Below are 72,089 nucleotides of genomic sequence, written 5' to 3'. Positions count from 1 at the left end.
TAATATCAATCTATTATTCCTCAATCCCAAGCAAGTTGGCTCAACGAAATGCATGCTAAAATCCGCTTTGATCAGACCATATCTTTCTTAATATGAGGTAATACGTCAATGATCCAGCTAAAATAAGAAATTGAGAAAAGAAGACAAATTCACATTCTTTTAAGGAGCTAAACAAAGAATTACTCCTAAATAACGATCGAACAAGAGATGGAATTATTAGCAGAGAAAAGGAGAGAGAGTTTTAATTTCACCTAAATGGATCGAATGAACAGAAGTACAGAACACTCAACAGAATGAATGAGAACACGTACTTTTAGCCTTTTCATTTTCTCAAGTAGGCTTTTCTTAACAAGCTCAGCCTGCTGCGAAATCGAGATGGCATCCAAATTAGGCAAAGCTGTGTAAGTACCAGTTTGGGGTTCCACATTGGAAGGGACAGATGAAGGTGCAGAGGTAAAACGGATTCCAGGGGAGGGTTTTATGGGGCGCGTAAAAGGCATTGCAGAACCGGAGGAGGGATTAGTGGAGCGCTTAACGGGATACTCGTCTACAAAGCTGAGGAGCCTGGCGGAGGCGGTGTTTGGTCGTTTAGCTGCGGTGTCTTCGCCGCCATCGTTGCCGCGCCCATCGTTGCTGCTGCCGCGGCGGCGGAAATTTCGCGCTTTCATTGGCCAAGCTTATTTTGAGCAAAAGTGGTTTTGAAAAATGTTTGTGTTTGCTTGATTGCTGTAAAAGCACTTTTGAGACATAAATATATTTACTTAACACTTACTATTATAAATAAATAATCTTAAAAATTTGTTATTACAGATAATAATTAAATCTTTTTATTTTATTTAAGTAAAATATAAAAATAAAATTTAAAAATACTTAATTCTTTTAATATAAGTTAAATATATTAAAAATCATTCAACAAGTATAAAATCATTCACCCATAAAGTCACTGTATATTAGAAAGTTATCCTAAATATAATAAGAAATATTTATACATTAATATCCTAAATATTAGGTTTAACGGTTATTTTGGTATATATTATATTTTGTTAAGAGTATTTTTGGTAAGAAAAAAAGTCAAAACTGCTTCTAATTCTACTTTTGGGAAGATGCTATTTTTTTCCTGCTGCTCAGAAACTGCTTCTGCTTCTTCCCAAAAGCATTTTTTTTCCAAAAAAGCTTGGTCAAACACGTCAAGGTAGGGGAAAAGTGTTTTTGAGGAAAAAAAATATTTTTGGCCTCTTGAGAAGCTTGGCCAAATAGGTTATTAGTCTTTATCAATTCACTTGTAAAATGAATAACTAGTGGATAACTATTTTTATATTTGTAAAGACTTAAATTGGGGATAGTCTAGTTCTTAAGTGATCATATTCAACAAGTCATAAATAATATTATCCGTCGATTAATCTATTTTCGATTCGTATTAAATATGGATAGGATCAAATAATTTATTCATTTTTACTATCATTTTGGACTTGTCTTTGTCTAATCTGACCCACCCATTTACCAAACTAACTACCCCTATTACATATCCTATCGTACTATATTATAAATGTGAACACCTTATGTCAAAGTTAATTTACAGATTTACCCATTAAAAGTTGAATAACGGTTTAACCCTTAAATTCAAAAATTATTCCAACAACATTTGTGTACAAAGAGGTAAATATACATTACAATGAAGATAAAAAATTAAATTAGAATGGGACCCATTAAGGTGGTCAGCTTTTAATAAGGCATTTGACTTCTTCGAACTAGTGTATGTAAGCTTAAATATTTTATATATTACTCTACGTTCAAATTTGAATAATGTTATAAATATAATTGTTTATCCGAAAAACGGATAAAGTTGAATTTTATACGTAGTTCTAAGGATATGTGATGTAGCTTAATACAAATTGTAAGGATAAAAGAAAATATCAAATATGGACTGCAAAGGGTGCAAAATAAACAAAGTTATAAAGAAGACGATTTCTAGGACTAAGCAAGATGAATCAGTTTATCAGGCTTAAAAGAGTAACTCTTGAATATAAGAGGATACAGTGCTTGAATTATAACGTGAACTCCAAAAAAAAGGACCCCTTACATAAATGTTAGCCCTCCCCTTTATAGTAAAGGGACCTTACTTTAAATATAATTCAAAATACTCAATGGGAGACTCACGATAAATCAGCTTTTCCACAATTCCTATCAAGATTCTCTCCTCTTGTGCGATTGCAACGGCTTTTGTCTGTTAGCTCGATCTTGACTTGAGCTTTCGATCTTGACTTGAGCTCGATTCTGACTCGAGCCCTCGAATTGATTCGGGGTCAATGTTGGTCGGTCTCTGGATCATAAGCTTGATAGCTTTACTGTGTATCATAGTTCGATTTGGATTCGAGCTTGATAATGATATCGAACTCGACATTGATTGGCCCCTCGGGTTCGAAGTTTGTTTGTACCATCTTCGAAATCCATCTCGAAGTCTCACTTCGATCGATTATCTTTCGAACTCGATCAGACGTACGAAGGCCGAAATCTATTTCGACCGTATACAGATAGTCCCCTCGTTTCTCAGAAAGAATGTGGTGAGAAATGATATGATTTCTCAACGGCTCGATCGGATTATAAGCTGACGTTTTCATCGGGCTCGATCATGACGCGCGTGATAGCTGTCCCGTCGATTTAGTCTTCCAAGGCACTTAGTGCATGTCAGACAGTGGTCGGCCACCGCTGATACTGAACCGCCATTGCTTAAACCTATAAATAACCCTTCCTTTTATCATTTACCACTTTTACATCTTCAATCTTTCAAATTTTCCAAGTCCCTTTTCGTATTCTCTAGCTTACCCGCAAATCTGTGATTTCTCTTTGCAAAAAACCCTTCATCAGTTTTACCAAATCTTTGTCACTTTCTTCTATTCCTCACCTTTGAATTCGAGAATGGTGAAAACATCACAAACCATTCCTGAGAAAGAGAAGGCTTCATCTTCACAGTGTGCCGCCGATGAGACACCGACAGAACCATGGCCTGAGGAGTGCGTTCCCGGGACGTGTGTTCTTACTTCTAATTTCAAGATCGATAAAGACTCATCGGTCCCTGGCCGATGTGAGCCAGTATCGAGGTACATGTGTTTGATAACCGAGAAGCACCTCAAATAGCTAAAGAAAGATTGTAATTGGGATAAAAAAGAAATAATAATTCCTACTTCTGACGAAGATATCACCACTTACGTGAAAAGGGTTTTTGAATGTGTATACTTACCCTTGCACGTTGGGTCCCCTCGATTCCGTTATTATTGACTTCTGTCGTCAATATCAAATAACCCTAGGCCAGGTCCATCCTTCTTTTTGGCGGATCATTATCTTGATCTGATACTTTGTGAACAAAATCGAGGGGATGTCGTTCACCCTCGATCATCTTATCCGATTGTACCATCCTTGACTTTTTTGAGGAGGGTTAATAAAACTTCAGGGTCGGGCTACCAAGGCTCTGTTCTCGAGCGTCGACGAGGACAGGGATCGGGGCTGGATGAGAAGGTTCGTTCGAGTGAGGACTTCGGACCTGATTCAGACCGAAAAGATGCCCTTTTCCCGAGGAGTGGAATATGAAACATAAGTATGATCCTGCTGTTACTTCCTTCTATTTCGTGTCATTTATTTTCTCATCGATACTCTTCTTTTTGTGATACAGCGGTTCCCTGGATGCCCAGAGCAGTTTTCGATCTCAAAAATTGGGTACGAGCTCTTGCTTCGACCTCCACATACGTCGAGCGCTCATGGCGCGATTTGTCAAAGGGTCGGTGGGAGGCCAAAAATCATGGTAAGCCCCTTTCTCGTACTCTTTGATAATTTGAATGAGATGTTTTCCAAATATTTTAATAAAACTCTCCTTATGTAGGTTTGGGCAAAGATGCGGTTTTGAGGCCCTTGTCCAACGAGGAAGAAACTTTGGCCTCTGTCCCAAAGCCGGTGAAGGAAAATAAAAGGAAAAGAGCATTTGTTCCCAAAGATCCAAAACCGAAGAAGAGGACGGCTAGTAAGCCGAATAAGAATGTCATTCCTTTGACCGTATAATCAGTTCTGCGTCTAAGGGTTGAAGATGAAGAAGAAGAAGAAGAAGAAGAAGAAGAAGAAGAAAACGATGGGTCCGTGCTGGCGGACTAAACGAAGAGAACCATCGATGCCCCATCGGCAGCTGGATCGATGATGCTTCATGAGGCTCTACCTCGAACTAAGGGTATACCGGAGAAAGATTCGAGCGAAGTCCTTGAGTTGTCGGAGATCGAAGACGCATCCCATCGGAGCCAACAGATGGGGGATATGTCTGAAGGGGCCCCTCTTGAATCCCTTCGAACCGAAAAGAATGCTCCAAGTGATTCATTTATGGCAACAGCAATCGAAGACTCGCCCACCTTCCCCGCTTTTTTCGTAGGGGTGATTCGGGAAGCCCAAGCTTTAGGGGCCCTCGATCTAGACAAGACTCATGATGGAGAGGATCCTTTTCGTGAATTGTTTACCGGTATCGAGGATGTTGCCGGTACTAGTGATGAATCAGATTATTTTGTCGGTACTACCTTTATGTTTACTTTTCGTTTCTAATTTCGTTTCTTGTTTCTTTGCAGGCAGCGGCAATTCATCGAGAAGCATGTTCTCAGTCCCAAAACGAGCTGCGTCGATACGAGGCTGACCTTCAACGGGTTACTGAGGAGAGGAACTCCCTAAAACTTCTCTTAGGGCAAAGGGAAGAGGAAATAAAAAACCTCCAAGCCAAGTTGGCCATGGCTTACCGAGATCAGACCGATATGTCTGAGCAAGTAATGATACTTTTAAAAGCCTATGGGCTTGATACTGGAACGATGGCTAATTTTTCGGCCTCACAGTTGCAGCAAAAAATTGAGATGATCGAGAAGCTTCGTGAGGAGGTCGCCATGATAAAAGCGGAGTCTTTGCAGTGGACAGAAGGTATGGACCGCTTTGCTGCAGAGAAAGAAACTGCTCGAGCCCAGTTAACATCGGCCGAAACCCAACTTCAAAGAATAAAGGAAAAAGGCCTGGTTCAAGCAAGAAGAATAGAGGAGCTCGAGGCTCGGTTGGCCTCCAAACTTGCCAAGGCCAAATTTGATGCCGAAAAGGCAAAGGCCGATGCAGATGCACTCATGACCGTCTATCAGGTCGATGCTGAAGCTGCCCAGATAGAGGCAAGAGAGGCAATCGATAGTGCTGACACTCGAGCACATTGGGTCGCTGAACTTGCTAAGTGTCGATCTTAGAGGGAGACCATTGAGGAGATCCACGCTCGAGGTTTCGATCTTGCTGAAGAGATAAAAAGGGCCAAAGAACTCGAAGTTGATGTTGAAGTCTTGGCTTCTGATGATGATGATGATGATGGTAGTAAGAGCAGGTCCGAGAACGGAGGGGAGCCCGGTGGAGAAGAGACCGCTCCCGGTGATAACCCAAAAGCTTAGCCCTTACTTTCTATGTTGTAATTAATCATGTAAACAATCTTTGTATATATATACAAATATCTTTTTTCTTTTACTGACTTGCTTCCGCTTTCTTGCTTTGTGAAGATTTCATTCATGCCTTGAGAATGTTTTCATAAGGATTTAGGCAATTTCATCGAATTCGGACTTCGTAGCCTTTATGACCGAGTGAGTGTTTGCTCGAACCCGAAATAAAAGTAGCCCGTAGGCGTAGTGGTCGAGTGAATATTTCAAACTCGAAGTAATGTAGCCCGTAGGTATAGTGGTCGAGTGAATGTTTCGAACTCGAAGTAATGTAGCCCATAGGTGTAGTGGTCGAGTGAGTGCTTGCTCGAACTCGAAATAAAAGTAGTCCGCAAGCTTAATAGTCAAGTGAGTATTTGCTCGAACTCGAAATAAAAGTAGCTCGTAGGCTTAATAGTCGAGTGAATGATTAGAACTCGAAATAATGGCACACAGGCATAATGGTCGAATGAGTGCTTGCTCGAACTCGAAATAAAAGTAGCCCGTAGGCGTAATGGTCGAGTGAGTGCTTGCTCGAACTCGAAATAAAAGTAGCTCGTGGGTGTAATGGTCGAGTGAGTGCTTGCTCAAACTCAAAATAAAAGTAGCCCGTAGGCGTAATGGTCGAGTGAGTGCTTGCTCGAACTTGAAATAAAAGTAACTTGTAGGCTTAGTAGTCGAGTGAATGATTCGAACTCAAAATAATGTAGCCCGCAGGCATAATGGTCGAGTGAGTGCTTGCTCGAACTCGAAATAAAAGTAGCTCGTAGGCTTAGTAGTCGAGTGAGTGCTTGCTCGAAATCGAAATAGTGTAGCCCGTAGGCGTAATGGTCGAGTGAGTGCTTACTCAGACTCGGAGATTTATCTTAATTCTGTTTGCGTAATAAATCTCAAAACAGAGGAATTTTTCTTGGATATAAGATATTAGTAAAAAGGAAAACTTTCTTTGCAAGTCATTACACATGCGTTCATATTTTGCGTAAGGGCTCGGGCCAACTACATGAGCATGTTTTGAGTCAGGGCTCAGGCCAACTACATGAGCATGGTTCGTTTTGACCATTTGGCTCTTACAACTTTTCCTATTGTAACCCCATTGTTGCGCAATAACTTTCTTGCATCATAACTCGATATATTTGAGGGCCTAATGCCCCCCTCCCCCAGTATTCGAGGTCGATTGCAAAGAAGACTCGGATACTGAAGTATTGTTTCCAAGTAAAACACGATCATTGCTTGCCTCATTAAAAACCTTGCCAAAAAACCCATTTGGGATAAAACCGGTCTAAGGGAAAAAGAGTGCAACGCGCGCTTTCAGACCTGAGGCTTCGTATTGAAGGATCCATCTTAGCTCCTGACCGGACTCCTGCAGGGGTTAGTTTTGAAATGCAAATAAATATGGGAGGGTCGTACCTTAGCAGTAGTATCATTTTAGATGTGACACATTCCAATTGTTTGATAGTTGTTTGCTGTTTATAATGCTGAGCTTGTATGATCCCTTTCCGATGTTTTCGAGAACCTGATATGGTCCTTCCCAGTTCGGTCCCAGTTTTTCTTCGTTTGGATTTAGGGCATTGAGGGTGACTTTCCTTAATACTAAGTCCCCGGACTTAAAATGGCGGAGCTTGGTTCTTCGATCGTAGTATCTTTCAATTCGTTGCTTTTGGGAGGCCAATTGGACGAGAGCAACTTCTCATTTTTCGTCCGATAATTCGAGGCTAGTGTTCATGGCCTCGTTATTTGATTCTTCTATTGTATATCAAAATCTGACACTGGGTTCGCCGACTTCGACTGGTATCAAGGCTTCAGAGCCATATACTAAAGAGAACGAGGTTTCCCCCGTACTAGATTTTGATGTTGTTCGATACGCCCAAAGGACTTTGGGTAGGATTTCTCTCCATTTTCCTTTAGCATCGTTCAACCTCTTCTTTAGGTTTTGAATGATAGTTTTGTTCGTTGATTCAATTTGTCTGTTTACACTAGGGTGATAAGGTGTTGATAATATCCTTCTTATTTTGTGGTATTCGAAGAATTTCGTCACTTTGCTGCCGACAAATTGTTTCCCATTGTCACACACTATTTCAGCGGGTATCCCGAATCGACACACGATATGATCCCAGATAAAGTCTATAACCTCTTTCTCTCTTACTTTCTCGAACACCTGTGCTTCAACCTATTTAGAGAAATAATCAGTCATAAATAAAATGAATTTAGCTTTACCTAGGGTCGATGGCAGAGGGCCGACGATATCCATCCCCCATTTCATGAATGGCCATGGGGATATGACTGAGTGAAGTTGCTCTCCGGGTTGATGGATCATCAATACAAATCTTTGACATTTGTCATATTTTCGAACAAACTCCTTTGCGTCTTTGCCCATATCGATCCAATAATACCCTGCCATGATTATTTTTTGGACTAGTAAATCGGCACCAGAGTGATTCCCACAAGTTCCCTCGTGCACCTCACGTAGGATGTAATTGGTATCTCCTGGACCTAAGCTTACTTCCAACGATCCATCAAATGTCCTTCGGTATAGCGTTTCATCTGAAGCCAACGTGAATCGAGCAGCTTTGGTTCGTAAGGCCCTTGAATCTCTAGGGTCCAATGAGAGCTTTCCGTTCTTTAAGTATTCAATATACTTATTTCTCCAATCCCAGGTTAAGCTCGTAGAATTTATCTCGGCATGACCTTCTTCGATCACGGATCTCGAGAGCTGAATGACAGCCCCCGAGCTCAACTTACCTTTCTCGACTAATGATCCCAAATTTGCAAGTGCATCAACCTCACTGTTTTGTTCTCGTGGAACGTGCAGTAAAGTCCATTGTTTGAAATGGTGCAAAGTGACATGTAGTTTGTCCAAATACCTTTGCATTCTTTCTTCTCGAACTTCGAAAGTTCCGTTTACTTGATTTACCACCAGCAAAGAGTCACACTTGGCTTCAATGACTTCTGCTCCCAAGCTTTTAGCTAGCTCGAGACCTGCAATCATGGCCTCATACTCGGCCTCGTTGTTAGTCAACCTAGTAGTTTTGATAGATTGCCTAATAATGTTACCCGTGGGTGGCTTTAAAACTATGCCTAGCCCAGACCCCTTCACGTTCGAAGCACCGTCCGTAAAAAGGGTCCATACCCCCGATGACGTACCTGATTTCAACAAGAGTTCTTTTTCGACTTCGGGTATGAGGGTTGGCGTGAAATCGTCCACGAAGTCTGCTAAAATTTGAGATTTGATGGCCGTACGGGGTTGATATTCGATATCGTACCTACTGAGTTCGATGGACCATTTGGCCAATCGGCCTGATAGCTTGGGTTTGTGCAAAATATTACGAAGCAAGTAAGTTGTTAATACGCATATGGGGTGACAGTGAAAGTACGGTCTTAATTTTCTAGAGGCTCTTATCAGTGCAAGTGCCAATTTTTCTAGGTACGGATATCTAGTTTCTACTTCTCTTAAGGTCCGACTTATATAATAAACAGGAAATTGCGTACCTTGATCTTCTCAAACTAGGACACCGCTTACTGCGATTTCGAATACTACCAAGTACAAGCAAAGTTTTTCATATGCTTTTGGAGTATGAATTAATGGCGGGCTCTATAGATATTGTTTTAATTCCTTCAATGCCTGCTGGCATTCCGGGGTCCAAGCGAAATCGTTCTTTTTTTTGAGTAAAGAAAAAAATTTGTGACTTCGATCTGACGATCTTGAAATGAATCGGCCTAAGCCTGCAATTCGTCCCATTAGCCTCTGTACGGATTTCACGTTGTCCACGACGGTGATGCCTTTGATGGCCTTGATTTTATCGGGGTTAATCTCGATTCTCTGATTTGACACCATGAAGCCGAGGTACTTGTCTGAACTGACCCCGAAAGCACATTTTTCGGGGTTGAGCTTCATGTTGTATTTCCTCAAAATCTTGAACGTTTCCTGCAAATTGGTCAAATGGTCCTCTGCGCGCAGTGACTTAACTAGCATGTCATCAATATAAACTTCCATTGATTTACCTATTTGTTCTTCGAACATTTTATTTACTAGGCATTGGTAAGTAGCTCCTGCTTTTTTTAACCCGAAGGGCATCATTTTATAACCATATGTTCCATATTTGATGACAAATGAAGTTTTTTCATGGTCTTCCGGGTTCATCTGGATTTGATTATACCCGAAATAAGCATCGAGAAAAGTGAGGATCTCGTGGCCGGCCATGGCATCGATCATGCGATCGATGTTGGGCAGTGGAAAGGAATCTTTGGGGCATGCTTTGTTCAAATCCTTATAATCCACACACATTCTAAGTTTGTTCCCCTTTTAGGGACTACAACTACATTGGCTAACCATTCGGGATATTTCACCTCCCGAATGGATCCTATCTTGAGAAGCTTGGTTACCTCGTCCTTTATGAATGCGTGCTTTACCTCGGACTGAGGTCTTCTCTTTTGCTTCACCGGTCTGAACCTGGGGTCCAAGCTTAGCCGATGCGTCATTAGTCCGGTGGGATCCCTGTTATATCTAAATGGGACCAGGCAAAGCAATCAATGTTATCGATAAGAAATTGAATAAGTTTCTTCCTGAGTTCGGTGGTCAATCCCGTCCCCAGGTATACCTCCCGTTCGGGCTAGTGCACGATTAGTGTGACTTGCTCCAATTCCTCAATCATTGATTTGTAGCGACGGAATCATCGGGAATCATGAAGGATAGAGGGATCCTCTGATCATCATCTTCTTCGATCTTCTGGTTATCTGGTTGAGTCAAAGCCGATTTCTGTGATTGCTATTTGGTATCTCATTCCCCTTCTGAGCCCGATCCCTTTACTGATATTGGTTTCGCTTCCTCGACGACGAACATTTCTCTTGCGACTGGTTGTTCTCCGTACACTATTTTGACTCATCTCGATGCTGGGAATTTAAGGACTTGGTGTAGGGTCGAAAGTACAGCTCTCATGTTATGGATCCCTGGCCTTCCAAAAAGGGCGTTGTATCTCAATTCGCCTTCGATCATGTGGAACTTCGTTTTCTGGATCGTCTCGGCCACATTTATTGGTAGAATTATCTCGCCTTTGGTGGTTTCCCATGCCATATTGAATCCATTTAAAACCAGGGTTGCGGGTACAATATGGTCCTGCGGCCCAAGTTGTTCTACCACCTTCAATCTGATGATGTTGGCTGAGCTACCTGGATCAATCAACACACGCTTAACTTAGTTTTATACATGAGTACGGATATTACTAGTGCATCGTTATGAGGTTGTATGACTCCTTCTGCATCTTCATCATTGAAGGACAAAGTTCCTATGGGTATGTAATCTTGAGTTCGAGATCACTTTTTCTCACAATCGATGTCTTAGTGCGTTTACGCACCGGTCCCTGAGGGGTATCGGTGCCGCCGATGATCATGTGAATGACGTGTTGTGGTTCTTCTTGTTCGTTTTGCTTGCCGAAATCCCTATTTTTAAAATGATTCTTTGCCCTATCGCTCAAGAATTCTCGAAGGTGCCTTTTGTTGAATAACCGAGATACTTCCTCTCTTAGTTGCCTGTAATCTTCCGTCCTGTGGTCATGGGTGCCATGATATTCGCACGTTAGATTGGGATTCCTCTGGGCAGGATCAGTCTGCATGGGTCGAGGCCATTTAGTGTCTTTGATATGTCCGATAGCCGAAACGATGGCGGATGCATCAATGCTGAAGTTATATTCCGATAACCGAGGTGCTTCCTTAGATCTGGCAGGCCTATCGAACCTACTTCTGTTCATCAGCCCCGAGGCCCTTGATCTCGATCACTTCTTTTGTTATCTTGCCCGAGGTTATGTCTCGATTCACTAACTCTGTGGCTTTCATTGTATGGTTGGTATCGATCCCCGATCGGACCTCGTTCTCGATTAGTATCCCTTCGAACAACGGGTTCAGATCCTAATTGATCATCTTCGACCCCAATTTTTGATTGGTACCGATTGTGCACGTCGGCCCACGTGATGGTTGGGTATTCGATCAGACTATGTTTTAATTGCCGTGAAGCCGTCAAACTTTGTTCGTTTAAACCTTGAGTGAAAGCCTGAACAACCCAGTCGTCTGTGACTGATGGCAAGTCCATTCGTTCCATTTGAAAACTAGATACGAACTCCCTCAGCATCTCGTTATCTTTTTGTCTTACCTTGAAGAGGTTTGATTTCCTTGTTGCGACTTTTATGGCGCCGACATGTGCTTTCACAAAAGAATCTGCTAACATGGCGAATGAGTTGATGGAATTTGGTGGTAGATTGTGATACCAAATCATTGCCCCCTTCGAGAGGGTCTCTCCGAATTTTGTTAACAACACAGATTCGATTTCATCGTCTTCTAAGTCATTGCCCATGATGGCACATGTGTAAGAAGTGACGTGCTCGTTGGGATCGGTTGTTCCGTTATATTTGGGAATTTTGGGCATACAGAATTTTTTTGGGATTGGTTTTGGGGCTGCGCTCGAGGGAAAAGGTTTTTGCACGAATTCTTTTGAATCCAACCCTTTTATCATTGGTGGAGCTCCCGGGATCTGATCGACCCTAGAGTTATAAGTTTTTACTTTTTTATCATTGGCTTCGACCCATTTTGTGAGTTTCTCGAGTAATTTAGCAATTTCGGGAGTAGTCCCCGCTTCTTGCTCATTTGACTTCACTATGGCTGGCTCCGTTATGTGGGTGATTTCTCGAGGTGGATTGGGCTATGGCCTGCTTTGTAGAAGGGTTTGGCTCTGCGACTGAGCTATTGCTTCCTGTTGGGCTTGCAATATTTCTAAAATCATACGCAAGCTAACGTCGTTTTCCTCGACGTTATGGGTATCTCGAGCTGCAGATCGAGTGCCACCATGGATGCTATTTTCGGGTTCAGCATGCAGGTTCGCCTCAATGGCTACATGCGAATTGATATCTATCGGTGTCACGACCCAAACAAACCCTTGTCATGATGGCGCCTATCGTGGAACTAGGCAAGCCGACTCATTTCCAAAACAAACCGATATTTTCATTTCAAAGATAATTTCAGTGCTATTTAACATAAAAACCTTCGCAAGGGAGTTCAAATCAAAACAAAAGTATGGAAGGAAAAGCCTGACATCGAGGTGTCACTAGTCATGAGCATCTACTACAATCTGTCTAACAATATCAAGGCTAACTCAGCCTGAAAAATAACTAAATACAACTAGAGGAAGATAAGAGGGAGAAAAGCAGGGGCTGCGGTCGCCAAGCAGCTACCTTGCTATCCCCATGAAAATCTGCAATCAAAATAATCAATAACCGCTACCGTGTCCAGCTACACCTGGATCTGCACACAAGGTGCAGGAAGTAACGTGAGTACGCCAACTCAATAAGTAATAACAATAAATAAAGACTGAGCAGTAGTGACGAGCAATAAAGCATATAATGTTCATATCAGGAAATCTCAGTAAAATACCACATGCTTTTAAAATCAGGGTTTTAATCAAAATATCTTGTTTACACCCAGTTCCAGTAAAAATCATTTAAAGATATTTTTCAACAGTTTTCAAACAGAGGAAAAATGTAAAGGTGAGCAAAAATGATGAGATCATAAACAGCCCCTCGGGCAAAACATCACTCATATACAACCCCTCGGGAAAATCTCACAGTCACTTGTGCCACTCGGGCATACTTCACAATCAATCATGCCTCCTAGTCACTCAGCACTCGGCACTCGGTATTCGCACTCAGTAGGTACCTGCGCTCACTGTGGGTGTGTACAGACTCCGGAGGGACTCCTTCAGCCCAAGCGCTATAATCTGCATGGACAACTCACGTGCTGCACGAACAACTCACGTGCTATAATAATAAAGTATGCTGCAGGCGGGCAGCCCCGATCCATACTCATCCTCACAATCTGGCCCTCGACCGATATCAACATGCTGCGGCGTGTAGCCCGATCCCATAAATTTCCTCACAAATCAGGCCCTCGGCCTCACTCAGTCATAAACCTCTCAAGCCCCTCGGGCATTTCAGTAAAACAGGGCATTCGGCCCAAAACATTTATATGCATCAAAATAGAGTCATAAAACTGAGTTATGCGGTAAACAAGTATAAACATGACTGAGTATAGATTTTTCAATCGAAAACAATGAGAGGATAGTAAGAAAAAATCCCTAAGGGTCCAAATAGCACTGGCGCAACGCCCAAACATGGCATCCAACCCAATTTACAGAAACTCTTTCTAAAACATATAAGTATCATATAGTTTCAACAAAGTATGCAACTTTACAGTTGCTACGGGATGAACCAAGTCACAATCCCCAACAGTGCACGCCCACACGCCCGTCACCTAGCATGTGCGTCACTAAAAATAGTAGAATGATAAAAAATCCAGGGTTTCGTACCCTCAGGACTAGATTTACAATCGTTACTTACCTCAAACCGGTCAAATCTCTATCCCGCAATGCTCTTGCCTCTGGACTCGCCCTCCAAATGCTCCAAATCTATTCCCAATCAGTACAATACCATCAATATACACTAATGGAATAAATTCCAATGGAAAAGCTACAAAATTAGACCAAAATCCGAAATTGACTCAAACCCGGCCCCCGGGACCACGTCTCGAAATCCGACAAAATTTACAAAACTAGAAATCTCATTCACTCACGAATCTAACCATACCAAATTCATCCAAATCCGATATCGTTTGGTCCTTCAAATCCTTAAATTAAACTCTTAAAAATTCCAAGCCCTAACCCCCTACTTTCACCCCAAAATCCTACTAATTAATGATGAACAAGGCCATAGATTCACAAAAATTATACCATTATGGGTTAGAATCACTTACCCCAATGTTGCTCCTTGAAAATATTTGAAAAATCGCTTCTCCTGAGTTTCTCAAATCCAAAAATGGAAAATGAAGACAAAACACACGAGCTGGGGCTTTTCTGCCCAGCACAGTCACACATGCGGCCATATGTCCGCTCCTGCGGAATCGCACCTGCGATCGAATCCTCGCACCTGCGAGAACCACTTAAGCCCTCAATTCCGCACCTGCGACCCCAGGTTCCGCACCTGCGGGCGCGCGCCTGCGTAACATTTCTGCTTCTGCGGAACTGGCCCAACTCTTCCTTTCCGCATCTGCGCTCAAGGCCTCGCACCTGCGGGTGCGCAGATGCGACCAATTCTTCGCTCCTGCGTTCCTAGCCTTGGCCTTCCATTTCCACATCTGCGGCTTCCCTAAACGCACCAGTGGCCTTGCACCTGCGACTCTTTCTTCCGCAGGTGCGAAAATAGCCGTAGCAGCAGCTTCAACTGCATTTTCTAACTTCGACAAATCCGTTAACCACCCGGAATCACCCCGATGCCCTCGGGGCCTCAACCAAAAATACCAACAAGTCATATATCAACATACAAACTTAGTCGAACCTTCGAATCACTCAAAATAATATCAAATCATCAAATTACCCTCGGATTCAAGCCTAAGAACTTCTAAATTTTCAAATTCGGCAACCGATGTCAAAACCAACCAAACCACGTCCGAATGACCTCAATTTTTGCACACACATCACAAATGACACTACAAACCTACTCCAACTTCCGAAATTCCATTCCAACCCCGATATCAAATTTTGCACTGTCGACCGAAATCGCCAAATTTCCAATTTCGCCAATTCATGCCTAATTCTACCACGGACCTCCAAATCACATTCCGGACGCACTCCTATGTCCAAAATCACCTAACGGAGCTACCGAACCATCAGAATTCAAATCCAATATCGTTTACACATAAGTCAATATCCGGTTGACTTTTCTAACTTAAGGTTCTAAATAAGAGATTAAGTATCTCATTCCACTCCGAAACTACTCCGGGCCCGAACCAACTAACCCGGTATATCGTAATATAGCTTAAGAGCATAAAAAAATAGAAATGGGGAAAACGGGGCTATAACTCCCAAAACGACTGGCCCGGTCGTTACAATCGACGCTCCGATTCGAGCTCCAATAGCGTTTACAAGTGGTCTTTTGGTATTGGGTGTCAAGTTGTTGTTTTCGTCTTAAATACCGGCTCCGTTGTCGATTGGTGAAGCCATTTGATTGGTGTTCAGTTGTTGCTAATCCAAAATTCTAGATATTTTTGGAAACAAGCGTAAAACACAATGGCGTATTTGTTTTTTAGATTCGTATCAAATAACCACTGTTATTCTTAGCCCCACGGTGGGCGCCAAATTGTTTGCCCAAAAAACGGATAGAGTTGAATTTTATACGTAGTTCTAAGGATATGTGATGTAGCTTAATACAAATCGTAAGGATAAAAGGAAATATCAAATATGGACTGCAAAGGGTGCAAAATAAATAAAGTTATAAAGAAAATGATTTCTATGACTAAGCAAGATGAATCAGTTTATCAGGCTTAAAAGAGTAACTCTTGAATATAAGAGGATACAATGCTTGAATTATAATGTGAACTCCAAAACAAGGACCCCCTTACAGAAATGTTAACCACCCCCTCTATAGTAAAGGTACCTTACTTTAAATTTAATTCAAAATACTCAATGGGAGACCCACGATAAATCTGCTTTTCCACAATTCCTGCCAAGATTCTCTCCTCTAGTGGGATTGCAACGGCTTTTGTCTATGAGCTCGATCTTGACTTGAGCTTTCGATCTTGGCTTGATCTCGATTCTGACTCGAGCTCTCGAATTGATTCGGGGTCAATGTTGGTCGGTCTCTGGATCATAAGCCTGATAGCTTTATTTTGCATCATAGTTCGAAGCTTGTTTGTACCATCTTCAGAACCCATCTAGAAGTCTTACTTCGATCGATTATCTTTCGAACTCGATCAGACGTACGAAGGCCGAAATCTATTTCGACCGTATATAATAATAATTAGAATCGAAAAACTGTTACTCTCAATTCATTATTGATGCCTCTAAATCTACTCATATTTTGTAGAGTAAAATCCACTTTACCCCCTTAACTTCTAAGGGTTGGGAAACAATACCCCCTCATATTTTGAATAGGAAAGGGAACCCCCTTATGCAGTTTCTTTTTTAAAATAAAGATTTTTTTCTCTCTATCCTTTGAAAGGTTAAGTATAATATTTTCCATCCAAACCAATACTTGAATTTCGTCTTTCTTGCTTGTAACATTTAAGAAAATTTTCTATTATATTGAGGTCATTGTTAAAATTGTGCAATAAAAAATAATCAAGCATACAAAATTCAAGAAATATGCTGAATGCACATTCACCATGGATGCTTTAGAGTTTCAATATGAAGGAAAAAAGATACATTGAAATAGTCAATTCTCTGACATATATATCATATGAAAGAATTGTTGCTATGAGTATTAATTTATTTATGTATTTTATTTGTATTAAAATTATTATACTAAAGCAATTATTAAACTTTACTTATTTTGAAAATGTCTTTATTAAACAGAAATTATAGTTGATAATGTCATATTTGAAAATTTATTATAGAGGCATTTTTGCATCACATCATATCTTAAACTATGCAGGAAAAAAGCTAAGGAAAACTCCATAAATTATATATATCCTAATTGTTTGTCATATCTTGAGCTTTTGGCAATAATGAAAGAATTTGGTTATTCTAAAAATTATCTATTGAAAAAAAAAGAGATTTTTATTACAAAAATTATTTCATTTGAAAGCTATTGCACAAGAGAATTCCCTTTCCCGTTCAAAAGGTGAGGGGTATTATTTCTCAACCTTAAAGGTTAAGGGCTAAAGTGAAATTAACTCTATATTATATAAGCAATGCGTGATAAATGACATTCAAGTTACTAGTCTCATTTGCTCCCTACCATAATAAGATTCTTTAAAAAGACGTTATCCCTTCAACATTAACATGTAAAAGCACTGAATAATATAAAATGTATCTGCCATTGCTTTGAAATTTGTAAGATTTTTAGTATTCCTAATAATTAATTAAATAAGTCGTTAATTGTGCAACTTATTATATTATGAACTGAATATTCATGAATTTTTTAAGTAGAGAATATTCAAATCGAAATATTAATGCTCACAAAGTTCTCCCTTAATACATTGCTAGTACCACTATGGCGGTTGCGTTTTTATCCTCTTGATTGAGTGACATCACATGGCATTAGTGTAATGCACCAAGGAGTAGAAGTGTAAAGACCCGACCGGTCATTTTGATCATTTGCACTTCGCTCGTTAGTTTGAGGGCATGAGTAGCTCTGTATGATATACTATGACTTATGTGAATCGTCGCTTTTGGTTTTCAGGTTATTCGGAATCGATTTGGAAAAATGGATTTCATAGTTTAAGCATTAAGTTGGAAGAGTTGACCAAGTTTGACTTTTTAGTATTTGACCTCGGAGTGGAGTTTTGATGGTTCCGTTAGGTCCAGATGGTGATTTTGGACTTTGAAGTATGCCCGACTTTGCATTTGGATATTTCTAGAAGGTTTCGGCACAAAATGGCGAAAGTTGGAAATTTGAAGGTTTGAAAAATTCATAAGTTTGACCGAGAGTTGACTTTGATGATATCTGGTTTGGATTCTGATTTCGGAAATTTGAATAGTTTCGTTATGTCATTTTGGACTGATGTGCAAAATTTGGGTTCATTCCGGGTTCATTTGATATGTTTCTGCGAGAGTCTAGAAGTTGAAAGTTCAATGTTTGTTTAAATTCGAATTGAGGTGTGAGTCATTGTTTCAATGTTGTTATATGTGATTTGAGGCCTCGAGTAGGTCCATGTTAGGTTATGGGACTTGTTGGTATATTTAGATGGGGTCCCGAGGGGCTCAGACGTGTTTTGGATCGAATTCGAATAATTTTCCTTCATTTTGGCATTGCTGGTTCTGCTGAGCATATGGTTTCCTTATTCGCGATCGCATAGAGTTAATCGCGATTGGTAGAGTTGTTTAAAGACTAGGAGAAGTTGTTCATCGCTTTCGCGAGTCCACAGACGCGTTCGCATAGGTTGCTGCAGTTTGTGCAATGCGTTCGCGTAAGTTTGCACGCGTTTGCGTAGTGATTTTGGGCTGAGCTGGGTAGAGGTTGTTTCTTTTCGCGTTCGCAGTCATATTTCAGCTATTGCATAGTTTGTGATCTTTGTGTACCGCGTTCGCTTGACTTTATATGTGATCGCATAGTGTATTTCTGGGGCAGAACAATTTCCTTCTTCGCGATCGCGAGGGTGTTTCCGCGATCGCGATTCATTAATTTGCCTAGTGGTTATAAAGTACGCTATTTCGGAGGTTTCAACCATTTTAGCATATTTGGAGCTATGGAGCTCGGATTGGAGCGATGTTTTAGGCGATCTTCACCATGTGGATTGGAGTAAGGGTTCTCTGCTAATTTTGGATTTCATATCATGAATCTATCTACGTTTTTGGCATTTGACCTAGGGTTTCAAGAGAGAAATTGGGGGGTTTTGCTAAAGTTTCATAGAGTAAAATTTTGAGTTTTAAACATCGATTCAGAGTCGGATTTGAGTGAAACTAGTATGGGTGGACTCGTAATTGAATGGGTTGTCGAATTTAGTGAGTTTTGTCGGGTTCCGAGGTACGGGCCCGAGTTTGACTTTTTAGTTGATTTTGGACTTTTGAGTAAAGATTCGACCTTTATCAAGTGGAATTGTTTCCTTAAGCATTATTTGATGTTCTTGAGTTGCTTTTGGCTAGTTTCGAGCCGTTTGGAGGTCGGTACGCGCGAGATGGCATTTTTGGAGCATCATTTGGCTTGCTCAACATTGGATTTGGCTTGTTCAAGGTAAGTAACACTTCTAAACTTGATGCTAAGGGTATGAAACCCCGAAAGACGTGTTATATGATTGATGTTGAGGTGACGTGCATGCTAGGTGGCGGACGTGTGGGCATGCACCGTGTAAATTGTGATTTAGTCGATTCCATAGAGCTGTGTAGCTATCTTATATGAACATTCTGCTGTACTCTATGTGTTAGAGCACCTGAGCTGTAATTGATGCTAGAAATCATGTTTAGGCTACATACTGGTATTATTGGGACGCACATGTCATGCCCCAAATTCGGGGAGCGCGACTGGCGCTCAACCTAGAGAATAAAGAGGAGATGTACTCCATTAATCAAACACTGAAAAAATTCTATTTACAACCTCCCTTTTCATTCCCATTAGCAGCTTCATTCATAATTTACAAAATATTACGAGTTTATAGAATTAATGAAAAAACATGATTTCCAGATACCAATATTTCTAGTTCAATTACCAACATCAACCACAACCCACAACCTGTCTACGGAGCCTCTAAGTACAATAAAAGAGTAATATGAAAATGCCGGCAACAAGGCCATGGCTATACCTCAAAACACAGTACATGAAAAACAAAAGATACATGACCCCGAAATGAAGTGGGACTCACCAAATCAGCTGAAAAAAGTGTACTGCTATTACTGATCAATGTCGCCTGCTGTAGAACCACCTACATCCATTAAAGATGTAACGCCCCCAGCAAAAGGAACGTTAGTGCTGTCGAATAACACTAGTATGTATAACTAAAAATCCTCTTTCAAAATAGAATGCCCATATGATCTATACGTGGAACACATAATATAATGTAATTGAAACAACATGAACAAACGGGGACAACGAAAGTGGCACCTATTGTCTACATTAATAATGTGTCTCATTAGACCGTCCTTAGTGTTCACATATCGTGTTATACATTTATGCGTTTCATAGACCGTCCATAGTGTTTATTCATAACGTACACCTATACTTCTCATACACAATGTACCTATGCGTTTCATAGACCGTCCACAAGATTTCATAACACAATATACCTATGCGTTTCATAGACCGTCCATAGGATTTCATAACACAATATACCTATGTGTTTTATAGACCATCCACAGGATTTCATAACATAGTATATCTATGCGTTTCATAGACCATCCACAGGATTTCATTACTTAATATACCTATGTGTTTCATATACCGTCCACAGGATTTCATAACACAATATACCTATGCGTTTCATAGATAATCCACAGGATTTCATAACACAATATACCTATGCGTTTCATAAACCGTCCACAGGATTTCATAACACAATATACCTATGCGTTTCATAGACCGTCCACAGGATTTTATAACACAGTATACCTATGCGTTTCATAGACCGTCCATAGGGTTTCATAACACAATATTCCTATGCATTTCATAGATCGTCCATAGGGTTCATTCATTATTCCCGCTTTGGCAAATGATCACAATTTATGTTCATACTATCGCTTACTTGTACTAGCCACGATGATCATAAGACCTTAATGAAATTATTATGTAAAGGAGCTAAAACTCATCTCATAATGTTCACACATTCTTTCATTTCATTGGCACTATTGGCCATATATGTAATTCTCATTCTGGGCACGATGACCATATTTCATATTCCAGACTTTCAGCTCTTTCAATTTCAAAGATCACTATCAAATATCAATATATAGAAAATTTTAGAAATCATATACTTCAAATCCATTTGAAATGGGAACTTCAAACACAAATGGTTTCTTCCCAAAGAATGAGGCATACCAACCAACAATAGAAACACACATGAAAAATCATAAACAATCAATACAATATTTACTCTTGCAATACTCTTCCCCAGAAATGACAATGTACAATTTCAATACATGAGTATATAGAACTCGAATCACACTGAATATATTTATAAAGCAAAGCATTAGTTAAAGCAGCCACTAATTGGCATGAATTGAGTACAAAAGCTCTTAGGCAAATTCTATTTTCCAAATCACTTTTAACATAGTTGAGTCGAGGCTCATTTCATATTCTTTATCGCACTCTCTCAAATTATTTGCACTACTAGCCACAGTCATAACTTAAATTCTTGGCACTTTGGCCACACTCTATATCCCCAATTCGATTATTTCATTTCCAACCACCTTTATAGGTTATCAACAATAAGACATTTCCAATCAAGACTTTAGGTACACATATGAGCAATTTAGAGTCTTAAGAATATTAAGATTTTCTCACACAATTTGGCATACTAGCTTTCATTTGAAATACGATTCAAAGCCACAACATTTTAATATGCAACCCATACTTTGAATCTTACAGGAACATTATGGAATTCAATTCCAAGAGAGAAAGTTTATCCAACATACCTCAAATTAGCCCCTTAGTGATATTACAATGATCCACTACACTAAGGAACTTCAATCTACAATAACAACATCCAATGGAACCCATATTAGTAACAAATTCCATAATTTAGACCATTTAGGCATTTTATCAAACACCTTGTAGGCATGAATCTCTACACCTCTTAACCATCGAATTAGCTCATCCAACTACTACCATTTATCAATAATTTATCCCACCATCATTCTTAAACAATTCATAACTTCCAACATTACATACATGACCATACATCCACACCCAACCAACAAAATTCCATCAAATAATCACCTTTCAATCTCTACAATGGATATGTATTTAAATTGGAAACTTATGGCTTCCAATCACCACACCATAAGTTCCAATACTTTATTCATACTCATATTCCCATAATATATCCATACATGTAAGTCTAAAGGTGTAGGATTACCTTTTGGAAGAAATCTTGCAAAACCCTCATTTGAGTTCTTGAAGATCTAGGTATTTTATGTGTAGATCTCACCAATACTAGTGTAGAAATGATGGAATTTAACACCAAGATAATGGAGATTTCTTACCTTGAAGATGGGAGTAGTTGGTGGTCTTGAGAGAATGGAGAAGAACTCCAAAATTTGTCCAAATGAAATGGGGAAAATGAACCCCCAAGGTGAGTACTTAAGGGAAAATCCTCAGGTGGGGGTAGCGTGCCCGTGCCCGTGCCAACGCCAAATGCCTATACTTCACTGGTTTTCAAAGTTGCTGAGAGGGCTGGCGTGCCACAATCCGCGCATTGCACTATCCCTAGCACGCTCCCAGTTATTTTATTTTTCCATTTCTTTCTTATCCACTCACCATCAATTGATACCTTGCTATGATATAGACCCAAATTGACTTCTAAACCTTAATATAAGTTTGAAACCTTATTTACATAATAACATCATTTCTATTTAATGTATCCAACATGTTACACACAAATTCTTCTCATTCATAAAACTCCTTAATATGATCCAACACACCTTAAACATATATTCTCATTTCAAAATGATGTGGTTCTATCCCATAGGTCTCCTTTAATACTCGAATATGTTATTCCCAAATACCGCTGGTGAAATATTTAAATTTTAAATCATTAGAAAATTTTTACAGGGCCTTACACCACAATGGGCGTTCATTGTTGTTGAGTTATTTGATTAATTGTAGTTATGTACTCAGTCGTAATCGTCATTACATATTATATCTCAGTCTCTGTTATTGTATATTGTCACATCTCATATCATTGATTGGGCTGTTTATCATGAGTGTTGTGAGCCCGAGAGACTGGAGAGATTGATGACTGAGTGAGGCCGAGGGCTTGATTGTGGGTGTATTTATGGAATTGGGCTGCACGCCACATCATGTTTTATTTATTTATGCCTGGATCTGGCTTATGATAGCGCTTGGGCTGAAGGAGCCTCTCCAGAGTCTGCACACCCACAATGAGCGCAGTTCATTTATATTGAAGGATGGATCTTCCCTGGGCATGGATCTTGCCTGAATCATTTATATTGAGGGATGAATCTTCCCTGGGCATGGATCTTGCCCGAATCATTTATATTGAGGGATGGATCTTCCCTGAGATGGATTGGCCTTATACAATACTGAGTGACTGACTGTTAGTTGATATATATATATATATATATATATATATATATATATATATATATATATATATATATATATATATATATGGGATGGATCTTCCCTGGGCTAGATTGGCCATATACAGTACTGAGCGTGGGGTTTTATTTATGTTTGGTTGGGTTGGATCTCCCCTGTACAGTGCTGAGTATTGAATGTGATGAGTGAGAGAGTGAGATCGTGAGATTGAGTACTCTGAGAGTGTGAGTACATGAGTTCAGCACTGAGATGCATCATGTTTGGCATGTGTATTTGAGAGACATGCATAGAGATGCATTTCCTCACGCTACCTGGTTTTGGTGACATTCATGAATTCACCTGCATAGTGACATGTAAGCATAGAAATGTACTTTTCTCATGCTATCTGTAAAATGAAACATCTTATTTATTGTTGAAAAGCTTTTTGGGAAAAGTCACAGTTTTCAAACTTACTCATATATTTTAGGGTTTTCGATGAAAGATTTGGGACCTATTGTTACACTTGAAAAGCATGCCTATTTTTTCACAACTGTGAACGAGCTAAGTTATTTCTTGTATTATCTTTATTATATTGTTATGAATTATTGTTAGTTATTGGAGTTGGACTCTGACCCTTGTCCTAGTTCGTCACTACTTTCAACCTAAGGTTAGGCTTGTTACTTATTGAGTACATGTGGTCGGTTGTACTTATACTACACTTCTGCACCTCACGTGCAGATGTTTGATGCTGATGTTGATGCATACGGCCAGAGCTGGACCTGAAGATGTACCTGTGTTCCAGTCATAACTACTTCTTGATCTTGGTAACTTTAGTATTTCAGATCTGTTCATGTATATTTGAAATAGATGGTGTATTTTATTTCAAACCAGCTTTGTAAACTCTATATCTTAGAAGCTCATGATTTGTATTACTTGTCCTTGGAGAGTTGTATAAAATTCGGTTATCTCATTTTTGACTCACGTCAGTATTATTATATTGTGTTTATTGTTAGTTGGCTTACCTAGCTGGGCGGGGTTAGGTGCCATCACGACGGTTTGGATTTTGGATTGTGACAAGAAGGTTGTGTATCATCAAAGACGTGCGATGTGCTGATAATATGCTACAAGCTATGGACTCAAAGAAGTTTGAAATATGTTGCTGCTAACCAGGTAAAATATTTTCCAGTTTCCTATTTTTAATAAATTAAGTGCACAATTAGTGTTTGATAAGTCTAATGTTGGGTTTTCATATGGGAATGAACACTTCATAGGCTATGGTTTCATGTGTGTTGTTATCATTATTCTTTAATTTTACTCGACAAAACTTTTGAAATCTGGTATAATTTGGTATTGGATAAAACTTGGAATTGCAAACTAGATTTAGTAATGTGGTCAATAACAAATAGGAGTAGTACAATAAACAAGGAATATGGTGGAGTGGTAAGCATTCTTTCATCCTTAACCAGAGGTCTCGAGTCATAGATATGGAGTCGATAACAAATAGTTTAGCCAATGTATTTGGTTTTCTAAAATAAATGTAAGTGATTTTATTATAGAATTAAATAACCAATGACAACCAAACAAATATTGTTTCGAAGAATTTAGCCTCTCATACTAAACCATAATTAAGAACGAATTATTGGATATGTTTTCATTTTTTTAGTTATTCACGACTTGGCATGTTTTTTCTCAATTAGAGATTCTTTCTCCTTATGTGTGTTGTTCATAGGTCATATCAGTGCATATTCTTTATTAATATGAGTAGTTATCCTTTAAAAATTAAATGACCAAATTACCCGTCACGACCCAAAACTCTAACCTGTCGTGATGGCGCCTATCGATGGTACTAGGCAAGCCGATTTTCAAAATACTTCAATATTTCACAAAAGATAAACCAAAAGCTTTTTCATAAAAGATATTTTCATAAAAACATGAGTTAAACTCAAAATTTAATGCGGAAAGATAGCCCCAAACATCGGGGTGTCACTAAGTCATGAGCATCTAAACAGCCAGTCTAAGAAAATCAGTGTCTACATGAGTTTGTGTCTAAATGTCAATACAGAAAAGAAAGATAGCATAGAAGGAGAGACAAGGTCTACGGACGCCGGCAGCTACCTCATAAGTCTTCGATACTCCACCACGCACGAACTCAACGACCTCCGTGACCGGACACACTTGGATCTACACATAAAGTGTAGGGTATACCATAAGTACAACTAACTCAGCAAGTAACATAAATAAATAAGTAACTGAGAAGCAGTGACGAGCTAAACAAATACTGTACATTTCAGTAATTTCAACAATGAAAGTAGATGAGTAAATTCCGGCAATATAGACCAAGTCAGCTGCATATTTACTGAGTTCAGGTAAACCAGACATAAAAACTTCCAGAAGTTCAACAGTAACATGAATCAACTAAGTGTACCAACAAACCAACAAAAATACAACCTCTCAAGGTAACAGTCCCTCAAGCTCTCAATAGCTCAATACTCGGTTCTCAGCCCTCAATACACAAACACTCAGTAGGTACTTGTGCTCACTGGGGGGTGTACAGACTCCGAAGGAGCTCTTTCAGCCCAAGCGCTATACTGTAGTGTGCAGCCCGATCTAATCTCGTTGCGGCATGCGCTATATCGTTGCGGCGTGCAACCCGATCTATATACATTCATCCCTCAGGCTCATTGCAGCGTGCAACCCGATCCATATACCTCACAAAGCTCACATCTTTGCACTCAATCCCTATCTTAGTCACTAACCTCTCCAGCCTCCCGGGCTCACAGAAATCATACAATTTAGCCCAAACAGAGATAATAACAAGTATTAACAAGAAACAAGAGGGAACGGGGATGTGACACACAAGTAAGACTGTGACTGAATACAAGACAACAATTAATAGCCAATTCAACAAGTATACGACCATTGCGGGTCCCAATAGTGATATCATATGCCTAATTACGATTTCTAACATGAATGGCAGTCAAATTGCTAGAAGACAAGGATAACATGTAAGCAACAATAGGCTATTCGACTTTACAGTCTCACAGCACGGACCAAGTCACAATCCTTCACGGTGCATGCTCACACGCTTGTCACCTAGCATGTGTGTCACCTCTAAATAGTCACATTGTACCTAATTCCAGGGTTTCATACCCTCAAGACAAGATTTAAGAATGTTACTTACCTCAATTGCGCAGAAGTCCTACTCCGAAATGCCCTTGCCCCTCGAATCAGTCTCCAAATGCTCCGAATCTAGCCACAAACAGTATGAGATAATTAATATAGGCTTAAGGGATTAATTCCAGAAGAAAACTACTAAATTATAGCCCAAAATCAGAAATCGGCTCAAACCCAGCCCCCAGGCCCACATCTCGAAATCCGACAAAAGTCACAAAACCCGAAAGCCCATTCACTCACGAGTCTAACCATACTAAATTCATCAAATTACGACACCATTTGGTCATCCAAATCCCCAAAATCCACTCTCCAATTCTCAAGCCCTAAACCCCCAAATTTCACTTCAAAATCTCGCTAATTAGGTGGGGAAATCAGTGGGGAAACCAGGTTTATGATCCAAAACGAGTACAATAAGATTACCTCAATAATCTCCTCGAAAAAATTCTCCAAAATCGCCGAAGTCCGAGTCTAAAATGTTGAAATAAGACTAAAATCGCGAACCTTTGCCTTTTAAACTTTTGCTCAGACTTTTCGCATCTGCGGACCAACTGTCACATCTGCAGAAAACTCCATCGCAGGTGCGGATTCCACTTAAAATCCCAAGTTCCGCTTCTGCGGTCAGATGGCCATACCTGCGTGTGCGCATCTGTAGGCCCTTGCCCGCTTCTGCGATCCTTCTCGATCCAGGTCCCTTTCGCTTCTACGCTCCCTCTTCCGCATCTGCGGATGCGCAGATGCGCTCCCCTTCCCGCACCTGCGCTCATAGACCAAACTGACCAAACTGCATCTGCGTGCGAGTATGCATCTGTGGTCTCCCCACCGCAGGTGCCAAACACCAGAAAACTAGAAAACTCAGCAATTGCCTAAGTCCAAATTTCATTCCAATAAGCCTCCGAAACACACCGCGGCCCCTAGGACCTCAACCAAACATACCGATAAGTCTTATAACCCAGCACGAACTTAGTCAAACCCTCAAATCACCCCAAACAACATCAAAACATGGATTTCACACGGATTCAAGCCTAATGAACTTCTAAACTTCCAAATTCCACAAATGACGCCGAAACCTATCAAACTACGTCCGTTTGACCTCAAATTTTGTACACAAGTCATAAATGACACCACGAACCTACTCCAATTTCCGAAACTCCAATCCGATCCCGATATCAAAATTTCCACTACTAGTCAAATTTGCCAAAAATCCAACTTTCGCCAATTCAAGCCTAATTCTACTACGGACCACCAAATCACATTTCGGCAGCGCTCCTAAGTCCAAAGTTACCTAACGGAGCTAACAGAACCTTCAAAGTTCAAACCTGGGGCCGTTTACACATAAGTCGACACCCGGTCGACTTTCCTAACTTAAGCTTCCAATTAAGAGACTAAGTGTCTCAATTCACTCTAACCTCACTCCAGACCCGAACCAACCAACCCGGTAAGACATATAACAACAGAGGGACACAATAGAAGCAGAAAAATAGGGGAACACGGCTATAACTCTCGAAACAACCGGTCGGGTCATTTCATCCTCCCTATCTTAAATAAACGTTCGTCCTCGAACGGGTCTAAAAACATACTTGGAATCTCAAATAGTTGTGGATATCTGCTCCGCATCTCCCGCTCGGTCTCCCTAGTAGCCTCCTCCACGGGCTGACCTCTCCACCGCACCTTCACTGAAGCTATATCCTTTGATCTCAACTTTCAAACATGCTGCTCCAAAATGGCCACCAGCTCCACATCATAAGTCAAATCACCATCCAACTGGACCGTTCTGAAATCCAAAACATGAGACGGATCTCAGACGTACTTTCGGAGCATATAAATATGAAATACTGGATGCACACTCGACAAGCTAGGTGGCAAGGAAAGCTTGTAAGCCACCTCCCTAATCCTCTGAAGTACCTCAAAAGGCCCAATGCACCGAGGGCTCAACTTGCCCCTCTTCCCAAACCTCATAACACCTTTCATGGGTGATACCTTCAGCAGAACCTTCTCCCCGACCATGTAAGACACATCACGAACTTTCCTGTCGGCATAACTCTCCTGTCTCGACTGCACCGTGCGAAGCCGCTCCTGAATCAATTTCACCTTGTCTAATGCATCTTGAACCAAGTCTGTACCTAAGAGCCTAGCCTTACCTAGCTCAAACCATACCACTGGAGATATACACCGCCTCCCATATAAAGCCTCGTACGAAGCCATCTAAATGCTCGACTGATAACTGTTGTTGTACGCAAACTCCGTTAGCGGCAACAACTAGTCCCATGAACCCCTAAAATCAATGACATAAGCGTGTAGCATGTCCTCCAATATCTGGATAGTGTGCTCGGACTATCCGTCCGTATGATGGTGAAATGTTGTGCTCAACTCAACCTGAGTGCCCAACTCTCGCTACACGGCTCTCCAAAACTGCGATGTAAACTGCGTGCCTCTATATGAAATGATGGAAACTGGCACACCATGAAGGTGAACAATCTCTCGGATGTAAATCTCAGCCAACCGCTCTGAAGAATAAGCAGTACCAATTGGAATGAAGTGCGTAAACTTGGTCAGCCGATCCACAATCACCCAAATAGCACCAAACCTCCTTGAAGTCCGTGAGAAACCAACTACTAAATCCATGGTGATCCGCTCCCACTTCCACTTCGGGATCTCTAACCTCTGAAGCAAGCCACCCGGTCTTTGATGCTCATACTTTACATGCTGACAGTTGAGACACCTAGCTACAAACCCAACTATATTTTTCTTCATCCTCCTACACCAATAGTGCTTTCTCAAATCCTGGTACATCTTTGCTACACCCGAATGGATGGAATACAGTGAGCTGTGGGCCTCCTCAAGAATCAACTTCTGTAGCCCATCTACATTGGGCACACATATCCGGCCCTACATCCTCAACACCCCATCATCACCAATAGCCACATCACTGGCATCACCTTGCTGAACCTTGTCCTTGAGGAGAAGCATATGGGGGTCATCATACTGACGCTCCCTGATACGATCATAAAGAGAAGACTTAGAGACTACACAAGCCAATACCCAACTCGGCTCAGAAATATCCAATCCGACAAACTGGCTAGCTAAGGCCTGAACATCCAACGCCATTGGCCTCTCCGCTGCTGAAAGATATGCTAAGCTCCCCAAACTCTCCGCCCGATAACTCAAGGCATTGGCCTTCCCGAGATGGTACGAAATGGTGATATCATAGTCCTTGAGAAGATCCAACCACCTCAGCTGACGCAAGTTAAGATCCTTTTTCTTGAACAAATGCTACAAACTATGGTGATCAGTGTAAATCTCACAATGAACACCGTACAAATAGTGCCGCCAAATCTTTAAGGCGTGAACAATAGCTGCTAACTCAAGATCATGGACATGATAGTTCTTCTCATGGGTCTTCAACTGGCATGAAACATAAGCAATCACTCTACCCTCGTGCATCAAAACACACCCAATACCGATCCGCGAGGCATCACAATACACTGTGTAAGAACCAGAGGCTGATGGCAGAACTAGAACTGGAGTCGTGGTCAAAAGAGTCTTGATCTTCTGAAATCTCTCCTCGCACTTATCCGACCACCTTAATGGAGCACCCTTTTGGGTCAATTTGGTCAAGGGAGATGCAATGCCTATACTGAATAGTTAAAGAATTCTCCGTCAGTAGATGAGAAACCCTACACAAAATGACGGTAATAGCCAGCCAAACCAAGACAACTCTGAATCTCCGTGGTTGAGGACGGTCTGGGCCAACTCTAAACCGCCTCTATCTTCTACGGATCCACCTGAATACCCTCACTGGACACCACGTTCTCCAAGAATGCCACTGAACTGAGCCAAAACTCACACTTGGAGAACTTTGCATAAAGCTTCTCCTCCCTCAATCGCTATAGCACAATCCTCAGATGCTGGGCATGCTCCTCATGGCTACGAGAGTACACCAGGATGTCATCAATGAATACAATAATGAACTAGTCAAGATGAGGATGAAACACACTGTTCATCAAATGCATGAATGCTTCTGGGGCGTTGGTCAGCCCTAAAGACATCACAAGGAACTCATAATGGCCATATCGGGTCCTGAAAGCTGTCTTAAAAATATCTGAGTCCCGAATCTTCAATTGGTGACACCCTGACCAACACCCTTGCTCCTTGAAGTTGGTCAAATAGATCATCTATACGTGGCAAATGATACTTGTTTTTGATTGTGACCTTGTTCAACTGTCTGTAATCAATGCACATCCTCATAGTACCATCCTTCTTCTTTACAAATAGAAATAGTGCACCCCATGGTGATACGCTAGGCCGAATAAAACCCATATCAAGGAGTTCCTGAAGTTGTTCCTTCAGCTCCGCCTGTGCCATACGATACAATATAATAGAAATAGGCTGAGTGCCCGACATCAAATCAATACCGAAGTCAATATCCCTGTCAGGCATACAGGAAACACATTCGGAAAATCATGCACCACCAGAACAGAATCAATAGCAGTGGCCTCTACACTAACATCCCTCACAAAGGCCAAATAATATAGACATCCTTTCTCAACCATCCGCTGAGCCGTCAAGTATGAAATTACTCTACTGGGAACATAGTCTATAGAGCTGCTCCACTCCACCATCTGCAAACCCGGCATCGCTAACGTCACGTCCTTAGCGTGAAAATCTAGAACATCATGACATGGAGACAACCAATCCATACCTAAAATCACATCAAAATCGACCATTCTAAGCAACAAACTACTCTAGTCTCCAGATTCCCAATAGTTACCACACATGACCGATATACACGGGCCACAATAATAGTATCACCCACAGGAGTAGATACATGAACATATGAAACTAGAGGCTCACAGGGCATATCTAGAAAATGAGCGAAATATGAGGAAACATATGAATACGTGGAACATGGGTCACATTATACAGAGGTAACTCCGTGGCAAACTAAGACAGTACATGTAATCACAACATCCGAATCAATGGCATCTGATCTGGCAGGGAGAGCATAGAAATGGGCCTAGCCACCCCTAATCGGCCACCCCCTCTCGGACCCCTGGCTGACCGGGTGGTGAAGGAACTGGTGCTGATGTCATAGACTGGCTCCTCTGCGGAGCTGGACCTCCCAATAGACGGGGACACTGTCTTCTCATGTGACCAAACTCTCCACACTCATAGCAACTACGTGGTGCTTGTGCTGGGGACTGAAAGGAGCCCCGATCACCGGGATAACTGGTAAAAGGACCTGGCATATACGAACCTTGACCCGATGGAACACAGGACGAACTCTGAGCTGGGAGGGCACTTAGAGATAAATGGCCCTGCTGATAACAGGATGAAATCTGACGAGCAATGTCAACAACCTCATCAAAAGTAGCACCAGACACTCTCTCTCTAGTTATAAGCAATTGCAGCTGAACAGTGAGGCTATATACGAACCTCCTGATCCTCTCTCTGTCTGTGGGAACCAATCAGATAACATGACGGGCCAACTACGATAATCGCATCTCATACTATGTCATAGACATATCACCCTAATGAAGTTGCTCAAACTGCCTACACAACTCCTCTCTGCGGGACTGAGGTACAAACTTCTCCAGAAAAAGACAAGAGAACTGCTGCCAGGTAAGGGGTGCTGCACCGACCGGCCTACGCCTCTCGTAAGCCTCCCACCAATTGAAGGCTGCCCCAGAGAACTGAAAAGTTGTGAACGAGACCCCACTGGTCTCTAGAATATCTATTGTATGGACTATCCTCTGGCACCTGTCCAAGAAGCCCTATGCATCCTCTCCCTCTGTACCACTGAAAGATAGAGGCTGGAGTCTCCCAAACCTCTCCAACCGACATTGCTCATCATCGGGCATGATAAGAACCACATAGTCCTAAGAAACTACAACCGATTGGGCTAGAGGTACCCCCCAGTGTTTGGAGTCCCTGTACTACCAGCTCTAGTGTGCGGGCGGCAGGAGTCTGAGCACCTCCTCCGGCCTGAGAAGTGGTTGCTGCGGCTGGAACAGAGACTGCCTGAGCAAGACCAGTGCACACGGTCAAAATCTGATCTAAGGACTCTTGAAGGCCAGGAATCACGATGGGCACAAGTGGTGCCTGAGCTGGTCCCACAGGCTCCTCCACAACTGGAGCCTGATCCTGAGCTGGGGCAAATAGTGAATTTGCAGGTGCTACCCTGGCTACTGTGCGAGCTACACATCTTCCCCTACCACGGCCTCTACCGCGACCTGGACCTCTCGCGGCCTTGGCTGGTGGTGCTAGTGGCTGTCCATCCTACCCCGTAGTATGTGTCCTCACCATCGATGAGAGAATAGAATAACAGAAATTCAGTTACCAGAATCAAACGATTCACACGACAAGAATTCAAGAATGTGAAATTTTCTAAGGGTTGACAACCTCTCGATAATAAGTACAAACGTCTCCGTACCGATCCACAAGACTCTACTAAACCTGCTCATGACTCATGAAACCTATGTAACCTAGGCTTTGAGACAACTTGTCACGACCCAAAACTCTAACCTGTCGTGATGGCGCCTATCGATGGTACTAGGCAAGCCGATTTTCAAAATACTTCAATATTTCATAAAAGATAAACCAAAAGCTTTTTCATTACAGAAATTTTCATAAAAATAGTAGTTTAACTCAAAATATAATGCAAAACGATAGCCGCAAATATCGGGGTGTCACCAAGTTATGAGCATCTAAACAGCCAGTCTAAGAAAAACAGTATCTACACAAGTTTGTTTCTAACTGTCAATACAGAAAAGAAAGATATCATAGAAGGAGAGACAAGGTCTACGGACGTCGATAACTACTTCGTAAGTCTCCGATACTCGACCACGCACGAACTCAACGACCTCCGTGACCGGACACACCTGGATCTGCACATAAAGTACAGGGTATAACATGAGTACAACTAACTCAGCAAGTAACAGAAATAAATAAGGAACTGAGAAGCAGTGATGAGCTAAACAAATACAGTACATTTCAGTAATTTCAACAATGAAAGTAGACATGAGTAAATTCCGGCAATATAGACCAAGTCAGCTGCATATTTACTGAGTTCAGGTAAACCAGACATAAAAACTTCCTAAAGTTCAACATTAACATGAATCAACTAAGTGTAGCAACAAAGCAAGACAAATACAACCTCTCAAGGTAACAGTCCCTCAAGCTCTCAATAGCTCAATACTCGGCTCTCAGCCCTCAATACACATACTCAGTAGGTACTTGCGCTCACTGGGGAGTGTACAGACTCCGGAGGGGCTCCTTCAGCCCAAGCGCTATATTGCTGTGGCGTGCAACCCGATCCAATCTCGTTGCGTCATGCAACCCGATCCATAATCCAAAAATATCCATAAGGCTAGTTGCGTCGTGCAACCCGATCCATATACATTCATCCCTCAGGCTCGTTGCAGCGTGCAACCCGATCCATATACCTCACAAAGCTCACATCTCGGCACTCAGGCCCTATCTCCATCCTAACCTCTCCAGCCTCTCAGGTTCAAAGAAATCATATAATTCAGCCCAAGCTGAGATAATAACAAGTATTAACAAGAAACAAGAGGGAACGAGGATGTGACACATAAATAAGACTGTGACTGAGTATAAGACAATAATTAGCAGCCAATTCAACAAGTATACGACCGTTGCAGGTCCCAATAGTGATATCATATGGCCTAATAACGATTTCTAATATGAATGGTAGTCAAATTGCTAGAAGACAAGGAAAACATGTAAGCAACAATAGGTTATTCAACTTTACAGTCTCATGGGACGGACCAAGTCACAATCCTTCACGGTGCATGCTCACACGCTCGTCACCTAGCATGTGCATCACCTCCAAATAGTTACATCGTACCAAATTCCGGGGTTTCAAATCCTCAAGACAAGATTTAAGAATGTTACTTGCCTCAACTGCGTAGAAATCCTACTCCAAAATGCCCTTGCCCCTCGAATCAGTCTCCAAATGCTCCGAATCTAGCCACAAACAGTACGAGATAATTAATATAGGATAAAGGGATCAATTCCAGAAGAAAACTACTAAATTATAGCCTAAAATCGGCTCAAACCCGGCCCCCGGGCCCACGTCTCGAAATCCTACAAAAGTCATAAAACCCGAAAGCCCATTCACTCATGAGTCTAACCATACTAAATTCATCAAATTCCGACGCCATTTGGTCATCCAAATCCCCAAAATCCACTCTCAAATTCTCAAGCCCTAAATCCCCAAATTTCACTTCCAAATCTCGCAAAATTAGGTGGGTAAATCAGTGGAGAAATAAGGTTTATGATCCAAAACGAGTACATAAGCTCAATAATCTCCTCAAAAATCATCTCCAAAATCGCCTAAGTCCGAGTCCAAAATGTTGAAATAACGCTAAAATTGCGAACCCTTGCTTTTTAAATTTCTGCCAAGACTTTTCGCATATGCGGACCACCTGTCGCACCTGCGAAAAACTCCATCGCATGTGCGTATTCCACTTAAAATCCCAAGTTTCGCTTATGTGGTCAGATGGTCACATCTGCATGTGCGCACCTGCGGGCCCTTGCCCGCTTCTGTTATCCTTCTCGCTCCAAGTCCCTTCCGCTTCTACGCTCCCTCTTCCGCATTTGCGGATATGCAGATGCGCTCCCCTTCTCGCACCTGCACTCATAGACCAAACCACATCTGCCTACGAGTCCGCACCTGCGGTCTCCCCACCGCAGGTGCGAAACACCAGAAAACTAGAAAACTCAGCAATTGCGTATGTCCAAATTTCATTCCGATAAGCCCCCGAAACACACCCGGGGCCCCCAGGACTTCAACCAAACATACCGACAAGTCTTATAACCCAACACAAACTTAGTCGAATCCTCAAATCACCCTAAACAACATCAAAACATGGATTTCACATGGATTCAAGCCTAATGAACTTCTAAACTTCCAAATTCCACAAACGACGCCGAAACCTATCAAACCACGTCCGTTTGATCTCAAATTTTGCACACAAGTCATAAATGACACCATGAACCTACTCAAATTTCCGTAATCCAATCCGACCCCGATATCAAAATTTCCACTACCAGTCAAATTCGCCAAAATTCTAACTTTCGCCAATTCAGTCATAATTCTACTACCTCCAAAACACATTACGGACGCGCTCCTAAGTGCAAAGTCACCTAAAGGAGCTAAAAGAGCCTTCAAAATTCAAACCCGAGGCCATTTACACATAAGTCGACACTTGGTCGACTTTTCCAACTTAAGTTTCCAATTAAGAGACTAAGTATCTCAATTCACTCTAACATCACTCCGGACCCAAACCAACCAACCCGGTAAGACATATAACAATAGAGGGACACAATAGAAGCAAAAAAAATGGGAGAACGAGCTATAACTCTCAAAACAACTAGGCGGGTCATTACATTACCCCTTATTTAAATACTACCCTATAATATTCTTATATAAAAAATTAAAATTACCTTCCACGAAATAATAAAGTTTTATTATGACCATGATAAATGAGAAGAGATGTGTTTCCCATACATTACTGCAAATAAACTATCTCAACCTTTGGCATGCCTATTCAATATTTGTTTATTCAACTTCCAATAATTGTTACAAATTCATTTTTTTTAAATTTATAAAGTGGACAATTAAATCAAATAAAACAGTTCTTCCCCTGTCAAATCATTGTCAAATGGAAAAATCCTTTTAGTTTCATAAAAGATTTTTTTATTAGGCAAATTTGCTCACCATTTGCAACAACAACCCATTTACAAGTTAAATCGGGTAATTGTTTTCCCTTTCCTATTAGTTTTTATGAGTGTTATGCTAATTATATAGTTTTTATATGTATTTTTTCATTATTATTGTCATAAAATGAGTATCTTTGTTTATGAAAAATATTTAGATATACAATACAGTCCTAGCTAATTTTCATTAGGAATAGTGCTCATTTGTTACTTATTTCCTTTTTAACGTTACCCGAAAATCTAATTTTAGGAATATACTAATTGTCATCCATTAGTGGGCTTGACTTCTTTACGTCATCTTATTTGTTCAATTTCACGATAAATATCTTGGGATGATACAATATCCTAATTGTTTCTTTCTATTTTTTCTCCTTCATTTGTGTTCTTTATTTTAGTGTGGCTTGCTTCATTCCGCGCAGTGGCGGAAGCAAGATGTTATTCATCAAACAATATATTTATTTATACCATTTTTTCTGTTTATATTTATTGAGATCAATCACAGTTATTTTTAAAATAGTAAAATAAATTCTATAAAGTTGTAATATAGTTTATTAATATTAATATGATTTTATAAAGTTTTATACAATTAACATGGATTACACATTATAACAACCCGACCGTTTTGAGAGTATTAGCCCCGATCCTTTATTTTCTACTTTTCCCATATCTTTTTATGCTTATGTGACTTTCAGGAGGATTTGTTTTTGATTTGGAGTGAAATGGGACACTTAATCTCTAAAATGGAAGCTTAAGTTCTAGGATTTTGACCGTAGTTGGAACTGTATGAAGATAACTCCGGAATAGAGTTTCGTCTATTCCGTTAGCTCCATATGGTGATTTTGGACTTAGAAGCGTGTCCGAATTATGGAGGTCTGTAACTGAATTAGGCTTAAAATAGCGAAAGTTGGATTTTTGGGAAGTTTGATCGGGAGTGAAATTTTTGATATCGGCGTAGGTTTTCGATTTCGGAAGTTGGAGTAGGACCGTAATGTCAATTATGACTTGTGTACAAAATCTGTGGTCAATCAGACGTGTTTTGATAGGTTCAGTATCTGTTGTAGAAGTTTGAAGTTTCAAGTTCATTAAGTTTGAAATGGAGTGAGATTCATGTTTTTAGCATTGTTTTATGTGATTCGAAGGCTCGACTAAGTTCGTATGATATTTTAGGACTTGTTGGTATGTTTGGTTGAGGTCCCGGGGGCCTTGGGTGGATTCCGGATGATTAACGGACTAGATTTGGACTTAGTGTTATAGCTGAAGCATCAGCTACTGCTGGTGTCTGGTTTCCTTCTACGCATTCGTAAAGGTTCTCCCGCGTTCGTGTAGAGGAAGTTGGAGTGCTGTTGGAGTTAAGCCTTCGCATTCGCAATGTATGTCCCACGTTCGCGAAGCACTGTGATCTTAGGCCTACGCGTTCACGATTGGGTCCTCGCGTTCGCATAGAGGAAAGGGTAGATGAGTCACCAGGCAATTGGCTTACGCGAACGCGTAGAGGTGAACACATTCGCGAATGAGCAGGCAGTGGAATTTCCGTGTTCGCAAGAGGTCAATCGCGTTCGCGAAGGAGGTTTTGGACTGAAGGAATTTTTATGCTTCGCGAACACGAGGAGTCGCCCGCGTTCGCGATGGGCAGATGTAAACATTTCAAATCGAGGGTTTTGCCATTTTTATCAAAACTTGAGATAGAGAGCTCGGATTTGGATGAGATTTTGAGGGATTTTCAGAGGTATCGATTGGATTTGGGCCATTCGGAGTCGGAAAGTCAAGGAAAATGCGTTCTTATTGATTGCTGAGCTTGGCTCGAGGTAAGTGGCTTGTCTAACTTCGTGTGAGGGAAATCCCCTTAGTATTGGATACTATAGTGCAAATTCTGTGATATGTAAGTGCCGTGTACGCGAGGTGACGAGTGCGTACACGGGCTGATTGTTGAAAAATTCGGTTTTTACTGAACAAGTAACCTGTTTTACCTTAAATGAGTCACGCAAGATGTGTAATTTTTCTGTTTAGCATAATATCGCATGTCTACGTGTCTTAAATGCTTATTTGCAATCTGTGCAACATGCTTAGTTGAATTCCTGTTTTTCCTTGGTTTGTATTAGTCTTAAACAGTAGGATTCTGGCTGTTAATTGTTGTTTTCCATCGGTTTTGAGCTGTGTGTTTACTTTTAGGACTACGAGGCTGTAGCTCGGGAGATCCCCTCGCATATTTACTTTTGGGACTACGAGGCGGTACATCAGGAGATCCCCCTACACATTTACTTTTGGGATTACGAGGTGGTACCCCGGGAGAGACCCTTGTATATTTACCTTTGAGACTACGAGGCGGTACCTCGGGAGATCCCCTATTCAGTATTCACTTTTGGGACTACGAGACGGTATCTCGGGAGCGCCCCTGTTGTTTACCTCCTTGTGCTGCGTTGTTATTTTCTGTACATTCTCATTGTTAAATTATCAGTCTTTCATCATATTGTTATATCTTTTGTCTTATTATTATATCCTAGTAGGGCCCTAACCTGACCTCGTCACTACTCTACTGAGGTTAGGCTTGGCACTTACTGGGTACCGTTGTGGTGTACTCATGCTACTCTTCTGCATATATTTTGTGTGTAGATCCAGGTACCACCTACCAGCCCTGCTATAAGCTAAGCGTATTTACTGCTGTTTCGGAGACTTCAAGGTATATCTGCCGGCGTTCGCAGACCTCAGAGTCCCCCTCTATCCCCTCTATGTTATTTCTTATTTATTTTTGTAGATACGGATGTACAAAGATACTTAGAACTATTCCTTAGAGCTTGTGACTTGTAACTACCGGGTTTTGGGAATTGTGTATACTCAGTTTTGTTGGTTTTACTTGTACATGTCGAGCGGTATTTTCCGTTATATAGTTATATGTTGAAGTTTAGTTGTTAAATTCTGCTTTTATTTCAATTATTCCGCAATTGCTAGGCTTACCTAGTCATAAAGACTAGGTGCCGTCACGACTTACAGAGGGAGCTTTGGGTCATGACAAGTTGGTATCAGAGCTCTAGGTTCATAGGTGTTATGAGTCACAAGAAGGTTTAGTAGAGTCTTGCAGATCGGTAAAGACATATATGTACTTATCTTTGGGAGGCTATGGAAATGTTAGAAAAATTTCACTTCCTTGATTCCTTGTCGTGCGAAATTGTTGACTTCGGAATTCTAAACTTTTGTCTTTTATTCTCTCATAGATAGTGAGGACACGTACAGCTGGATCAGATGACTAGGCACCCGCGCCCCTTGCTAGAACCGCAAGAGGCCGGGGTTGGGGTAGAGGCCAAGGACATCCACGTCGTGCAGCCAAATCACTCGCATGAGCTACTACAGAGGAGCCCCCAGTAGCTCCAGTTGGAGGGTAGGCACCTGAGGCACCTGTTGCTACACCAGCCCTCCAGAAGGCTCTAGCCTAGTTTCTGAGCATGTTCAGCACCTTGTCTCAGGCTAGATTGATTCCACTTGCTCCAGCCACTTCTCAGGCCGGGGGAGGAGTACAGACTCCCGCCGCCAATACCCCAGGGCAACGAGTTCATATCGACCAGGTTCTAGAGATCATATCGATACAGCTGATAGCTCCAGTTCAGCCCGAGGGTAGGGCAACAGTTTCTGAGGCGGAGCAGCTCAGGCTTGAGATGTACAAGAAGTATCACCCTCCTACTTTCAGTGGCTTGGCGTCAGAGGATGCCCAGGGTTTTCTTGAGGATTTTCACTGTATCCTCCGTACTATGGGTGTAGCGGAGTTGAATGGGGGTTTCTTTCACTACGTTCCAGCTTAGAGGAGCAACCTATCAGTGGTGGCATGCTTATGAGTTGGGTAGTCCAACCAAGGCAGCTTCACTCACTTGGACTCAGTTCTCGGATATGTTCTTGAGCGAGTATGTTCCCTAGAGTCTCAGAGACGCATGGCGTACGGAGTTTGAGCAGTTGCGCCAGGGTTCTATGACTGTGTCAGAGTATGCGGTTCATTTCAGCGATTTGGCTAGACAAGCACCAACCTTGGTTGCTACAATTCGAGAGAGGGTCCTTCGATTTATCGAGGGGCTCAACCCCAGCATCAGACTTAGCCTGGCCCGAGAGTTGGAGATGGTTATTGCATACCAGCAAGTTGTGGGGATTGCTAGGATATTGGAGGTTATGCTGACTCGGGAGATAGAGGATAGGGAGGCCAAGAGGTCTCGAGATCTGGAACTTATAGTGGTACTCGTGCCCCAGCGACAACTCGTCATGGTAGGGTCTATGTAAGTCGCCCTGTTCATTCAGCACTTCCAGCCACCAGTGGTATTCCGGCCCCTTCTAGGCCCAGGAGCCTTATTATGCACCACCAGTGTCTAGTGCACCTCCTGCACGGGGAGCTTTCAGCGGTCAGTCCAACCGACCTAGCACGAGCCAACCATAACAACCACGTCCTGTGAGAGCTTGCTTTGAGTGTAATGACACTTGACATATGGTGAGGGATTGCCCCAGACTTAGGAGGGGTACACCTCTACATACTACTCAGGCACCGCGTGCTCTACCAGGTCCCCAGGCTATGATTACAACACTAGCTACTACTCCACCTGCTCAGCCAGCTCGAGGTGGAGGTCGGGCAGGTAGAGGTCGCCCTAGAGGGGGAGGTCAAGCTAGATATTATGCCCTTCTTGCTCATACAGAGGCAGTTGCATTTGAATCTATCATTCCAGGTATTGTTCCGATTTGTCATAAAAATGCGTCGGTTTTATTTTATCCAGGCTCCACTTATTCCTATGTGTTCTCTTATTTTTCTCCGTATTTGGGAGTATCCCGTGATTCTTTGAGTTCTCCTATTTATGTGTCTACACCTATGGGAGATTCTATTGTTGTGGACCATGTGTATCAGTCTGTTTGGTTGTTCTTAGTGATTTTGAGACCAGAGACGACTTATTATTGGTCAATATGATAGATTTTGATATTATTTTGGGCATGGACTGGTTGTCGCCCCATTATGCTATTTTTGATTGTCACGCCAAGACCGTGACGCTGGTTATGCCAGGATTACCACTGTTAGAGTGGAGAGGTACCTTAGATTACACTCCTAGCAGAGCTATTTCATTTCTAAAGGCTTAGATAATGGTTGAGAGGGGGTGTGACGTGTATATAGCTTATGTGAGAGATGTCAGTATTGATACCCCTACCGTTGAGTCAGTTCCGGTAGTGAGGGATTTTCCAAATGTATTTCCAGCTAATCTTCAGGGCATGCTACCCGACTTGGATATTGACTTTTGTATTGATTTGTTGTCGGGCACTCAGCCCATCTCTATTCCTCCATATCATATGGATCCTCCTAAGTTGAAGGATTTGAAGGAGCAGTTCCAGGAGTTGCTTGATAATGGCTTCATTCATCCCAGTGTGTCACCTTGGGGTGCTCCGGTCTTGTTTGTGAAGAAGTAGGATGGTTCTATGCGTATGTGCATTGATTATCGCTAGTTGAACAAAGTTATAATGAAGAAAAAGTATCCATTGCCCTGTATTGATGACCTATTTGATCAGTTACAGGTTGCCATGTGTTTTCCAAGATTGGCATATGTTCAGGCTATCATCAGTTGAAGATTCGAGAGCCAAATATCCCGAAGACTGCTTTTAGGACTCGGTATGGTTACTACAAGTTCCTTGTGATGTCATTTGGGCTGACCAATGCCCCAGCAACATTCCTGCACTTGATGCACAGTATGTTCCGACCCTATCTTAACTCTTTCATTATTGTATTTATTGACAATATTCTGGTGTACTCCCAGACTCGGGAGGATCATAAGCAACACCTGAGGATTGTGCTCCAGACCTTGAGAGAAAAGAAGTTATATGAAAAGTTTTCAAAGTGTGAGTTTTGGCTAGACTCAGTGGCATTCTTGGGTCATGTAGTGTCGAGTGATGGGATCAAGGTGGATTCGAAGAATTGAAGCTATACAGAGTTGGCCCAGACCGTCCTCAGCAATGGAGATCTGGAGTTTTCTTATTTTGGCAGGGTATTACCGTTGATTTGTAGAGGGATTCTCATCTATTGCAACACCTATGGCCAGGCTGACCTAGAATGGTGCTTCGTTTAGGTGGGCAGAGGAGTGTGAGAAGAGATTTCAAAAGCTCAAGACAACTTTGACTATGGCCCCTGTATTGGTATTGCCTACAGGTCCGGGGTCTTATACCAAATATTGTGATGCGCGGTGTTGATGCAGGACGGTAGGGTGATTGCCTACGCGTCTCGACAACTGAAGGTGGGACAACATGTTTTCCTCAACTATAACATCCATTGTTTCCATAATTTGACATTGGGCAACATGTTTTAAGGTTTAAGTCAATTGTTGATGCCGAATTCTAAATTTACAATTTTTTCGAACTACATATGTCGTAATTGTCGTGCAACCCAAGATATGTAGGCAACTCGGAGACCGAAGTGCGACCATAATAAACTTCAGCATGTAGAGTCCCAAATTATTGGCACCGCTCCCTGAATATTTACTTCTGCAAAGGCACTACATCAAGCTCTTCGCACCATGGATATTTGCTACTATAAAATTATTGCACCAGGATTTTTGCATCGCACCATGAATTACCACTACAAAATGGGCACCATATCAAGATCTCTGCACCATATCAAGCTCTTCGCACTGCATCAATCTTTGTAATTACAAACCATGCACCACATGTCAGGCTTGTCCACCTTCAAATAGGACATGTCGGGTCTATCCGCCCTCAAATTGGATATATCGGATTTATCCCCCGTCAAGTAGGATATATCAGGTTTATCCGCCCTGAAATAGGATGTATCGGGTCTATCCGCCCTCTAATAGGATATATCAGGTCTATCCGCCTTCAAATAGGCTATATCAGGTTCATCTGCCCTCAAATTGGATATTTTGGATTACCCACCCTCAAATGGGACATATTGGGGTTGTCCGCCTTCAAATAGGACATATTGGAATCGTTCGCCTTCAAACAAAACATATCGGGGTCGTCCGCCTTCAAATTGGACATATCGGAACATATCGATTACTCCAAATCCTACTCCAAACCAAATTTTAAAAACTTTAAACCTTCAATTTGTTGATTTTCACTATTAAGCGCCAAAACGCTCGCGGGTTATCCTAAACCCGATTCGAACATATGTCCAAGTCCGAAATCATCATAAGTACCTATTCGAACCTTCAAATCCCGATTCTAGGGCCATTTTCTCAAAATGTTGACCGAAGTCAAACTTGGTCTTTTAAGGCCAACTTAAGGAATCAAGTGTTCCGATTTCAACCCGAACACTTCCCAATCCCGAACCAACCATCCACGCAAGTCATAAATTAATAAAAGCACATACGAGGAGTTTTATTTAGGGGAACGAGGTTCTAAAAGTAAAAAATGATCGGTTGGGCCATTACATTCTCCACCTCTTAAACAAACGTTCGTCCTCGAACGGGTTTAGAATTGTACCTAGAGTGCTGAAGTGTGGATATCTGCCCCGCATGGTTTCCTCGGCCTCCCAAGTCGCTTCCTCAACTAGTTGGCCCCTCCATTGGACTTTTATTGCAGAAATCTTCTTGGACCTCAGCTGGCGAACCTGTTTATCAACAATGGCAACTGGCTCCTCTTCATAACCCAAGCTATTATCTAGCTGAACTATGCTGAAGTCTAACACATGTGATAGGTCGACATGATACTTTTGGAGCATAGATACATGAAAAATCGGATGAACTCCTGATAGACTGGGAGGCAAGGCAAGCTCATAAGCAACCTCTCCAACTCATCTCAACACCTCAAATAGGCGCCCTTTTTTCCCAAATCTCATGATTCCCTTCATCGGCGAAACCCTCAAGAGAACTTTTTCACCCAGCATAAATGATAAATCACGCGCTTTATTATCTGCGTAACTCTTTTGTCTGGACTGTGCTGTATGAAGTCACTCCTGAATCAACTTTACCTTTTCCAAGGCATCCTTCACCAAATCAATACCATATAACTTAGACTCACCGAGCTCAAACCATTCGATGGGCGAACGACATTCCCGGCCATATAAAGCCTCAATTGGAGCTATCTCAATACTGGATTGGTAACTGTTATTATAAGCAAACTCGGCCAAAGGCAAGAAACGATCGCACTGACCTCCAAAGTCAACCACACATGCCCTGAGCATATCCTCAAAAATCTAAATTATCCTCTCTGATTGCCCGTCGGTCTGCGGATGAAAGGCTGTATTGAGCTCTACACGGGTCCCCAGTTCACTCTATACTGCTCTCCAGAAATGTGAAGTAAACTGAGGGCCTCTATCTAATATGATGGAAATTGGCACACCGTGCAACCGAACTACCTACTGAATATAAATCTGGGCCAATCTCTCTGAAGTATACGTAGTCACAATCGGAATAAAGTGTGCCGACTTGGTCAACCTGTCGACAATGACCCAAACTGTATCAAACTTCTGCAAGGTCCGCGACAACCCGACTACAAAGTCCATAGTAATGCGTTCCCATTTCCACTCCGGTATAGTCATCTGCTGAAGTAGGCCACATGGCCTATGGTGCTCATATTTAACTTGCTGGCAATTTAGACACCTAGCTACATACCCAACTATGTCCTTTTTCATTCGTCACCACCAATAATGCTGCCTCAGGTCACGATACATCTTTGTAGCACCTGGGTGAATAGAATACTGAGAACTGTGTGCCTTTTCTAGGATCCTTTTCCTCAGTCCGTCCATATTAGAAACACATAGACGATCCTGGAGTCGCAGAACACCATTCGAGCTAATAGTAACTTCCTTGGCACCACCTGGTAGTACCGTTTCTCGAAGAACCATTAAGTGTGGATCTTCATACTAGCGAGCCTTGATATGCTCAAATAGTGAAGACTGTGCCACAACATATGCAAGAATTTGGCTGGGCTCTGAAATATTCAACCTTACAAGTCTGTTAGCTGAGGACTGAATATCCAAAGCTAATGGCCCCTCCTCTGATGAAATGAAAGCCAAACTACCCATACTATCCACCTTTCTACTCAAGGTGTCTGCAACTACATTTGCTTTGCCCGGATGATACAAGATAGTAATATCATAATCTTTTAGCAACTCAAGCCATTTGCGCTGCCTCAAATTTAGATCCCTCTGCTTGGACAAATGTTGTAAACTGCGATGATCAATGTAAACCTCACAAGACACCTCAACTGACATGAAGCGTATGCAATAACTCGCCCTTCCTGCATCAATACATAACCCAAGACAACGCGTGAAACGTCACAATACACTGTATATATCCCCGAACCGGAAGATAACACTAAAACTGGTGTTGTAGTCAATGCTGTCTTGAGCTTCTGAAAGCTCACCTCACAATCATCAGACCATCGAAACGGAGCACCCTTCTGGGTTAATTTGGTCAAAGGTGCTGCAGTAGATGAAAAACCCTCCATGAACCGATGATAATAACCTACTAAACCTAGAAAACGTCTGGTCTCAGTCTCCGAAGTGGGACGATGCCAATTCTGAGCTACCTCGATCTTTTTAGGATCAACTTAATTCCCTCACCCGATACAATATGCCCCAAAATTGCTATAGACTCTATCCAAAACTCACATTTGGAGAACTTAGCATATAACTTTTGTTCCCGCAACGTCTGAAGCACCACTCTCATATGCTGCTCATGATCTTCCTTATTGTGCGAATAAATCCAAATATCATCAATGAAGACAATGAAAAATGAATAAATATATGGCCAGAATACCCTGTTCATCAGATCCATAAACACTGTCGGGGCGTTAGTTAAACTGAATGACATCACCAGAAACTCATAAAGACCATATCTAATCCGAAAAGCAGTCTTTGGAACATCCGAATCCCGTATCTTCAACTGATGGTACTCCAACCTCAAGTTGATCTTAGAGAATACCCTAGCACCGTGCAACTGGTCAAATAGATCATCAATACGCGGCAACAAGTATTTGTTCTTAATAGTGACTTTGTTCAATTGACGATAATCAATACACATTCACATTGTTCCATCCTTCTTCTTCACAAATAATACTGGTGCACCCCAAGGCTATACACTCGATCTGACGAACCCTTTGGCTAGTAATTCTTCAAGCTTTTCTTTCAATTATTTTAATTCTTTCAGATCCATGCAATACAATGGGATAGATATAGGCCGGGTATCTGGATCCAAGTCATTACTGAAATCAATATCATGATCAAGTGGCATACCTGGAAGATCTGAAGGAAATACATCAGAGAACTCCTGAACTACATCACTAAATCAATAGTCAGAGTTTCTGTAGTAGTATCCCGACCATAGGCTAGATAAGCTAAACAACCCTTCTCAACCATGTGTTTAGCCTTCATAAAAGAAATAACCCGATTAAATGCACTAACAGACGAACCCTTCCACTCTAGCCTAGGCAATGTTGGAATAGCCAAGGTAACAGTCTTGGCATGACAATCTAGAATAGCATGATATGGAGATAACCAGTCCATGCCCAGGATAATTTCAAAATCGGCCATATCAAGTAGTAGAAGATTTGCTCTAGTTTCATAACCACAAAATGTAATAATACATGACCGGTAGATCCGATTCACAACAGAATAGCCCACAGGAGTGGACACATAAACAAGAGTACTCAAGGACTCACGAGAAACACCCAGGGAATGAGCGATTAGAGATAACACATAGAAATATGTAGATTCTGGATCAAATAATACGAAGGCATCTTTGCCGAAAACAGAAATAATACTTGTAATCACTGCATCCGAGGCCTCTACATCTGGTCTGGCCGGAAAAGCTTAGAACCGAGTTGGAGCGCCAACTGGCTGGCCTCCACCTGGCTGACCTCCACCTCTAGGATGACCCCTACCCACTTGTCCTCCACCTTTTGGTGGTCGGACTAATGGTGGAGCAACTGGTGCGGTAATCATAGGCTGCTGACCCTGTTGCACTAGTCTACCCCGAAGCCTGGGGCAGAATCTCCGCATGTGACTGGGATCCCTGCACTCATAACAAATTCTCGGTGCGATGGGCTGCTGACTAGAAGTCTGACCCTAGGAATCTGAATACCCACTGGAAGAACCCTGAATAGCAGGTGGGCGATAAGAACTCTTTGGCATAGCACTAAAATAAGGTCGCAGTGGAGGACCCCAAAGAGGCAGTGGTGCTGGATATGGCGACCTGCTGAACTGCCATCTCATGAACTGACCTCTACCCCCAGACGAAGCGCCTCAAAACTCTCCAGAATACCTAAATCGCTTATCTCTCATAACCTGCTCTCGGCTCCGCTGATGCACACCCTCAATCCTCCGGGCTATCTCTACGACTAGCTCATAAGAAGTACCTATCTCAGCCTCTCGAGCCATAGTGGCCTGAATGCCAGTATGTAAACCCGCAACAAATCTCCGCATTCTCTCCGCCTCAGTAGGGAGTATCATATGTGCATGGCGAGATAACTCAGAGAACCTCGCCTCATAATCGGTCACTGACATCTGACTCTACTGGAGCTGCTCAAACTGAAAACGCAACTCTTCCCTCTGAGAGGGTGGAATATACCTGTCCAGAAAGATACAGGTGAACCTGTCTCAAGTCATGGGAGGAGAATCTGCTGGTCTGCCAAGAAGATAAAACTTCCTCCATCTACGGGCTCTGCCCTCTAGTGGAAAAGTAGCAAAGTCAACCCCATGAGACTCCAATATCCTCATATTGTACAATCTATCCCTGCATCGATCAATGAAGTCCTGGGGATCCTCATGTCGTTCACCCCCAAAGAAAGGGGGATGTAGTCTAGTCCATCTGTCCAATAGTTTCTGCGGATCAACGGCTGCAGTTAGCCTGGGATCAAGTGTAGCTGCTGCCACTGGCTGGGCTCCACCCACAGGTAGTGCACCTTGGGTCTGATATACAGCAGCTGCCTGCCTACGAGCCTGTGCGGTCAGAGTCTGTGCTCCCCCACCCGCCTAAGACGTGTATGGGTCTGCCGGAAATTAACCAGCCCGAGTCATAGTGTCCATGAACTGCAACATATGACCCATGACATCTTGGAATCCCGGTGCAGACGTAAAGTCCGCCGGAGCTGGTTCTTCAACGGGCACCTCGCCCTGCTCCTCAATAATGGGTTCCTCTACTGGACCCACTGGTGGTATAACTGGAACAATCATGGGATGTCCTCGTCCCCTACCACGGGCTGGAGCCCTCCCTCAGCCTCTGCCTCGACTTCTAGCAACTGGGGGAGTAGCTCTTCCCTGGTCTAGAGCCTCATTTGAGCGCGTTCTCACCATCTGTGAGAGAGTAAGAGAAAGATATTTAGTACTACATCAATTGCACGATGGAATATGAAGAAAGGTAGTTTCCTAACGCCCTATAACCTCTTGAAGATAAGTACAAACGTCTCTGTACCAATCCACAAGACTCTATTAGGCCTGCTCATAACTTGTGAGACCTACGTGAACCTAGTGCTCTGATACCATGTTGTCACGACCCAATTTCACCTAAAGGTCGTGATGGCGCCCAACGTCATGGTTAGGCTAGCCAAACCAGTAAATTAAACATACATCAATCATTTTTAATAATTTTCTAAGTAATTATATTATTTTTACTAGCAATATTAAAGAAAATAGAAAAGATACTAATTAATTTAAATCTAAGAAAATTAATCAACTCTCAATTATACCAATGTGCGTGTGCCAAGAGCTGGTGTCATAAGTGTATGAGCATCTAGTAGATTATACAAAATTATAAATACTGTCTGAAATGAAATAGATAGAATAAAACTCCCAGAAGAGGCACTAGTTGCTACAGAACGACTCAAAAAGCAGCTCACCACCAAGCTTCTTGATAACACGGGTGTGCGCCTATCGGTCCAACGATAGCACCTATCTCAGATCCTGCACAAAAGGTGCAGCAAATGTAGTATGAGTACGTAAACAACGTGTACCCAGTAAGTATCAAGCCTAATCTCGAAGAGGTAGAGACGAGATTGTCGACTTTGACATTCACTAAGGGTCAATAATAATAAATAAAATAAAAATAGAAATATTTAAATCAACATGATTCACAGAGCTAACAATAATTTTATTTAACCAGCAGAAATAATTAAATTCCTTCAAATGCAACAATTTCCAATCTATTAATTAAATTCACAAATTGCAATTAAAATATCAAGGTATCGTGTAATTATTATTATTATTAGGCACGAGCTCTGCTGAGGTCGTACGACCCGATCCAGAGTGTCGTGTACACTGGCGACGGACGTGTGGTGCGATCCATAGATACATCTATACTGCACAGGCGTTCGGCCCGCTCCACAAGAAAGGAGGACATTTTCTTATGTACCTTCGAAATGAGAGTGTATTTATTATAAGATTAATTCAAGAGGATGAACAATTTCTTTTAACAATTAATTAATTTAAGCATAAAATTAAGTATATGATATTTCCATCTTTTACTATCTTTCCCTAACAATTCACAATATATTTCAAATAATTCAATTAAATAAAGAATATAATTTACACACGTAATTCATGATTTGAATCCTAAACTACCCGGACTTTAGAATAAATAGTAGCTACGTACGTACTCTCGTCACCTCGTGCGTACGTAGCCCACACAATTAGCAACAATTATTAATTTAATCACCTATGGGGTAAATTTCCCCTCACAAGATTAGACAAGAGACTTACCTTGTCTCAAAGTCCACTTTCCGATCAAAATGTCGCGTGAAAACCTCAATTCGATGCCGAAAAATCTGAAACTATCCAAAAGTTATATAAAATAATTATTACATGTTCAATAATTTGAAATTCATCTATTAAATAAATTACCCTATCCAAAATGGTAAAATTCTTGAAATTCACCTCGGGCCCACGTGCCCGGATTCCGGAAATATTCAGAGGAAAAAGTTACCCATAATCTTAAGAACTCAAATATACAATTTCCATCCAATTCCATAACAATTTTTGTGGTTAAAATCTTATTTTTATACATATCTAGGTTTTTCATCTAAACCCTTGATTTCTAAGATTTACCGGTTATAATCTACCCATAATCTATGTATTTAACTCAAGGTGTGTAGAATTAACTTACCTCCAAGTTGCTAGTTGAAATCCCCTCTCATAAAGCTCTGCAGGCGCCCAAATATGGAAGAAAAACGGACTAAAATGGACTGAGCTTCGTCCGTTTTTAATGTTCTGTCCAAGCAGGTTTTTCGCACCTGCGAAGGGATTGACCGTACCTGCGGCTACACACCTACAGAAAATTCTCACAAGTACGAGTCTCACTAGCCTGGCCAAGTTCGCATCTGCACACACTGCTTCGCACCTGCGCATTCGCAGGTGCGCCAAAATTCCGCTTCTACGGTGATGGCCTCCCCTTCCCTTTTCCGCTTCTGCGCACAAAACTCGCATCTGCGAGGGTCGCACCTGCGACTGTCCAAGCACAGGTGCGATTGTACCAGAAGCAGAAAGCTTCAGTTCTTTTCCAAATTTCAAAATTGGTCCGAGCCTCGTCCGGTTAACACTCGGGGCCCCCGGGGCCCCGCCCGAACATACCAACAAGTTTGAAATCATAAAACGGACTCGCTCGAACTCTCGAAATGTGTAAAACAACAACAAAACTAAGAATCTGTCATGGCCCAATTTCCCCTCCTTATGACGTCATGGCGACACTTAGTCTCTGCGACTAGGTAAGCCTAACTTTTGCGGAATAATGTAATAAAAACATAAATTTAACAACTAACTGTAGCAATAACAACATAACCAGGTACCATGCTGCTTGGCATGTATAATAACCAACTATTCAAAAATACACAGTAATCCCAAAACCCGGAGCATCGTAAATCACAAACTACAGAAGGAAAATCTAGTGTCTCTATACATTAGAGTCTAACAAAAGAAAAATACAGAAGATAATGGACTTGATAAAGCGTAGAAGGGGACTTTGAGGTCTGCGGACGAGGAAGATATACCTTGAAGTCTCCAAAGCTGTCCCGACTCACTGATAGTGCGGCTGATAAGGAGCACCTGGATCTGCACATGAAAAACATGTCCACAAGACTAGCATGGGTACACCACAATCGGTACCTAGTAAGTGTCATGCCTAACCTCGGTCGAGTAGTGACGAGGCCAGGTCAGGGCCCTACTGGTATATATATATATATATATATATATATATATATATATATATATATATATATATATATATATATATATATATATATAAAATATCACAAGATAGTATGAAATACCGTAGTAAAATAAAGACGGAAATTTAGCAAGGATGAAATCATAGAAGACAACAACTTAGTACACATAGATAACTACAGGGGATCTCCCGAGATACCGTCTTGTAGTCCTAAATGTAAATGTGCAGGGGGATCTCCCGGAATATCGTTCCGTAGTCCCGAAGTAAATATGCAAGACATTGGAATCTCCCGGATTACCGTTCCATAGTCCCAAAGTAAATATGCAGCCAAACAATAGAATTAAAAATTACGGCACGAAATTCTACAATCCAACCAAAGTACCAGTTAAGAAAAGATAAGTAAATTCACTAAACATGCTGCATGTAGTTCAAGTAAATAGTTAAGGCAAGTAGGCATGTTATTCAGGTTTAGTCAGATACTACACAGGCTGATGGAACTCAAATAAGAAGGAAATCATGTTATTACTTAGTAGAAAAATTGGGCTTTTACACAATTAGCCCGTGTACGTACTCGTCACCTCACGTACACGACTCTCATATATCAAAGCAGTACAAATCCTACGGGGAGTTCCCCCCATAAGATTAGGCAAGCCACTTACCTCGAACCAAGCTTAATCAATCGGTCACAATGCCTTTCCAAGGAATATCCGGCTCCAAATGGCCCAAATCTAGCCAAAAGCAATTACATATAATAAATACAACTATAATAGACTCATCTAATTAATGAAATCAATACTTTCACAAAAATTATGAAATTCACCCTATAAGGTTGACCTGGGCCCATGTCTCGGAATCGGGTAAAAGTCACAAAATACAAACATCCATTCACTCACGATTTCACTCGTACCAAAATTATCCAAATCCGATTTCTAAATCCCAATCAAAACTCAGAAATTCGGTTAGGGAACGTTTACCCCATTTTCCCAACTTTTTAATCCAAATCCGAAATTAAATGTAGAAAACAACTATAGATTAATGAAATACAACAAAACAAGTATGGAATCGTTACCCCAAAGATCTCTCTGCAAATCCCTCAAAGAATCGCTAATTTTCGAGCTCCCAAGTCCAAAAATGGAGAAATAAATCAAACCCTCCAAATTCTCTCTTTTATGCCCAGCGAACCCACTCCTGCGACCTCATCATCGCACCTGCGGTGCCGCTTCTGCGACTAGGACTCCGCAGCTGCGAGTTTTCATTAAAACTCCAGAGTACTCACCTGCGCGCCTAAGTTCGCATATGCGGATGTGCTTCTACGTCTACCCGTCCGCTTTTGCGGAACCTTGGGTTCTTCTCATTTTCGCACCCGCGACTACCCTTCCGCAGATGCGGCTCCGCTCCTGCGGCTCACTCATCGCATCTGAGACCACTAATTCCCAGGCCTAAAGGCAAACCTACGATCCTAGCCTCAATTCTATGGGGCCGCACCTGCGCACTCCCCACCGCAGGTGCAAAAACACCAGAAACCAGCATGTCTAAAATTATTCTAAGTCCAAGCTTTCACACGTTAAGCATCCGAAACTCACTCGAGGCCCCCGAAACCTCAACCAAACATACCAACAATTCCTAAAACACCATACGAACTTAGTCTATCCCTCAAACCACATCAAACAATGCTAAAATCACAAATCATCCTCCGATTCAAACTTAAGAAGTTGAAACTTCCAAATTCGACAATCGATGCCGAAACTAACCAAACCTCGTCCGATTGACCCCAAATTTTTTACACAAGTCATATTCAACATTAAAGACCTACTCCAACTTCCGGAACCAGAATCCGACCTCGATATCAAAATTTCCACTACCGGTCCAAATCTCCAGAAATTTGACTTTCGCCATTTCAAGCCTAAATAAGCTACGGACCTCCAAAACATAATCCGGACATGCCCCTAAGCCCAAAATCACCTAACGAAGCTAACAAAACTGACATTCCGGAGTCGTCTTCACACAGTTTTGACTACGGTCCAAATCCTAAGGCTTAAACCTCTATTTAGGGACTAAGTGTCCCAAAACACTCCAAAAACCAAAATAAAACCTCCCTGCAAGTCACAATAGCAGAAATAGATATGGGAGAAGCAGTAAATAGGGGATTTGGGCTATTATTCTCAAAACGAACGGTCAGGTCGTTACATCCCCCCTCTTAAAATAATCGTTCATCCTCTAACGAGCATGGAGACATACCTGAAGTGGTGAAAAGATGAGGATAACGGCTGCGCATATCCTGCTCGGTCTCCCAAGTCGCCTCCTCAACCGGCTGTCCCCTCCACTGAACCTTCACGGGAGCAATGTTCTTTGACCTTAGCTTTCTGACCTGCCTCTCTAAAATAGCTAATGGCTCCTTAACATAAGATAGATCCTTGTCCAATTGGACTGAGCTAAAATCTAATACATGAGACGGATCGCCGTGATACTTCCGGAGCATCAAAACATGAAATACCGGATGAACTCCTGCTTGACTGGGAGGTAAGGCAAGCTCATAAGCAACCTCCCCAACACGCCGTAACACCTCAAAAGGACTAATGAACCTTGGGATCAACTTGCCCTTCTTTCCAAACCTCATAACACCCTTCAAGGGCGAAAGCTCAGAGCAAGACCCGCTCTCCAACCATAAATGCAACATCACGAACCTTCCGGTCCGCATAACTCTTCTGTCTGGACTGGGCTGTGCGTAGTTGATCCTGAATCACCTTAACCTTCTCCAAGGCATCCTGAACCAAGTCTGTACCCAATAATCTAGCCTCGCCCAGCTCAAACAATCCCACTGGAGACCGACACCGCCTACCATACAGAGCCTCATACGGTTCCATCTGAATGCTGGACTGATAACTATTATTGTAAGCAAACTCCACAAGTGGCAAGAACTGGTCCCAAGCACCCCAAAAATATATCACACATGCATGGAGCATATCCTCTAATATCTAAATAGTGCGCTCGGACTGCCCGTCCGACTGAGGGTGAAATGTTGTGCTCAACTCAACCCGAGTACCCAACTTATGTTGTACAGCTCTCCAAAACCGTAATGTAAACTGCGTACCCCGGTCAAAGATGATAGATACTGATATGCCATGAAGCCTGACGATCTCATGGATATAGATTTGAGCTAGTTGCACGGAAGAATAGTTAGTCATCACAGGAATGAAATGAGCCAACTTGGCCAGCCTATCCACAATCACCCAAACTGCATCAAACCTCCGCTGAGTCCGTAGGAGTCCAACAATGAAATCCATAGTGATTCGCTCCCACTACCACTCCGGAATCTCCAACCTCTGAAGCAACTCACCCGACCGCTGATGCTCATATTTCACCTGTTGGCAATTTAGGCACCATACAAATAATGCCGCCAAATCTTCAAGGCATTAACAATAGCTGCTAACTCAAGGTCGTTGACATGATAGTTCTTTTCATGCACCTTCAGCTGTCTGTACGCGTAGGCAATCACCCTACCGTCCTGCATCAACATCGCACCGAGACCAATCCGCGATGCATCACAATATACAGTATAAGACCCCGAACCTGTAGGCAATACTAATACTGGGGCTTTGGTCAAAGCTGTGTCGAGCTTCTGAACGCTCTCCTCACATTCTTCTGTGCACCAGAACGGAGCACCTTTCTGGGTCAATTTGGTCATAAGTGCATCAATAGAAGAGAAACCCTCTACAAATCGATAGTAGTACCCCGCCAAACCAAGAAAACGCCGGATCCCTGTAGCTGAGGACAGTTTGGGCTAACTCTACACTGCTTCAATCTTCTTCAGGTCCACCTGGATCCCATCACTCGATACTATATGACTCAAGAATGCCACTGAGTCTAGCCAAAACTCAAACTTTGAAAATTTTGCATATAACTTCTTTTCTCTCAAGGTCTGAAGTGCAGTCCTCAAGTGCTGTTCATGATCTTCCCGAGTTCGGGAGTACACCGGAATGTTGTCAATAAGCAAAATGATGAATGAGTCAAGACAGGGCCAAAATAAACTGTGCATCGAATGCATAAATGTTGCTGGGGCATTGGTCAGCCCAAATGACATCACAAGGAACTCGTAATGACCATACCATGTCCTGAAAGCAATCTTCGGGATATCTGGCTCCCGAATCTTCAACTGATGATAGCCTGAACGTAAGTCAATCTTGAAAAACACCATGGCACCCTGTAATTGATCAAATAAGTCATCAATATGAGGCAATGGATATTCGTTCTTCACTGTGACTTTGTTCAACTGGCTGTAATCAATACACATCCGCATAGAACCATCCTTTTTCTTCACAAATAAGAAAGGAGCACCCCAAGGTGACACATTGGGCCGAATGAAGCCCTCATCAAGCATTTCCTGTAACTTCTCCTTCAACTCCTTTGACTCCGGAGGAGCCATACGATATGGAGGAATAGAAATGGGCCGAGTGCCCGGCAACAAATCAATGCCAAAATCAATATCTCAGATGGGCGGCATGCCCGGAAGATCAGCTGGAAACACATTTGGAAAGTCCCTCACTATTGGAACTAACTCAACTGTAGGGGTATCAATACTGACATCTATCACATAAGCTAGATACACGTCACACTCCTTCTCAACCATTCGTTGAGCTTTAAGAAATGAAATAACCATGGTGGGAGTATACGCTAAGGTACCTCTCCATGCTAATCATGGAAAGCCTGGCATAGCCAGCATCACAGTCTTAGCGTGACAATCAAGAATAGCATAATAGGGTGACAACCAGTCCATGCCCAAAATAATATCAAAGTCTACCATGCTGAGCAATAATAAATTGGCTCTATTCTCAAAACCACTAAGAGCAATCAAACACGACTGATACACGCAGTCCACAACAAGAGAATCTCCCACAAGAGCAGACACATAAATAGGGGAACTTAAAGAATCCTATGATACACCCAAATAAGGGGCAAAACAAGAGGTCACACAAGAATATGTAGAGCCTGGGTCAAATAATACCGACGCATCTCTATGACAGACTGGAACAATACTTGTAATGACAGAATCAGAAGCAACTATCTCTGTACGAGCAGGAAGGGCATAATATCTGGCCCGGCCTCCCCCTCTAGGGCGACCTCTACTTCCCCGACCTCCACCTCAGGCTGGCTGAGTAGGTGGGGCGGCAGCTGGTGCTGTAATCATATCCTGAGGACCTGGTGGAGCACGCTGTTGGTGAGAAGTCTGTGGAGGTGCACCCCTCCTAAATCTAGGGCAATCCCTCACCATATGGCGAGTGTCACCACACTCAAAATAAGCTTTGGGAGAGCGTGGCTACTATGACTAGCTCGGGCCAGGTCTGCTGGACTGGCCGCTAGGAACAACCTGTGCAGGAGGCACGCTAGATACTGGCAGTGCATAATAAGGCTCTTGGGGCTGGAATACCACTGGCGGCTAGAAGAGTTGAATTAACGGGGCGACTCACACCCCTACCATGGCGAGCTGCTGGGGCATGAGCACCAGGATAATAACAAGTCTCTCAAGACCTCTGGGCCTCTCTCTCCTCTCTGTCCCGGGCAAGCATGCCCTCCAATCTCCTGGCAATACTTACAACCTACTGATAAGAAATATCCATCTCCAACTCCCAGGATAAACTAATCCGGATGCTGGGGTGGAGTCCCTCAATAAACCGTCGAACCCTTACTCGAACTGTGGCAACCAAGGCCGGTGCATGTCGGGCCAAATCACTGAACCAGACTGCATAGTCTGACACAGTCATAGCACCCTGGCGCAACTACTCAAACTCCGCGCGCCATGAGTCTCTGAGGCTTTGAGGGACATACTCTGTCAAAAACAGGTCCGAGAACTGGGTCCATATAAGTGAAGCTGCCTCAGCCGAACTACTCAACTCATAAGAACACCACCACTGATAGGCTTCTCCTCTAAGTTGGAATGTAGTAAAAGAAACCCCACTCGACTCCGCTACACCCATAGTATGGAGAATACGATGACACTCCTCCAGAAAACCCTAAGCATCATCTGTAGCCAGTCCGCTAAAGGTAGGTGGGTGGTGCTTCTTCTACCTCTCAAGTCTGAGCTGCTCCACCTCAGAAGCTGCTGCTGTAACTTCGGGCTGAGCTGGAGCTACTGGCTGCATTGGTACAATCTCTGGAACCTGGTCAACCTGAACCCGCTACTCTGGAGTACCGACGACGAGAGTCTGTGCTCCTCCCCCGGCCTGAGATGTGGCAGGAGCAAGTGGAATCAATCTAACCTGAGCTAAGGTATTGAACATGCTCAAAAACTGGGCTAGAGTTTCCTAGAGGGCTACTGAAGAAATAGGTACCTCAGGTGTCTGCCCTCCAGCTGGAGCTACTGGAGGATCCTCTGTAGCAGCTCGTGTGGGTTCTCTGGCCACACCACGTGGACGTCCTCGGCCTCTACCCCGGCCCCGACCTCTCGCGGCTCTAGCAGGGGGCACGGGTGCCTGGTCTTCTGATCCGCTCGTACGTGTCCTCACTATCTGTGAGAGAATAGAATACAGAAGTTTAGAATGTTTTTTTGAAGTCAACAACTTTTGCATGACAAGAAATCAAAGTAGTGAAATTTTTCTAACAGTTCCATAGCCTCCCGAAGATAAGTACAAATGTCTTCGTACCGATCCGCAAGAATATTATAAACCGGCTTGTAACTCGCGAAACCTACGAACCTAGAGCTCTGATACCAACTTGTCACAATCCAATTTCCCCTCCTTATGATGTTGTGATGACACCTAGTCTCTACGACTAGGTAAGCATAACTTTTGCGGAATAATGAAATGAAAATATAAATTTAACAACTAACTGTAGCAATAATAACATAACTGGGTACCATGCCGCTTGGCATGTACGATAACCAACTATTCAAAAATACACAGTAATCCCAAAACCCGAAACATCATGAATTATAAACTATAGAAGGAAAATGTAGTGTCTCTATACATCAGAGTCTAACAAAAAAATATACAGACGATAATGGACATGAGAAAGAGTAGAAGGGGACTCTGCGGTCTGCGGACGTGGCAGATATACCTTGAAGTCTCTAAAGCTATCCCTGTTCATTGATAGTGTGGATGATAAGGAGCATCTAGATCTGCACAAGAAAAACATGTGCATAATAGTAGCATGAGTACACCAAAATCGGTACCCAGTAAGTGCCATGCCTAATCTCGGTCGAGTAGTGACGAGGTTAGGTCAGGGCCCTACTGGTATATATATAATAACACAAGATAGAATGAAATACCGTAGTAAAATAAAGAAGAAAATTTAACAAGGATGAAATCATAGAAGACAACAACTCAATACACAGAGATAATAATAGGGGATCTCCCGAGATACTGTCTCGTAGTCCCAAACGTAAATGTGCAGGGGGATCTCTCAGAATACCGTTTCGTAGTCCCAAAGAAAATAAGCAAGACATGCGGATCTCACGGAATACCGTTCCGTCGTCCCAAAGTAAATATGCAGCCAAACAATAGAATTAAATAGTTACGGCACGAAATTCTACAATCCAACCGAAGTACCAGTTAAGGAAAGACATGTAAATTTACTAAACATGATGCACGTAGTTCAAGTAAACAGTTAAGGCAAGTAGGCATGCTATTCAAGTCTAGTCAGATACTACACAATTTGATGGAACTCAGATAAGAAGGAAATCAGGTTATTACTTAGTAGAAAAATTGGGTTTTTACACAATTAGCCCGTGTACGTACTCGTCACCTCACGTACACGACACTCATATATCAAAACAATATAAATCCAATGGGGAGTTCCCCCACACAAGGTTAGGCAAGCCACTAACCTCGAACCAAGCTCAATAAATCGGTCACAATGCCTTTCCCATGAATATCCGGCTCCGAATGGCCCAAATCTAGCCAAAAGCAATTACATATCATAAATACAACCATAATAGACTCTTCTAATTAATGAAATCAATACTTTAACAAATATTCCGAAATTCGCCCTAAAGAGTCGACCCGGGCCCACGTCTTGGAATCGGGTAAAAGTCACAAAATACAAACACCCATTCACTCACGAGTTCACTCGTACCAAAATTATCCAAATCCAACCCAATCAAAACTCAGAAATTCGGTTAGGGAATGTTTCCACCATTTTCCCAACTTTTCAATCTAAATCCGAAATTAAATGGAGAAAACAACTATAGATTAATGAAATACAACCAAAAACGAGTAAGAAATCATTACCCAAAAGCTCTCTCTACAAATCCCTCAAAGAATCTCCAATTTCCGAGCTCCCAAGACCAAAAATGGAGAAATGAATCAAACTCTCAAAATTCTCTCTTTTCTGCCCAGCGAACCTGCTCCTGTGACCTCACATCTCACCCGCGGTGCCGCTTCTGCGGCTAGGACTCCGCACCTACGAGTTTTCATTAAAACTCCAGATTCCGCACCTGCGTGCCTAAGTCCGCATCTGCAGATGTGCTTCTGCGTCTACTCGTCCGCTTCTGCGGAACCTTGGGTCCTTCTCATCTCCGCACTTGCGACTACTCTTCCGCAGATGCAGCTCCGCTCCTGCGGCTCACTCGTCGCATCTGCAACCACTGACTCCTAGGTCTAAAGGTGCACCTGCGATCCCAGCCTCGCTTTAGCAGGGCCGCACCTGCGGACTCCCCACTGCAGGTGCGAAAACACCAGAAACTAGCAAGTCAGAAATCATTCTAAGTCCAAGCTTTCATCCGTTAAGCACCCGAAACTCACCAGAGGCCCTCGGGACCTCAACCAAACATACCAGCCAATCCTAAAACACCATACAAACTTAGTCGAGCCCTTAAACCACATCAAACATTGCTAAAATCACAAATCATCCTCCGATTCAAACTTAAAGAAGTTGAAGCTTCCAAATTCGACAACCGATGCCGAAACCAACCAAACCTCGTCCGATTGACCCCAAATTTTGCACACAAGTCATATTCAACATTACGGACCTACTCCAACTTTCGGAATCGGAATCTGACCCCGATATGAAAATTTCCACTACCGGTCTAAATCTCCAAAAATTCTACTTTCGCCATTTCAAGCCTAAATAAGCTACGGACCTCCAAAACACAATCCGGACACACCCCTAAGCCCAAAATCACCTTACGGAGCTAATGAAACCGACATAACTCCATTTCGGAGTCGTCTTCACATAGTTCTGACTATGGTCCAAATCCTAAGGCTTAATCCTCCATTTAGGGACTAAATGTCCCAAAACACTCCAAAAACCAAAACAAAACCTCTCGGCAAGTCACAATAGTAGAAATAGATATGGGAGACGCAGTAAATAGGGGATCAGGGCTATTACTCTCAAAACGACCGGCCAGGTCGTTACATTCTCCCTCTCTTAAAATAATCGTTCGTCCTCGAACGAGCATGGAGACATGCCTGAAGTGGTGAAAAGATAAGGATAACGGCTGCGCATATCCACTGAACCTTCACGAAAGAAATGTTCTTTGACCTTAGCTTTCTGACCTGCCTGTCTAAAATAGCTACTGGCTCCTCAATATAAGATAAATCCTTGTCCAATTGGACTGAGCTAAAATCCAATACATGAGACGGATCGCCGTGATACTTTCGGAGGATCGAAACATGAAATACCGGATGAACTCCTGCTAGGCTGGGAGGTAAGGTAAGCTCATAAGAAACCTCCCCAACACGCCACAACACCTCAAAAAGACCAATGAACCTTGGGCTCAACTTTCCCTTCTTTCCGAACCTCATAACGCCCTTCATGGGTGAAACCCGGAGCAAGACCCGCTCTCCAACAATGAATGCAACATCGCGAACCTTCTGGTATGCATAATTCTTCTGTTTGGACTGGGCTGTGTGTAGTCGATCCTGAATCACCTTAACCTTCTCCAAGGCATCCTGAACTAAGTATGTACCCAATAATCTAGCCTCTCCTGGCTCAAACCATCCCACTGGAGACCGACACCGCCTACCATACAGAGGCTCATACGGTTCCATCTGAATGCTGGACTGATAACTATTGTTGTAAGCAAACTCCGCAAGTGGAAAGAACTGGTTCCAAGCACCCCTAAAATCTATCACACATGTAAGAAGCATATCCTCTAATATCTGAATAGTGCGCTCGGACTGCCCGTCCATTTGAGGGTGAAATGTTGTGTTCAACTCAACCCGAGTATCCAACTCATGTTGTACAGCTCTCCAAAACTGTGATGTAAACTGAGTACCCTGGTCAGAGATGATAGATACTGGTACGCCATGAAGCCTGACGATCTCATGGATGTAGATTTGAGCTAGTTGCTCGGAAGAATAGGTAGTCATCACAGGAATGAAATGAGCCAACTTGGCCAGCCTATCCACAATCACCCAAACTGTATCAAACCTCCACTGAGTCCGTGGGAGTCCAACAACGAAATCCATAATGATTTGCTTCCATTTCCACTTCGGAATCTATAACCTCTGAAGCAACCCACCCGGCTGCTGATGCTCATACTTCACCTGTTGGCAATTTAGGCACCGAGCAACATACTTCACTATGTTTTTATTCATTCTCCTCCACCAATAATGTTGTCTAAAGTACTGATATATCTTTACGGCACCTGGATGAATAGAGTACCGCGAGCTGTGAGCCTCCTAGAGAATCAACTCACGCAAACCATCTACATTGGGCACACATATTCGGCCCTGCATCCTTAACACGCCGTCATCACCAATAGTCACATCTCTTGCACCACCTCGCCGAACCCTGTCCTGAAGGATGAGTAGATGTGGGTCATCATACTGACACTCCCTGATACAATCATAAAGAGAAGACCGAGAGACCACACAAGCCAATACTCGACTCGGCTCAGAAATATCCAATCTCACAAACTGGCTGGCTAAGGCCTGAACATCCAACGCCAATGGCCTCTCTGCTGCTGGTAGATATGCAAAATTCCCCAAAATCTCTGGGCGGCTACTGAAAGCATCGGCCACCACATTGGCCTTCCCAGGGTGGTACAAACTGGGGATATCATAATCCTTAAGCAGCTCCTACCACCTCCTGTGACACAAATTAAGATCCTTCTACTTGAACATATGCTGCAAACTTCATTGATCAGTGTAAATCGCACAAGGAACACCGTACAAATATTGCCGCCAAATCTTCAAGGCATTAATAATAGCTTCTAACTCAAGGTCATGGACATGATAGTTCTTTTCATGCACCTTCAGCTGTCTGGACATGTAGGCAATCACCCTACCGTCCTTCATCAACACCGCGCCGAGACCAATCCGCGATGCATCACAATATACAGTATAAGACCCCGAACCTGTAGGTAATACTAATACTGGGGCTGTAGTTAAAGTTGTGTTGAGCTTCTGAAAGCTTTCCTCGCATTCTTCTGTTCACCTGAACGGAGCACCCTTCTGGATCAACTTGGTCATAAGTGCAGCAATAGAAGAGAAACCCTCTACAAATTGACGGTAGTACCTCGCCAAACCAAGAAAACTCCGGATCTCTGTAGCTGAGGACGGTTTGGGCTAACTCTGCATGCTTCAATCTTTTTCGGATCCACCTGGATCCCATCACTAGATAATATATGACCCAAGAATGCCACTGAGTCTAGCCAAAACTCACACTTTGAAATTTTTTTATATAACTTCTTTTCTCTCAAGGTTTGAAGTGCAGTCCTAAGGTGCTGCTCATGATCTTCCCGAGTCCGAGAGTACACCATAATGTCGTCAATAAACAAAATGATGAATGAGTCAAGATAGGGCCGAAATACACTGTGCAACAAATGCATAAATGCTGCTGGGGCGTTGGTCAGCCCAAATGACATCACAAGGAACTCGTAATGACCATACCGAGTCCTGAAAGCAATCTTTGGGATATCTGGCTGCCGAATCTTCAACTGATGATAGCCTGAACATAAGTCAATCTTGGAAAACACCATGGTACCCTGTAATTGATCAAATAAGTCATTAATACGAGGTAATGGATATCTGTTCTTCACTGTGACTTTGTTCAACTGGCGTTAATCAATACATTTCCACATAGAACCATCCTTTTTCTTCACAAATAAGACAAGAGCACCCCAAGGTGACATATTAGGCCGAATGAATCCCTTATCAAGCATTTCCTGTAACTGATCCTTCAACTCCTTTGACTCAGGAGGAGCCATACGATATGGAGGAATAAAAATGGGCCGAGTGCCCGGCAACAAATCAATGCCAAAATCAATATTTCTGTCGGGCGGCATGCCCGGAAGATCAGCTGGAAACACATCTGGAAAGTCCCTCACTACTGGAACTAAATCAACTGTAGGGGTATAATACTGACATCTATCACATAATCTAGATACGCGTCACACCCCTTCTCAACCATTCGTTGAGCTTTAAGAAATGAAATAACTATGGTGGGAGTATACGCTAAGGTACCTCTCCACTCTAATCATGGAAATCCTGGCATAGCCAACGTCACGGTCTTAGCGTGACAATCAAGAATAACATAATGGGGCGATAACCAGTCCATGCACAAAATAATATCAATGTCCACCATGCTGAGCAATAATAAATCGGCTCTGGTCTCAAAAACACTAAGAGCAATCAAACATGACTGATACACGTGGTCCACAACAAGAGAATCTCCCACAAGATTAGACACATAAACAGGGAAACTCAAAGAATCCTGCGATACACCCAAATACGGGGCAAAATAAGAGGACACATAAGAATATGTAAAGCCTGGGTCAAATAATACCGACGCATACCTGTAATTATAGAATCAGAATCAATTGTCTCTGTACTAGCAGGAATGGCATAATATCTAGCCTGGCCTCCCCATCTAGGGCGACCTTTACCTCCCCGACCTCCACCTCGGGCTGGCTGAGCAGGTGGGGTGGCAGCTGGTGATGTAATCATAGCCTAAGGACCCGATGGAGAACGCTGTGGCTGAGAAGTCTGTAGAGGTGCACCCCTCATAAATCTGGGGCAATCCCTCACCATATGTCCAGTGTCGCCACACTCAAAATAATCTCTAGGAGAGCGTGGCTACTGTGACTGGCTCAGGCCAGGTTTGCTGGACTGGCCTCTAGGAACACCCTGTGCAAGAGGCACGCTAGATACTGACAGTGCATAATAAGGCTCCTGGGGCTTAGAAGGGGCTGGAACACCACTGGCAGCTGGAAGAGCTGAATGAACAGGGCAACTCACACAACCCCTACCATGGCGAGCTGCTGGGGCACGAGCACCAGAATAATAGCCAGTCTCTCGAGACCTCTGGGTCTCTCTCTCCTCTTTGTCCTGGGCAAGCATGCCCTACAATCTCCTGGCAATACTTACAACCCGCTGATAAGAAATATCCATATCCAACTCCCTAGACATACTAATATGGATGCTGGGGTAGAGTCCCTCAATAAACCGTCGAACCCTCTCTCGAACTGTGACAACCAAGGCCGGTGTATGTCGGGACAAATCACTGAACCAGACTGCATGCTCCGACACAGTCATAGCACCCTGGCACAACTGCTCAAACTCTACGCACCATGAGTCCCTGAGGCTCTAAGGGACATACTCTGTCAAAAACATGTCCGAGAACTGGGTCCATATAAGTGAAGCTGCCTCAGTTGGACTACTCAACTCATAAGCACACCACCACTGATAGGCTTCTCCTCTAAGATGGAATGTAGTAAAATAAACCCCACTAGACTCCGCTACGCCCATAGTACGGAGAATACAATGACACTCCTCTAGAAAATCATAAGCATCATCTGTAGCCAATCCGCTGAAGGTAGGTGGGTGGTACTTCTTCTACCTCTCAAGTATGAGCTGCTCCACCTCAGAAGCTGCTGCCCTAACTTCGGGCTGAGATGGAGCTACCGGCTACATTGGTACAATCTCTGGAAAATGGTCAACCTAACCTACTGCTCTGGAGTACCGACGATGGGAGTCTGTGCTCCTCCCCCGGCCTGAGATGTGGCAGGAGCAAGTGGAATCAATCCAGCATGAGCTAAGATGCTGAACATGCTCAGAAACTGGGCTAGAGTCTCCTAGAGGGCTGGTGCAAAAATAGGTACCTCAGGTGTCTGCCCTCCAGCTGAAGCTACCGGGGGCTCCTCTGTAGCAGCTCGTGCAGGTGCTCTGGATGCACCACATGGACGCCCTCAGCCTCTACCCCAGTCCCGACCTCTCGCGGCTCTAGCAAGGGGCGCGGGTGTCTGGTCATCAGATCCGCTCGTACGTGTCCTCACCATCTGTGAGAGAATATAATACAGAAGTTTAGAATTTTTTTCTGAAGTCAATAACTTTCGCACGACAAGGAATCAAAGTAGTAAAATTTTCCTAACTGTTCCATAGCCTCCCGAAGATAAGTACAGATGTCTCCATACCGATCTGCGAGAATCTAATAAATACACAGTAATCCTAAAACCCGGAACATCGTGAATCATAGACTATAGAAGGAAAATGTAGTGTCTCTATACATCAGAGTCTAACAAAAGAAAAATACATAAGATAATGGACATGAGAAATAGTAGAAGGGGACTCTGAGGTTTACGGACACGGCAGATATACCTTGAAGTCTCTAAAGCTGTCCCGGTTCACTGATAATGCGGATGATAAGGAGCACCTGGATCTGCACATGAAAAACATGTGCATAAGAGTAGCATGAGTACACCACAATCGGTACCCAGTAAGTGCCATGCCTAACCTCGGTCGAGTAGTGACGAAGTTAGGTCAGGGCCCTACTGGTATATATATAATAACACAAGATAGAATGAAATACCGTAGTAAAATAAAGATGGAAATTTAACAAGGATGAAATCATAGAAGACAACAACTCAGTACACAGAGATAACAACATGGTATCTCCCAAAATACCATTCCGTCGTCCCAAAGTAAATATGCAGCCGAACAATAGAATTAAATAGTTACGACACGAAATTCTACAATCCAACCGAAGTACCAGTTAAGGAAAGACATGTAAATTCACTAAACATGCTGCACGTAGTTCAAGTAAATAGTTAAGGGAAGTAGGCATGCTATTCAAGTCTAGTCAGATACTACACAAGCTGATGGACTCAAATAAGAAGGAAGTAAGGTTATTACTTAGTAGAAAAATTGGGTTTTTACATAATTAGCCCGTGTACATACTCGTTACCTCACATAAATGACACTCATATACCAAAACAGTACATATCCAATGGGGAGTTCCCCCACACAAGGTTAGGCAAGTCACTTACCTCGAACCAAGCTCAATCAATCGGTTTCCCACGAATATCCGGCTCGGAATGGCCCAAATCTAGCCAAAAGCAATTACATATCATAAATACAACCATAATAGACTCTTCTAATTAATGAAATCAATACTTTAACAAATATTCCAAAATTTGCCCTAAAAAGTCGACCCTACCCACGTCTTGGAATTGGGTAAAAGTCACAAAATACGAACACCCATTCACTCATGAGTTCACTCGTACCAAAATTATCCAAATCCGATGTCTAAATCCCAATCAAAACTCTGGAATTCGGTTAGGGAACTTTTCCCCCATTTTCCCAACTTTTCTATCCAAATCCGAAATTAACTGAAGAAAACAACTATAGATTAATGAAATACAACCAAAAAAGAGTAAGGAATCATTACCCAATAGCTCTCTCTGCAAATCCCTCAAAGAATCACCAATTTCCGAGCTCCCAAGTCCAAAAATGGAGAAATGAATCAAACCCTCGAAATTCTCTCTTTTCTGCCCAGCGAACCCGCTCGTGTGACCTCATAATCTCACCTGCGGTGCCGCTTCTGCGGTTAGGACTCCGCACCTGTGAGTTTTCATTAAAACTCCAGATTCCGCACCTACGCGCCTAAGTCCGCATCTGCGTCTACTCGTCCGCTTCTGCGGAACCTTGGGTCCTTCTCATCTCCGCACTTGCGACTACCCCTCCGCAGATGCGGCTCCCCTCCTGCGGCTCACTCGTCACATCTGCGACCACTGACTCCCAGGCCTAAAGGCGCACCTCCAATCCTAGCCTCGCTTCTACGGGTCACACCTGCGGACTCCCCACCGCAGGTGTGAAAACACTGGAAACCAACATGTTAGAAATTCTTGTAAGTCCAAGCTTTTACTCGTTAAGCACCCGAAACTCACTTGAGTCCCCCGGGACCTCAAACAAACATACCAACCAATCCTATACCACCATACAAACTTAGTCGAGCCCTCAAACCACATCAAACAAAGCTAAAATCACAAATCATCCTCCGATTCAAACTTAAAGTAGTTGGAACTTCCAAATTCGATAACTGATTCCGAAACCAACCAAATCACGTCCGATTGACCCCAAATTTTGTACACAAGTCATATTCAACATTACGGACCTACTCCAACTTCCAGAATCGGAATCCAACCCCGATATCAAAATTTCCACTAGCGGTCCAAATCTCCAAAAATTCGACTTTCGCCATTTCAAGCCTAAATAAGCTACGGACCTCCAAAACACAATCCGGACACGCTCCTAAGCCCAAAATCACCTAACGGAGCTAACGAAACCAAAGGAACTCCATTCGGGAGTCGTCTTCATACAATTTCGACTATGGTCCAAATCATAAGGCTTAAACCTCCATTTAGGGACTAAGTGTCCCAAAACACTGCAAAAACCAAAACAAAACCTCACAGCAAGTCACAATAGCAGAAATAGATATGGGAGAAGCAGTAAATAGGGGATCAGGGCTAATACTATCAAAATTACCGGCTAGGTCGTTACTGAATCATACCCCAAACCAAATTGATTCAACTTAGAATTTTAAATTCTTCAAACTTACTCCAAACGTGCCGAAATATACTTATACTACTCGAAATGACACTAAATTTTGCGTGCAAGTCTTAAATCACCATATGGAACTATTCCCAAACTCGAATTTCAAATGGACCTCGATTACTCTAAAACCTACTCCAAACCTAATTTAAAGAACTTTAAACCTTCAATTAGTTGATTTTTACTATTAAGCGCCAAAATGCTCCCTGGTTACCCAAAACCTGATTTGAACATACGCCCAAGTCTGACATCATCATACGAACCTATTGGAACTGTAAAATCCCGATTCCGGGATCGTTTTCTCAAAATGTTGACCGAAGTCAAACTTGGCCTTTAAAGTCCAACTTAAGGAACCAAGTGTTCCGATTTCAACCCGAACAGTTCTAAATCCCGAACCAACCATCCTTGCAAGTCATAAATTAATAAAAGCACATACGGGGAGTTTTATTTAGGGGAGTGGGGTTTTAAAATTTAAAATGACCGGTTGGGTCATTACATGAAAAATCCTAAACTTGTTAATAAAATTGATTTATTAAAAACTCAGTTTTCCTTGCAAATATGTGGAGACCATCCAAATCAATTTTGGGATAGAAAGAAGCATATTGTAAGTCTTCCCTACAAAGAAGACTTCTCAGAGGATAATATTCCTACCAAGGCTAGGCCTTGTCAGATGAATTTTGAATAATTAGAATTATGCAAAAAGGAAATAAATTCCTTACATCAAAAGGGTTTAATAAAACCCTCAAAGTCTAAATGGTCTTGTACTGCTTTCTATATTAATAAACATGCTAAACAGGAAAGAGGAGTTGCTAAACTAGTTATTAATTATAAACCTTTTAATAAGGTTTTGAAATGGATCGGGTATCCTATTCCTAATAAAAAGGATTTATTAGATAGGTTACATAATTCTATTGTATTTTCTAAATTCTATTTAAAATCAGGTTATTGGCAAATTCAGACATTTGGAAATGATAAGTATAAAACTGCTTTTAATGTCCCAATGAGTCAATATGAATGGAATGTTATGTCTTTTGGTTTAAAACACACCCCTTCTAAATTTCAGAAAATCATGAATGATATTTTTCTCCCTTATACAGACTTTATAATTGTCTATATAGATGATATATTAGTATTTTTAAAAAGTATTAAAATACATTTCAAACATTTAAATTTGTTTAGAAACATTATAATTCAGAATGGTCTAGTAATATCTAAACCAAAATGTCTCTTTTCCAAATTAATATTAGACTTCTTGATCATAGTATTGAAAAAGGTAGAATTATTCCTATTAACAGAAGTATCGAATTTGCTTCTAAATTTCCTGATATAATTACCGATAAAATTCAACTTCAGAGATTTTTAGGAAGCTTAAATTATATTTCTTCTTTTATACATGATATTGCTAAAGATACTACTCTTCTTAATGATAGACTAAAGAAGAATTCTAAACCATGGACTGATTGTCATACAGAATCAGTCAAAAGAATTAAACAGAAGGATAAAAAATTTTCATGTTTAACTCTTGCCAACCCAAGTTGGGCAAAGGTAGTTGAAACTGATACTTCAGACATTGGGATGGTGGAATATTGAAACAATGCTCTTCAATGGATAAACAAGAGTATCTTGTTCAATTTTATTCGGGAAAATGGAATAACTCCCAAAAGAATTATGCTACTGTAGCTAAGGAAATCCTTGTTATAGTAAAATGTGTTATGAAATTCCAAAGTGATCTTTATAATCATAAATTCTTAATAAGGACAGATTGCCAAGCTGCAAAATTTATCTTTAATAAAGATTTTAAGCATGATGTGTCAAAACAAATATTTGCAAGATGGCAAGAATTATTGGCTCCATTTGATTTTGAATTAATATATAAAAAAGGATCTGATAGTAGTCTTCCTAATTTTCTTACCCGAGAATATTTAAACTAATATTTTTATATAATTTAGGATATGAGACCCACATACAGACCTCCTCGAGGAAGAGGAAAAGGAAATGGTGGTAGATGTAATATCCTCGCCCAAATGGGAAATCGACAGTAGGTAGCTGCCAATATTGCAGAGAATCTTCTATAATAACAGAAGAAAGCCATGAGAATCTGGAGGGTTATAACTGAAAGGAAGAAAACGAACTAATAGTTCTTTTCGAGTAATCCGACCTTAAATGAAAGGATAATTCATGGCAATTAATGACAAGGTATTTTGATACAGTGTCATATGCCACTCCTGCATATAAATACAGAATTCATTATGAGATAATGCTCTCATCCACAAGATCAACTGAAATTCAACATTTCTATCCTGCAACTACTAAGAGAATTTATAATTTCTCTAAGATAGTAATCAAGAAAATATTAGCCTCAGATGAATGGGGACTAAGTACTTTAAAGGAAAGAGAATGTACTTATCCTGAACAGAAAGTTGCAGTAAAATTCAATCACTTGGATTATATTTAGAGTTTTAATAAAACTTTCTTATATGAGAATCCTTATGTCACGACCCGAAATTCCCACCTTCGGGACCGTGATGCCGCCTAATATTTCACTTGCTAGGCAAGCCAACGTTAGAATATAATTAGCCATTTTAACAAAAAATTTAAATTAATTAATAACAAGAAAACAAATGCAGAAATAAAATCTGAAATAAAGTGAATAATCCATAATAATCGTGATATCTAAATACCATCCTAGATCTAGAGTCACAAGTGAAGGAGCTTCTAGAATAATACAAATAAATGTCTTAATAAAATTCAAGTTGTTTGAAATATAATACAAAACTAAGATAATATAGAAGGGGACTTCAGAACTATGAATGCTGTGCAGTTATACCTCAAGTCTTCACTGGTAGCTGTATCCGGGCAAATTTACAATACGCCGCAGGGACCAACTCCGAAATATGCACAAGAAGTGTAGAGTGTAGTATCAGTACAACTGACCCCATGTACTGGTAAGTGCCGAGCCTAACTTAGACGAAGTAGTGACGAGGCTAAGGTAGGTCATATGCATTAACCTGTACGCAATAATAATAACAACAACAATAATAGAAATAAAACATGTGTCTCTTTTCAACAGTTGAATCCAACTCAACAGTCATAACCAATTATTATTTCAATCAGTTTCCGTTGCGACGTGTAACCCTATCCCACAATATATTCATATTCAATTATGTTGCAGCGTGCAACCTGTCACGAACCAAAATTCTAACTTGTCGTGATGGCGCCTATCTCGATACTACACAAGCTGACAATCTCAATAAACCACAATTTCTTTTAAGTTTGAAAATATAATTTTTAAACACAATCCATAAATCTCGCAAATACCGATACAAATACTCCCAAAACCTGGTGTCAGTGAGTATATGAGCATCTAATATGGATACAAGTTTGGAAAATACGGTCCATAACAGTCTGAGACCAAATATAGTAAATAAGGAGATAGGGAACAAGAGGCAAGGTCTGCGAAACACGACAGCTACCACAGAATCTCCGAAAAATCAACGGTGTGAAAGATTCAACACCCGATATGTCCGGGAATACCTGGATCTGCACACGAAGTGCAGGGTGTAGTGTGAGTACAACCAACTCAGCAAGTAACAATAATAAATAAGGAACTGAAGATAGTAACGAGCTACACAGTTATAGTTCACTTTCAGTAATTCCTATAAAGAATAGACATGCTTCCAAATCCAACAGTTTAAGTCAAATAAGTTTTATACAGTTCAAGTTCATGTAATCCAGATATAAAATCTTTAAGAGAATTTTACAACAATGATAGATAGAAACTAAGTGCAACAACAAATGAAAAGCAAGTACAACCTCTCAGGACAATAATCACTCACTAGGCTCCCAGCCCTCAGCACTCACACTCAATGGGTACCCGCGCTCACTGGGTGTACAGACTCCGGAGGGGCTCCTACAACCCAAGCGCTATAATCTGCACAGACAACTCACGTGCTATAATATCCTGCACGGACAACTCACGTGCTATAATATCCTGCACGGACAACTCACGTGCTACATGGATAACTCACATGCTATAATATCCATACCTCACCAACAGGCCCTTGACCTCTCAGTCATCAACCTCTCTAGTCTATCGGGCTCTCAAAAATCACA

The sequence above is a fragment of the Nicotiana tomentosiformis genome, chromosome 4, assembly GCF_000390325.3.
Source record: "Nicotiana tomentosiformis chromosome 4, ASM39032v3, whole genome shotgun sequence".
In the NCBI taxonomy this organism is placed as follows: domain Eukaryota; kingdom Viridiplantae; phylum Streptophyta; class Magnoliopsida; order Solanales; family Solanaceae; genus Nicotiana; species Nicotiana tomentosiformis.
The sequence above is the reverse complement of the archived record's forward strand: the minus strand, read 5'-3'. Positions refer to the sequence as shown.